A 71,808-nucleotide genomic window follows, 5' to 3' on the forward strand; every position below is an offset into this window, starting at 1 on the left:
AAGAGAATCAACCTACAGTGAGACTATTTTGTGGGTAAGGTGTTGAGAGAGCATTTTCCATGGGTTTCTCCTGTTTCTGCACATCTTGTGAGCAGATGCATGACTGCCTTTCTTCTGCACTATCTTTTCAAGGATATGTGGTGAACAGCTTTGGAAAACAGAGACAGAGTTCCTCCAGAGCAAAGGGCAGGTTTATTTACTGTCCAGTACAATAAAGAGAGCGCCATCCTCCACAGCAAAAATGAAGCAGACTTACTGTCCATTAGAAAAGATCTGGGCGCCCTAAGCTCAGGGCTCCTCTCCCATAATCCATTGTGGATGCAGGTGTCACTTGGCCTGTTTCACACCACCCTTGGGGACTGGGACTCAGAAACCGGTATAAATGCTGAGATTCTACTATTGCTATGAGTAACTAAGTCCTTTGTCTCTGACTCAGAAGGCTCCTACCCTTTGCCAGCAGCCACCAAACTGATTATTTTGGAAGTAGGCTAAATTTCAGACTCTTCACAATTCTTGACGTAAGTATTCAACTCATATTTAGTATTTAAGTTCCTACAGTACTTAAGAGATTTTGGCTTATGCAAGTAATAGGCCAGTGTTGTGATTCCATATTAAAATTAAGTGATCTACATTTGTGATTTTTGGGGGTCACCTGGGTGGCTCAGTCGGTTAAGAATCAGACTTTATTTAGCTCAGGTCATGATCTCACAGTTCATGGGTTCGAGCCCCGTGTTGGGCTCTGTGCTGACAGCTCAGAGCCTGGAGTCTGCTTGGGATTCTGTGTCTCCTTCTCTCTCTGCTCCCCGCTTTCTCTCCCAAAAATAAATAAACATTAAAAAAATAAAATAAAATAAATTTGTGATTTTTTAAAATGTAAATTCAAATTACTTCACATGTAATGTAGTATTGGTTTCAGGAATAGAATTTAGTGATTCATCACTTACATATGACACCCAGTGCTCATCCCAACAAGTGCCCTCCTTAATGCCCATCACACATGTAGCCCATCCCCCCCACCCAGCTCCCCTCCCCCAACCCTCAGTTTGTTCTCAGCTCAGTATTTAAGAGTCTCTTCTGGTTTGTCTCCCTCTCTGTTTTTGTCTTACTTTATTCTTCCCTCCCTTCCCCTATGTTCATCTGTTTTGTTCCTCAAATTCCACCTATGAGTGAAATCATATTTGTCTTTCCCTGACTAATTTATTTTGCTTAGCATAATACATTCTAGATTTACTAAATTTATATAGAGTGTAAGAACACTTAAAAGGACCTAGATTCATCTTGTTTATAAATTACAATTAATTAGACTTATGAAAATTGACTAAAGACCCTGGAAAGGCTTGGTTTATCTATCGGACAATTGAAGTACCTCACAGAGGAAAAAATATATATTAAATTTACAAACCCAATTTCATTTATTTATTTAACGTTTATTTATTTACTTTAAATTTTTTTTTAATGCTTATTTATTTTTTACAGAGAGAGAGAGAAAGAGTGGGAGAGGGGCAGAGAGAGAGAGACAGAATCTGAAACAGGTTCCAGACTCTGAGCTGTCAGCACAGAGCCTGACGTGGGGCTCAAATTGGGGAACGGTGAGATCATGGCCTGAGCTGAAGTCAGACGCTTAGCCAACTCAGCCACCCAGGGGCCCTGCCCGCTGCCTTCTTTAAGTTTTTTTTGGTGTTTGTTTGTTTGCCGTCGTTAAGTTTTTAGGCGACCTTCTAACCCAGAATGAGACATTTCTTCTGATTTCCTATCTTCGCCAGCATGAGGAAGTTTCGAGAGTTTCCACTTGGGTTTTTCTTACCACTGTGGCTCCTACTCCGCAACAGTGTCCTTCCAGCTCTCACGTGCGTCCTTTCCAGCGACACATGCAGGGAACAGACAAATGAACACGAGGTGGGGTGTGAATCCGTTGAACTCACTATGAGACGGATTTGGAGCTAGAAGTTCTCCACATCAGGGGGAGGGTTGGGATGGCATTTTAAGTTTTAGCCCAGATCTTCTAGCCACAGCTCTTTAAAGATCTGAGTCATTCCTTTTCCTCAGGAGAAATCGCCATAAGTTTTTTCAGTGACAGATGAAGGAGATAATCACTATATGCTTTGCCGTGATGCTGCAAGGGCATTCCTCAAGGACACCCGGGCTCCCCTTCGGCAAGTCGCTCTGGGTCTGACAACAGGCTCGGGTCTGGAAACCGGGCAACGCATCATGGTTTTCCATTGCAGCAGCTGACATCAGTCTTTGCCTCACCTGCCCTCCGTCTTTGGTTACACAGTTCAAGCAACATGCCGCAATCTCACCACTAAGAACACCACGGTCTGTTAGTCACGCCCCCCTGACTCTTGCAGATAAGGGTCCAGGTTGCCACTGGAACTCTTCTGCTATTACGGTCATTTGTCCACGTCACCTCTGATGGGTTAGCCCTGCCAACCGTGCTGTGCTTTTCTTTAAAAAAAAAAAAAAGTTTCTCTTCGAGGGAGAGAGAGCGAGCGAGCCCATGAGCAGGGGAGGGGCAGACAGAGAAGGCGAGGCAGACTCTCTGATTTTACAGAATCTATTTTTGTATGCCTGCCTCACTGAGCATTCTCCCCCCTCTGCTCCCAAGGCCGTTCTGGCATTAATGTCTCATTTGGTTGAGGCCATCCTTTATCACCACGCTGCGGGGCACTATGTCAGTAGCAGATTAGGGGGGCGCTAAGGGTCCTTGCCCGGGTGCTAAATCCTGAGTCATGGGAGAGTGCCCACATGTCAGTGAAGTCTCCCTTCTCCAGCCTTCTGTTTTCTTTCACGTCAGCTATCTCAAGATTCATTCCCAGATGGGACCCCCTGAATCACGAGGGTGCATGTTAGCTGGGTTCCGGGGCCCTTTCTGAAGACGGGAGGCATTTTTCGCGTCTGCCGTGCGGAGATGTGCTAGGGCTAATTATTGGTCTTCCACAGGGACGGGCAAACTGTGGTCCACAGGTCAAACACGGCCTGTTTTTGCAAATAAAGTGTTGTTAGGACTCCAGCCATACCCATTCATCTACATATTGGCGAGGCGGCTTTTTTGTTTTGTTTTGTGTTTACGTTGACTTATTTATTTTGAGAGCGTGCGCGCAAGGGCTTGTCCACATGAGTGGGGGAGGGGCGTCAACGAAGCATGGCTCGAACCCACAAACTGTGAGATCTTGACCCGAGCCGAGATCACGCTTAACCAACTGAGTCACCCGGACACCCGTGCTTTCTGGATGCAGTGCACGAGTTGAGTAGTCATGAGAGGGGTTGCGAGGCCTGCAAAGCCTAAGATATTTGCTGTCTGTCCCTTTACAGAGAAAGTTTACCACCCCTGGCCAAGAAGCCGTGAGGGCAAGTATCATCTTACAAAGCACTGGCTTCGGGTGAGACCTCCATGTCACCTTGGGGCAAGGGGAGGCTACGAAAGCACCGAGAGGGCCAGGTAACCTGAGGATTGAGGGGTCTGGAGCACACGTAGCCAGACGACCCATTCTGGGCTGCCGGGTCCCGCTCTTCTTTACGGTGCCTTGACTTTGGCACCGGCTACTTGCTGGGGCCGTAAGGTCAGACCTCACCACGCGTTTTATCAGGTCCAAAGCCACGTGTACAGCGAGATGTGCCATCCGGCCCCGGCCGGCGACAGTCCTTTTATGTGCTACCACAGAGGGCTTCTGGCTTCCAATCTGGTGCCCTCGTCAATGGTTTTCTGACTTGGGTCTGGCGTTGTCTTGCTGTCCTCTGGGTTTCTGGGAAACCCCGTAGCCCCAGGCAAACCGGACCTGTTGGCCACCGTCACTGTGGTGTCGCCGAGGTAGTAATTGCAGGAAGCGACGAAGACCCCAAGACGGGGGGATCATGGGGAAGGGTTTTGTCTGGGCAGGGGGCACCCCTACTGAGGGGGGTCATGAAACGGGTTACGGGACAAACCATTAACTGGAACCACCTGTAGCTCTTGGAACCGACTTCATCTCCAGAATGAAGAATCATCGCTGAGCGACCCTGGCAGCGATGGGAAGCAGCAAGTCCCTTCTTCCTCGTCCAGCCCCCTGTTTCCCTCCAGCATCCCACGGTGCCCCAGAGCCTAATGCCACCCAGGCGGCGTGGAAATGGAATGTTGAGAGTCCCAGCTGCAGCATCACAGGGCACAGAAGGTCACCTCCCCCCTGGGGACACGGCTGCAGGTGCCAAATAACCAGCACGCATCCCGGGTATTCACAGAAGGGGGTCTTCATGATGGGCTACAGCATGCCAGCGGGTATCACCGCCCCCCTCCCTGCCAAGACCCGGGTCCTCGTCGCCATCTACTAACAAATAAATGACCCAAGACACAGGATCTGCTGTCCGGACCTAGTAATACCCAGTGTCTTCGTTTGGACTCCCCAGATCTGATCCCAAAGCAAGGGTTTGAGTGCAAGTGGTTTATCTGGGAGGTGGGGGGACAAATAAAGGGTGTGTTATCGGCCAGCCACCCCCATGGGTGGCGGCGGGGAAGCTTTGGCCTCCAGGGCCACAGCGGGTCCCTCTTAGGCTGTGGGAGGGAGGGGTTCACTGCACCGGCGCCACAGCTCTCCGCAAAGTGGCTGTTGATGGCGCACGGTGACAACCACCGATCAGGCAGGAGGAGAAACAGGTGAGGTCTGTGGTCCCCATGAGCGAGCTGCCTGAGAGACCCAGTAAATAAGAATATGGCAGGTGGGAGGGGGCTGTGGTATTTCCGTGCAGGGTTTGAGGACTGGTCCTGTCGTGCCTCACCTGGGGCCCAAGTGACCTTCTGTGGCTGCAGAGAAAGGCCTCGGGCCATGAGACACAGCTGGAAGTCGGCTGGAGCACCCCTAAAGCGGAGGGTGCAGGCAGAGCACCCACAGCTTCTGCTCCAGGGAGGCAAGAAGAACAGACAACTGGGGCTCAGCAAGAGGAAAAATTCACCCTCCTCGGGCCTGGGGCTCGCTGCTAACGCGCCGCACGGGGGTCACCTCCTCACAAGCCATGGAACTTGCCCTATTGTTATTGTCATTTTGCAGATGAGAAAACCGGGGCTCCCAAAGGTCTGGCAACTCACCCACAGCAGTGACCGACGCGGGCTGAGGTCCTAGGTCTGAGCGACCCAGAGTTAGCACGCTTAAGCACCCTGTCGCGGCTGCCCGCCCCCACTGGAGACGGTGTGGGAGGGCAGACACGCGCACATCTTCCCCAGGTGCCAGGCATGCAGGGCAGAGGCTCTGTGGGCCACTTGCCCATCCCAGGCCGGCTTGTCCCCAGCGATACTACAGCACCGACTCTCTTAACTGCGGTCCCGTGGACGGGGCTGATATTGCTGAGCCAGAGAAAACACCCAATTTGCCTGGGTCTTGGAAGTTTCCTTTCTCTGGTTATTTTTGCAAGGCCGGGAAAAGAGCAAATCCTACCCCAAACTGACTACCTTCTTGCTGGGCGTGGTTTATGGCAATGATGTCAGGACCCCCCCGGGGGCGGGGGGAGACTGGACCTTGCAAGTGTCATTTGGCCCTTTGAGTCCGCATTCCGTGATGTTTAATCGTTGACAGCTCTACCGACTGGGGAGCAGATAAGACTTGTGTCCTTTTTAGATGACACATTTGACTTCAGTCCCTCCCTCCGTACCCGTTCATAAATTGGCAAGGCCCCCCAGCGTGGAATATCAAACGAGGGAGTCTCATTTGATCTATAAATCTATAAATTTATAGATTTATTTATAAATGTATTTATACATTTATCTATAAATCTGGTTGATTTATAGATTTCTTGCTAATTCTTTCTGTTTTCTCTTTTCTTTTTTTTTTTTTTTAATTTTTTTTTTTCAACGTTTATTTATTTTTGGGACAGAGAGAGACAGAGCATGAACGGGGGAGGGGCAGAGAGAGAGGGAGACACAGAATCGGAAACAGGCTCCAGGCCCTGAGCCAACAGCCCAGAGCCTGACGCGGGGCTTGAACTCCCGGACCGCGAGATCGTGACCTGGCTGAAGTCGGACGCTTAACCGACTGCGCCACCCAGGCGCCCCTCTGTTTTCTCTTTTCTTAAGGGTTCATTGTGGAATAATTAAAACACGCACAAAAGCAAAGAGAAAAGGAAAATCAACCCCCATGAGCGCATCACTCAGCTGCGGTCATGATTAACTCAACCACTCTCGTTTTGCCCACACACTCCCCGGATCCCTGGATTATTTAGACCGTATCACTGTGGTGCTCTTCTAAAAGTATCGATTCCTAAGCTACTCCCTCTGAATTTTCTGATTCAGTAAGTCAGGACTGGGGTCTGAGAATCTGTATGTTTTTATCAATTCCTCGGGTTTCGGAAGCTATAGTATAAAGAAACGAACACGGGTTCTACAGCAGGCAGGTCCTAGTATGAGTCCTGGCTTTGCCCAAGCTATGCAACTTTGGGTGAAAATTCACAGTTTTCAGGCTTTTTGTCTCGAAGAACCACCACCTCTGTCAACCTGTGGTCTACTGAGACTGTCTGATCCTTTTCACGTTAAATAAATGCTATCAAACCTAGTATCCCTCAGCCTTCCCTTGTCTTGGTGTTGGGGTGGGGATGGGGAGCCGGGTTACTTGGGAGCTATCCTGTTTGGGGATGGCTGTGTTTGCAAAAATCTCCCCAACCCTGTCGCCGCACCCCCTTCAGTCCTGTGTAGCCTGCCTCACTCTGTTTGCTCGAACTCTCCCTGCCCAGCTCCCTGGGAAACTAAAGGGTGAAACTTCTTCTAGATGGGGGTCTTCACTTACAAAATTCTCGGACCTGGCGTAAACTTGCATTTGGTGCAGGTGGCTAACCACCTTTTTTTTAAACCAAGACGAATCCTTAATTTCCGGGGTTGGCGTTCAATCGCTGGCTGCTCGTAAAAAAGCAAGCAAGCTTGACCAAACGGCAAACACAAGAAGCTTGCAAGCTTTTGGTGTGCTCAGCACTTTTCGAAGGAAGACCGCATCCACTCGCCAGGAATACAGCTTCTTTTGTGTTGTTTTGTGATTTAATTAAATGGAGTTCAGAGAGAGGGAAAGTAAATAATTGGAGGGGGCTGGTTACAAAGGGATCTGTTCCTCTGGGCAGAGTCTCCGGAGCCCCTGGGGGCTTGTGCAGGAACCCAGGAACTGCCACCACCTGAGGCCAGAAGGAATGAGAAGAGGGAGTCCAGGAGAAGAGAGAGCCCTGAAAGCGGCAGCGTCCTCAGGCTGGGAGACACACGCGGCCCTGGCCACCTCGCAGGGAGAGAGCCGGGGGGGCAAGCGCACAATCTCACTCTCTCCACCCCGCCCCTTCATTCTCCTCACTGGCTAAACACAACCGAAAACCACAGAATTTGGAAGCCTGTCGACGTCATCCATATGGACCTGGATCCGACACGGCGGGAGTAAAGTGTGCAAGTGGATCTGTACGATCTGACAATAACCATCTGGCAGGTGCCTCAGTTTTCTCATCTGTAAAGTGGGAATCATAATGGAACCAGCTCCTAGTGTGCTATAAGGATTGAGAACTGAACGATGCCAAGTGCTCGTACAGTGTTCTCCCTCCTAGACAGACGGACAGACGGACAGCACTACAATAACAGCACGTGAGCACTACAGGGCTAGATGTACTTAGTAAGCACGGTGTTAATGTTAGTCGTCGTTCTCAACTCAGAGGAAGTGATGAGCATTCCAGGCAGAGGAGACGCAGAGGAGAAGGGTTGCACCACCCAAGGGCTGGCCATGGTTCTGGGGACTAAGGAGGGCTGGTTCCCTCCTCCCTAGCTCCCCCTGACTTCTTGGAGAGAGCCCAGGTCTACACAGAAGGCACACAAACATTGAAGGGAAGCCTGAGCACATCACTGAGCCTGAAGTTGGGAACCGGATTACACTAAAAGCAGTGGCTTGAGGGTTTTGATCTGAGTCAAGAGAAGAGATGAGTTCAATCCTAAGCTTGAACATGGGCTAGTCAATGGCTGGGAGGGTGAGGACAGACATGTCCCCATGCTCTGCTGTCAGCCACCCAAGGCCAAGGCCATCCCACATCTAAACCCACCCAGCCTACGCCTGGAAAAGAATTGTCCTTTCCCATCGTCCAGGCTATTTTAAGGCAAGTGACTCCACGTCGCTGTGGGGTGTTCCGAGGCACTGGAGAGAAAAAATGGGCCACACGTCCACCTAAGAATGAAGACAGGACCTGCCACAGTCTGGACTGAAGCACTGGGAAGGCTGCCTTTACCCCTCTCCACGGCATGGGTAACAGAGGAGAGTGGGGAGGCCAGGATTGGTTTAATGTGGATCACGGATGCCCTGAGCTCAGAGGGTGTGGGGCTTCCTCATTCCTATTCCTGGGAGGGTGGATTGTGGGTGGACGGAGCATGGACAGACCACCTGCTGACTATCCTCTGTGTGATCCCAGGGAGCAGACTCTGCTTGTGCTTCCTCTTGGGGACTAGAAGCTGGGCCAGGCGATATTCAGTCCCGTCACATCTCAGCTCTGGCATTTTGAGTTTATGTTTCTTTTGTGGGCTTGAACAGTCAATGGTTCCTAGGTCCTAGAGAGACAGAAGAACATGTTGGAAAGGACAACTCTGAGAATCGAGAGCAGTACAGTCCGGGATGGTGGGCACCCATCAGTCTTCCCCATCTCTACCCTTCCTGGCTCAGGCCCTGCCTGTGCAAGTCAGATACGGGCTCTGGGTTGAGCCTCCAGCGGTGATGGGTCCGTTCATGTTTGCACAATGATCTGCAGTAACAACCACTACAGTTTGAGAAGGATAAGTATTAATTTTCTTTGAACGTTTGATAGAATGCCTCTGAAACGACATTACAGAGCACAGCCACCCCACTTTCCTGGGTGCCTGACCTGCAGTCTATTACATGAGAAAGAAAGAAGTTTCCGCCTCGCATAATGCACTGTTCTTTGGGCGTCTTTGTTACAGCACCTTGCCCTGCGCCTTGACTAATGCAGCAAGCTAGCCTTGACTTCAGAGTCCCACTCTGTGATTTCCTAACCCCATGTCCTTGGGCGGGTGACCTCACCATTCTGGGCCTTAATTCCCTTCACTGGTAAATTGGAAGTATCGGCATCCATCTTGAAGGGTTTTGAGAATTCGAATAAAGCATGTAAAGAATCTTCGGCGGTGCCAGGCACGCGGCAGGGTCGCAGCGCAGTTATACTGTAGGAACGACGGCTCGCGCGATAACGACCGGTCTTTCGCAAGCTCGGCCGCTACGAACGTATGATTCTTCTCTTTGAAGAAAACTTACCTTTCCAGAAAGGTGTGTGCCACTCAGTCCTGCCCCCTCTCCATTCTCCTGCCCTCCTAAGCTCTTCATTCCATCACACCTCACCTACACTCCGATCCTGATGCTAGACAAGTTATGACCTTAATCCCATCCGCATGTCTTTCCCCAGCCTTTCCCCCGTTCATCTTCCAGGCTCTGTTCAGGTAGAAATCTTGTCTTTTTTCCTGACTACTCCCTGACCCACTCTTTTCACCCTTCTGCCCAACCTCATTGACTTAACTCACTTTGGCTTGACTTCATTAACCCGGCAACTTAAGGTCTGAGCTGACTCGTTTCTGCCACCTGCTCCTCTCCCTGTTTTTCCCTTTACTGATACCCTCTTCTATTTCATCCTCATTTCCTTAGCGCAACTTCTAGTCCACCTTGGCTGGAAAACACAGACGAGTCTGCCTGGAAAAGCTGCCAGCCGCCGAGCACCGTGCCGCGAGCTGCCTTGCTCTAGTTGTATAGACATCAGACAGACATACTCAGAGGCACAGGCTTTGGGTCAAATCCTGACACAGCTCTGCTGCGTTCCAATCCTGGCCCTGCCATGCTTTAGGAACATGGTCGTGTCCAAATTGCCTCCTTTGCCACAGGATTCCTTGCTGCGATATGAGGAAAGATGGGCTGCTGAGGCTTAAAAGATGCAAGGCATTAAAATATTTAAAATAAAATAGGAAACGAAAGAGATTTACAACTGATACAATAGAAATACACAAAAAAAGGGGCGCCTGGGTGGCTCAGTCGGTTGAGCGTCCGACTTCGGCTCAGGTCACGATCTCGCGGTCTGTGAGTTCAAGCCCCGCGTTGGGCTCTGTGTTGACAGCTCAAAGCCTGGAGCCTGCTTCCGATTCTCCGTCTCCCTCTCTCTCTGCCCCTTCCCTGCTCTTGCTCTGTCTCTCTTTCTGTGTCAAAAATAAATAAACATTTAAACAAAGATCTGAACAGACCAATTACCAGTAAGGAGATCAGTCATCAGTAATCAAAAACCTGCCAACAAACAAAAGTCCAGGGCCAGATGGCTTCACCGGTGAATTCTACCAAACGTTCAAAGAAAATTAGTACTTATCCATCTCAAACTCTTCCAAAAAATAGAACAGGAGGAAAACCTTCCAAATTCATTTTATGATGCCAGCAGTACCCTGATATGAAAACCAAACAATGATGCCACAGAAAAGAAAATTACAGGCCAACATCCCTGATGAAAATAGCTGCAAAAATCCTCAGCAAAATACTACCCCGCTTAATTTTACAATCGACTGAAAGGATCGCCTCCATGATCACGTGGGATTTATTGCAGGGATGGTTCAACATCCCCTAAATCAGGCCATGTGATACACCACGTTAGCAAAAGCAGAGGATCAAAATCACAGGATCGTCTCCATAGGTGCAGAAACAGCCTCTGACAAAATGCAGCACTCACGATAAAAACTCCTGTCGCTCTTCGCAGATGAAATGCTATTATACAGAAAACCCTGGACAGTTCGTCAGAAAACGGTTAGAACCGATAAGCAAGTTCGGTAACGTTGCAGGATACAAAATCAATGCCCTAAGATCGGTTGCAGTTCTATACGCTGAAGTATAGGAAAGAGAAGTGGAGAAAACAATCCCGTTGACCGTTGGCTCAGAAAGAATAAAAAAGCTAGGAATAAATTTAACTAAGAAGGTGAAAGACCTATATGTTGAAAAGGACAAGACATTAATGAAAGAAACCCAGGACAACACAAGCAAATGAAAAGATATTCTGTGCTCATGGACTGGAAGAATGAAGCGTGTTAAAATGTCCATACTACCTACCAAAACGTACAGATTCAGCGCAAGCCCCATCAAGGCGCCAATGGGATTTTTCACAAAAACATAGACCAAACAATCCTAAAATGGCTGTGGGAGCATAAAAGACTCCAAAGAGCCAAAGAAATCGTGAGAAAGAAAAACCAGGCTAGAAGCATCGTGCTCCTTGACTTCAAACTATGTTTCAGAGACGTAGTCATCAAGACAGTATGGTATTGGCATGAAAACAAACAGACACATAGATCGGTGGAACAGAATAGAGAGCCCGGAAATAAACCCGTGCGTATATGGTCGGTTAATTTGCGACAGAGGAGCTAAGAATATACAACGGGGAAAAGCCAGTCTCTTCAATAAAGGGCCTTGGGAAAATTGGACAGCCCTGTGCAAAAAAAAAAAAAAAAAATGTAACTCAACTGCTATCTCACACCACACACAAAAATTTACTTAAAATAAAGACGAATACCTGAAACCATAAACTTCCCAGAAGAAAACATAGGTGCCAAGCTTCTTCACGTGATTTTTTAAATCTGATACCAAAAGCAAAAGAAACCAAAGCAAGAGTAAACAAACGGCACCATATCAAACTAAAAAGCTTTGGCACAGCGAAGGAAACCATTAACAAAACACAAAGGTAACCTATGACTGAGAAAATATTTGCAAATCATAGTTTTCTCAACTATATGGAGCTAATATCCAAAATGTATAAAGAACCGATACAACTCAATAGCAAAAAAAAAAAAAAAGTTAAAAAACAAAAACCAAAAAACCCACACAATCTGATTTTAAAATGGGCAGAGAGGTGCCTGAGTGGCTCAGTTGGCTGAGCGACCAACTCTTGATTTGGGCTCAGGTCATGGTCTCAGGGTCATGGGGTTGAGAGTCTGCTTAAGATTCTCGCTGTCTCCCTCTGCCCCTCTCCCATGTTCGCATGTGTGCATGCTCTCTATCTATATAGAAGATAAAAACAATAAAGTAAAAATGGGCAGAAGATCTGAATAGATATTTTTCCAAAGAACACATAACAGATGGCCAAGAGGTACTTGAAAGGTACTCGACACTATTAATCATCCTGGAAATGCATATAAAAAACCTCAATGAGGTATCACCTCGCACATGTTAGAATGGGCATGATCAAAAAGATAAGAAATAACAAGGGTTAGCAAGGAGGTGGAGAAAAAAGAACCTTGGTGCTCTCTTGGTGGAAATGCAAATAGGCATGGCCACTAGAGAAAACATGATGGTGGTTTCTCAAAAAATTCACAATAGAAATACCATATGATCCAGCAATTACACTCCTGGGTCTTTGTTCAAAGAAAATGACAATGCTAACTTGAAAAGATATCTGCATCCCCACCCCTCTGCCATGCTCACGGCAGCATTATTTAAGCAGTAGCCAAGCTACAGAAGCAACCTAAGTGTCCACGATAGATGGTTGTAGACATTGTGGTATACACATTTGACCCTTGAACAATGCAGGGGTTAGGGACACCAGCCCCCTGTGTAGTCAAAAATCTGTGTATAACTCCTGACTCCCCCAAAACGTAACCACAAATAGCCTCCTGTTGACCAGAAGCCTTACCAATAACAGTTGACTGACACATATTTTGTATGTTATATGTATTATATACTATATTCTTAAAATAAAGGAAGCCAGAGAAAAGAAAAATGCTATTACAAACTCATAAGAAAGAGATGATATATCTATACTACCATACTGTAAAAAAATCCATGTATAAGTGGCTGTGTGTTCAAATCATCGTTATTTAAGGGTCAATGGAATACACAATGGAATACTCTTCAGCCATTAAAAACAAATCTTGCCATTTGTGATGGCTTGAATGGACCTCAAGGGCGTTATACTAAATGAAACGAGTCCGACAGAGAAAGGCAAAACCCAGTTCGCAGATATAAAGCACAGAATGGCGGTCGCCAGAGGTGGGAGATGGCGGGCAGGGGAAATGGTGACGGGGGACCAAAGCTAAAAAGAAAAAATACATTAAAAACAAACTCCTCAATGCAAACCCACGATAAAGTTAAAAGGCAAACTAGGAACTGGATGACAAAATTTCTACATAGCAGGTTAAATGTTAACTGGTTAAATGGAAGAAGCATTCTTATAAATAGACAATGAAAATTGGAAATAACCTAAATACCAACAATGGGGGACTGATGAAATAAATTATGGGCATCGATAAAACAAAATAAAAATATGTAGTCATAAAAAAGGAGCCCTTGGGGCGCCTTCGTGGCTCAGTCGGTTGAGCGTTCAACTCTTGATGTCTGCTTGGGTCATGATCCCAGGGGCGTGGAGCCTACTTGGGATTCTCTTGCTCTCTCTCTCTCTCTCTCTCTCTCCCACTACCCTTCTCCTCCACTCAAACTCTCTCTCCCTCTCTTAAAAAAAAAAGCCCTTAGGGGCGCCTGGGTGGCTCAGTCGGTTAAGCGTCCGACTTCAGCTCAGGTCACGATCTCGCGGTCTGCGAGTTCGAGCCCCGCGTCGCGCTCTGGGCTGACGGCTCAGAGCCTGGAGCCTGCTTCCGATTCTGCGTCTCCCTCTCTCTCTGCCCCTCCCCCGTTCATGCTCTGTCTCTGTCTCAAAAATAAATAAATGTTAAAAAATAAAAAATAAATTAAAAAAAAAGTCCTTAAATAAATATCCAACCACGGGGCAACAGGGTGTCTTCTCTGAGGTCTTTAGTAACATAAAGAAAAATATTCAGTATATATATATATAATACTTAGAACAATTCCTGGCATCTAGGAGTACTGAGAAGGTACTCAGTAGATTTTAGGGGGTTACCATTATCATGTCCCTGTCACCCCTTCTCCAGTATAATCTAGTCCTTGTTATAGAAGTAGAATATCCAGTGAAAATCCAGAGCTTTTCGGAAACCCGTGGCTCAGAATTGGAGGAAGGAAAACTTGAGCAACAGCACCCACTCAGAGGGGCACAGCTACGGACAGACTCTTGGGCAGGTCAATCCTCCCTGCCTAAAAACCTTCCTCTTCTCCCCTCTCCGCACCCTCTCCTCCACTGCCTTCACTTTGCATGGCCTGGAACCCACCTTTCGGAGATTCCTCTTCGCTAACAAGCCTCCTTCCGGGATGCAGACCCTTCTGGAAGGGTTTCTTTCGCAGTGTATGTAAGTCCTTTCCTCAAGCGTGGTAGTTTCATTCGCAGTGAGAGCCTGGAACCTTGGCCAGCAGGGAAGGGAGGGCGGAGAGAGGTCGTCTGAGTACGAGTGTGGGCAGACGTGAGTCAGATGTTGCAGCAAGGAGCTGAGGGTGTCTCAGATGAGGGTCCTGTCACCCAGAGTCTATGGAGAGGAGGGCGAGAAGTGCAGATGGCCAGAGACAAGTGCCTTTGATTTCAAAATGCTGCTTCAGACATGGTTCCCTGAAAGAGTAGGAAAGGAAAAGTTTCACATGGGGAAGGAAGGGTTGTAATGAAACCATCTCGTTTCCTGCCCCTGTTCCTTCTACCCTGTCCCCTCTACCCACTCTCCACCCAACCACATCCTCAGCCCTCTCTGACCCTCAATCTGAAACCCACCGTGGGGTTTTGATTCTCTTTTATTTGTTAGAGTTGGCCTCAGACTTTTCCCAGGTTCAGAGTCAGTTCTTAGATGCCAACTCAACTACCAGTCTTCCTGCCTGGGTTTCATCTCAATCCCTTTGCTGACTCTTCTGATATGAGCCTCTCTCAACCCCTGGCAACCATGGGAGTCTGCTGAGCTGGGTCATCCGTCCAAAGCTGATGGCCATCTGCTTCTGGACTTGCCAACCTGTCCAGGTGAGCACCTGCCCTGGTCATCGCTCTGGATGCGTCTCTCTCTGGACACGGACGGGGTGGTGTCTGCCCCAGGACCTGGGATAAGAGGCATCCTCTTATTGTCTTCCTCTCTCCTAAACTAGATGGCATCTGCCACCCGGGACCCGTGGCTCTGGCTGGTTCTTTAAATACTTTATTTTAGCTGCATTAGAGCTTAGACGGATTTTGCCATTATTATTGCTATGACCAGTGAAGTTAAGCACTAAGCATATTACTTCTTTAGGGAAATAATGCGAGCTCCAAACAACCAACTTAAAAGGAACTTTGAGAAACCACTCACATTAAAGGAACTTTTGAAAGACTCTCTATGCACCTATTTACAAGATTAGGGAGCAAATAGAGATCACTCGATGGGCCTTGGTGTTATTTCTGTCCCCACGTAGCGTGCAATTAGCATTCGATCCACATACTAACTTCACCCAAGACCAGAAGCTGAAATATAAATACCACTCAAGCGAGGTTATTTAGATCCTCAATCAGATCGACCCGATCTAAGCCAATTATTTTTTCCGGCGGAGTTAATTAGAATGTGTCTAAAATGAGTGAGATGTGAAAGGCAACTTTCCATTACTTATTCCTTTAACAGTTGCCCTAAAGCCGGAGTCTTGTCCTTAATTTCACATTACAAGCACCTTCTAGAAAGGATCAGGTCTACGTGTAGCCTTTTAAAATTGAAACCAAATTACGTTCCCGATAATTTCAGCTGAAATATTAAATTGGCTAGAAAGTTAATCACACGGACGTAGGAAGAATTGCAAGTGGGAAACAGAAGTCCTAGGGAAGAAGCGAGGCTGGGAAAAGAGGAAGGATCGATCTCCACGGATTTTTGCTTCCCTCCCTTAAAAGCCTGAAGCGTTTGAATGAATCTAGGAGAAGTGTGAGGGACCTCTGTGCCGGCAGTTTTCCGGCCCACATCTGGCTTTTTGTTTGACATCAGGGTACATCCCCCAACCTCAAGTCACCAGCAAGATCACCCATCACCTTCCCCGCTCCCCAGACTTGCCGCCCGCGAAATGGGAGTACGCTCTCTTTTGTAGACTGGACTTTACGGTTTACGCTGTTCTGACCTCAGAACAACTTCCGACTAATAAAAACGCGAGAAGTTGCTTTCAGGGCAAACCCCTCATTGTTTATTGCTCAAAAGCGAAAAATTACAAGAGAGAAAGAGGCAAAAAGCAAGATCAACGATTCATCTGATCTTGAACTAGAAAGGGCACAAAGCATACGCTCGCAAAGGGCTGCCTTTTCCATTCTCGACTTTGTACTGCAAGAATCCAATGAGAAGTGCGAGACAACCAACGACCCCCCCCTCCCCGCCCCCCAATCCTGTGTGTGGGTCTTAAACCGCTTTTCTTGGCCTTTTCTCATGGAGGGAGAGGTTCTGAATGCAGATTTCTGTTTTAAAGCCCAAGACACGCTTTAAACATCTGTGTATAGTGTGTGAAGGAGGTGTGTGTGTGTGTGTGTGTGTGTGTAGGAGGGAAGAGAAGGGACGGAGATTGTGGTGTATATCTCGGGGAGATGTAGTAAGCTGTTTTCCATCTTCCAGGAGCTCCCCATCTAGGCTCAGCTGTGCAGAAAATGACTTGGGCACACGTAGGATACACACACATGGGGTACACAGGTACACACAGGTGGGCTGGGACCCACAGCAGCTCTGCAGGGCTTGATGGATGTGAGCACCTGGCACCAAAGTGCCGGTCCAGAGGAACTTTCCAGAGGAGGAGAACTTTCAACAGATGTAGAAGAGAGGGGTCTTTTAAGGCAGAAAGAGCTTCGGAGAGAGCTCCAGGGATTCTGGTTACAAGAAGGGTTTTTTTTTTTTTCCTCTTATTTTTAACTAAAAAGTCTATGACATTAAAAACATCATAGGGGCGCCTGGGCGGCTCAGTCGGTTAAGCGTCCGACTTCAGCTCAGGTCACGATCTCACGGTTCGTGGGTTCGAGCCCCGCGTCGAGCTCTGTGCTGACAGCTCAGAACCCGGAGCCTGCTTCGGATTCTGTGTCTCCCTCTCTCTCTGCTCCTCCCCCACTCATGCTCTGTCTCTCTCTCAAAAATAAATAAACATTTTAAAAAAATTAAACAAAAAGAATATATCACAATCTCTTTATCCATTTTACTACTGATGGAGATTCGAATTGTTTTCAGTTTAGGGCTCTGAGATGAAGACTGTCACAGTGAACACTCTTTTAGATATTTCTTCGTGCACGTAAACGTGCATTTCTCTAGATTGTGTGCCTCGGAGTGGAATTTCTGGGTCTACAATAAGATTTTTTTTAAAAATCCGGCAGGGGGCGCCTGGGTGGCTCAGTGGGTTAAGCGGCCGACTTCGGCTCAGGTCATGATCTCGCGGTCTGTGAGTTCAAGCCCCGCGTCGGGCTCTGGGCTGACAGCTCAGAGCCTGGAGCCTGTTTCCGATTCTGTGTCTCCCTCTCGCTGCCCCTCCCCCGTTCATGCTCTGTCTCTCTCTGTCTCAAAAATAAATAAAAACGTTAAAAAAAAAAATCCGGCAAGATACAGTGGACAGAACAAAGCTGAGCGGGGCAGACCTGGGTTGGGGTCCCACCTCCTCCTCTCTGGCGGGCCCAAGATCTTGTCTTAAAGCCCATCACAGAGTCCTTCCTCATCGACCAGGACACCAGCAGAGCGGGCCCTGCAAAGTCACTGTGATCTCGCTTCATCCCGGGAACCCGTTCCTGATCCCACTTCTTCCTCCGGCTCCTGCTCCATTTTGCCCCTTCAAACTACCCCAAAGAGGTGTCAACGTCCACGGCGTCCCACGCTCTTGAACTCACCCCAACCAGGCCTCTGTCCTCACCACTCCAAGGTTGCAATGGCCCACATTGCCAAGGCTCTAGGTCAGCGCTCAGACCATGCCTCTCTCGGACACTTAGCAGCATGTGGTGTTTCTTAAGGCGCCCCCTTCGCGCGGCTCCAACGATGTCACAGGCTCGGATGTCCTTCTCTTTCTCTCGCCCTTCTTGCTCAGACTGTTTTTGCTGGTTCAACCCCTTCCCCAGACCCGAGGTGTCGCAGAGCCCCGGACCCAGACCTTTCTGTCAAGCCTCACTCACTAGATGACCTCCTATGGGATCATGGTTTCCGGTACTGTCCCCATGCTGCTGACTATTTACTCATCTCCTGCCCAGACCTCTTCCCTGACCTCCAGACCCATCGATCAAACTGCCTGCTCCCCTGTCTCCCTTTGGGAAGCTGCTGGTCACGTCGGACCTCACGCAACCACGATCCTGACATTCCCTCCCCAAAGTAGCAACTCGGGTAGGCGTCCCTTTCTCAGCTGACGACAACTGGACACTTGCAGATGCTCAGGCGAAAGCTATGAACTCACTCTCCACATCTGGGGTCCTGGGTCTCGCTGTCCCTCCCCACATCGGGTCCGAGTGCAAATGCAGTCGGCTCCCCCTTCCACGTACATCCAGGATCTGACCACCGCCTTTCGAAGCAAGCCAGCCCCCATCTCTCACCTGGGTCGTGGCAGGAGCCTGCTAAGTGGTCTCCCCACTCCTGCCCTTGCCCACCCACTCTCCCCACAGCACCCGGTCTCGTCTGAACGCAGCAGGGGAGCCATCCTGCTGAGATGTGATGCCCTCCAGTGGGTCCCAGCTCACTGCAAGTACGCGCCTATGTTCTTACAGCGACCTGACGGACCTGTGGCCTCTTGGCCTCATCTCCCCTCCGGGCACACTGGTTCCTTCAAGAGCAAACCAGGCGCTCTCCATTTTTCTCATTTATTACTTATTGGCTGCCTCTCCCCGCCAGGATATCAGCCCAGTGAGAGGGGGAAGTTTTGTTTGGTTATTCAACGCTCTCTGGAGGCGGTGGCCACCTGGAGCAAGTGGGCTGCGGATGCCGAGGAGACGTTAGCGGGTGTAGAAGGCACAAGACGTTCCACGCAAGAGTCTCGGGGTAGAACGCCGACAACAGTGCCTCACGCACAGAGCAGCTGTCAGCCAAAATGTACTAAGCGGACGAGCGAACAAGTACGTGAGCAAGTGAAAGAGCAAGTCAACGAATCGCCGACTGAAGAGATGATGTTCACGAAAGAACCCAAGTCAGAGTGGGCGCCAGGAACACGGGAGTTTCCTCAGCGTTTCCCTCGGTCACCTGGGAGAGACCTGGAGCGTCACACGCCCGAGGTGGAACTGCTGTTTGTACGCAGGGCAGCTCCCGGGGAGCCAGGCGAGGCCTGCAGTGTCCATCCTGCTTCCTGAGTGCCTCGGATCGTTCTAGAAGCAAACCTTCCAGAAGTGGCTGTCTGAGGAGCAACTGCTCCCACCCACCTTAGCTGGCCGGCACTTCTCAGCTCCAGTCAGCACGGATTCTGATGGCGAGGAGAGTGGACCCTGAGACACATGGGTTCCCTGGATGCCTGGGGTGGGGGGGGGAGGCCGTGCCACTGAGGAGAGCGCACGTGGTGGGGCCTAGGAGTCCCTTGGCACGGGTCACTTCCTGCCGGGGCCTGGCCTGCCCTACTCGCCCGGGGAGCAGACCTTCCGCGCAGCCCACGGCCTCCAAAGGTGAGACGCGGCATTCCTCGCACCCCCAGAAGGTCACGGCCAGCCCCCACGGGGGTGCTGTGCTCCACCTTCCCGATTCCTGCGTGCGACGTCACGGCCCCGCTCCTCCGGGCTGTCACCACTTCCAGACAGTTGTCCCATGGCCGTTATCACTTCCCCTTACGTCACGCGACCCACTCGCCCTGCTGCTGTCACTAGACCGAGCTCCACGAGCAGACCACGCTGATTCACACTCCCTCCCCCCGTTGCCTCGCACGGTGTGCTTAAAGAATGACAGGGAGGCATAACCGGCATTTGGTGGTTCTAGAACAGTGAGGGCATGCGTTCCATATCCGCCAGGGTGGTGAGGAAGAAGGTCAGAGGGATACAAAACCACCTGCCAGGCTCCCCGGAATAGACCGTCCCATCCCTCGGGTAACACGACGAACGCATCCGCTTGGGCAGCACTTTGCCTCCCGTGTGTCCCCAGGAAGTTCTCGTCGCTGAAACCGTGTGGCATTTGCACATCTGTCCTACGAGAAGGCGTCCCGACCGCGGCATTCCGTCCGCGCGACGCTGGCTTGGAGAACAGTTCCTGCCGTCCGAGGGAAATACGCGCGTGGGGACGGCTGGCAGGCAGGGCTGGTAAACGTTCACAGAAGTGAGCAGCTAGCGGAGAACGCTCTCGATAGCTGAATTCACGCAGGAGAGCCGGACTCTCCGCGTGGCGTTAGGTGAAAGGGGGTATTGCCGTCAAGTCAGAGCTCGGCCTCCGGCTCCCCCCAAGGATCTAGTTTCCTGAGGGGAGCCAACACAAGAGCACCACTCGATCTGGTTTCTTGGGGCCCAGGGAGGGTGACCCCACCCGATGCCGGGAAGCCTTCCCACTCCATCACCGGTTCTTGCTGGTGGCTTTCAGTTGAATCTGTGGTCCAAGCCAAGAAATAGGCCTTAGGGACACCCCGCCCTTCAAGAAAACCACAGGCCTCCCAGGAAGTCTTTGCCTTGTGCACCTGCCCGTTCGAGCACTGGAAATGGGCTCCGGGGAGGCACCGGAGGGTCTGGAAGGTTCTGGAACGGTCTGGAAGGCGGATGTGAGTCGGCTTCAGGCAAAGGACTGCCAGCACATGCATTGCACTCTCCGACGTGCAGCCTCAGAAGCCCGGGGCTGCAAGGACCGTACCCCCTCTCTAGTCCACTGGGTTGAGCCCCGTCCTCTCCTTCCAGGAGGAAATGGAAGCCCAGGGCTGTCAAGGGCGTCACGGAAGGACACAAGCGGTGACAGAACCGAGACTGGAAACCCACCGTTACTCAGTTGGTCAAGCTCTGTCTTCTACACAAACTCCACGCGGGGCCCAACGGGAGGAAGTTGCATGCGCGTGCCCATGTGCACGCACGTGTGTCGTGTACGTATACGTGTGTGACGTGTGTGTGTTGTGCCCGGCACTCGCCCAAGCCAAGTCTCTGCTCTCAACTGAGGAACAGGAGCAGAGCAGGGAGATTCAGAAAGCTACAGATGCCCAGCCAGACATTCCAGTCTGATTGGCTTGGCGTGGAACCTGGGCTGCGACATTTAAACAAATCTCCTGAGGTGATCCTACACGTACAGCCGGGCCCGGGAAATCCTGGACGAAACGACCACCGAGCATCCATCAACCCAAGCCTTCCGGGATGTGTGACTCCACGGGGACAAGCTCCCGTCCATCCTGCCTGGAGCTTGGCCGGGGGAGGGCAGGCCCCATGGGGTGATTCCAGCATCCCCTTCCTACCCAGGGCCCTTTCCACCAGAGGTCTTGTGCTGTCCCCTGGCTCCTCGGAGCCACCTGTACCCCACAGGGTTCTACCAGGGCCCAATCTTTGGGCAGGCCTTTCTTTTGCCCTTCCTGGAAATGATTCGCTCCAACCTCCGAGGAGACTTGGCTAATCTCTGAGTGGCGTTAAGGGCTGACATTGGCTTGATATGTAACCCTTCTCATAGAATCCTCTGTTGTGGCTTGAATTGCGCCCCCCCCGCCCCCCCAGTTCCTATGTTGAAGCCCTACCGCCTCAGAATGTGACCTTATCCGGTGTCTTAGTCAGCTCGGGCTACATAACAAATTTGCACAGACTCGGTGGCTTATGAACAACGGAAATTTATTCCTCACAGTCCTGGAGGCTGGAGGTCCACAATCAGGGTGTCAGCGTGGTCACCTACCGGTGGGGACCCTCCTCTTGGCTCCTAACCAGCGCCTTCTCACTGTGTCCTCCCATGGCAGAGGGGTGAGGGAGCTGTGGGTTCTCTTCGATAAGAGCATCAATCCCATCATGAGAGCCCATCCTCATGACCTGAGCACTTCCCGAAGGCCCCACCTCTTAATACCGTCACTTTCAGAGGGTGGGATTTCAACATACGGGGTGGGGGGGCCCAAATATTCAGACCATAGCATTTGGAGACAAGGTCTTTACAGAGGTCATCAAGACGGGGTCATTAGGGTGAGCCCAATGCCAATAGGTCTGGCATCCTTACAAAAAGGTGAATTTGGAACCAGACATACACATGGGAAGGAGGCCGTGTGAAGATCAAGCCGCGTACAAGGCCCAGGACGGACGCTTCCCCCACAGCCCTCCAAGGATGGAACCCGGCCAACACCTTGATCTTGGACGTTCAGCCTCCAGGACCTCCAGACAATAATGCTCTGTTGTTTCAGCGCCCCCAGCCTGTGGCACTTGGTCACGGCAGCCCAGTAGGAGACCAGTGCCCTTCTACAAGGCTCGGGCCGCAGCGCCCAGCACAGGACAATGGCCTTTGCCAAGTGCTTGTTGGCCGTGCCTCGCCTGTCCCTGTCTCACTGCATTGCTACCATCTAGGTCGCTTACCTTGTCAAGCTCTTGCTGTTTCAAGAACTCAGTGCGTAGTTTGGATTGCAGCAACAAGGGGAAGGACTTGAAGTCTGTTCTGTCACCGACAGAGATGCTGGGGTTATAAAGGTGAAGGGAGTGCCCCATGCCCCGTCGGAGGTCACCAGGGGGCTAGGAAGGTAAGAGACCCAGCGCGGTGGGTCTCCCTACACCGGGAAGGTGCTACGATAGGTCACTGGCCGTGGGGGGGCCAAGAAACAGACTTCTCTGGGAGGCTTGGAAGGTTGGTCAGCATTAGCCAGATGGCAAGGTCTGAGGGGTCATCGAATTTATTCCGGGACTGAGAAGTGTCAGCGCCCAGACCGGAACCCAGGGCTCCTGGCTCCCACTGCCGAGCCCCGTGTGCTCTCTGGGAGCCTGGGCTTGGTGGGGAAGCCGAGTCTGCCTCCAGCTCTCAGGCTGGCAGGTCACTGGGTGCGAGGAGCCCAGGTGAGGTGGGGGATTCCGTGTGGGCACAGGGAGCCTCTACTCTGTCCTCACACTGCCGTTCTAGGTCTGACCCGAAGTCTCCGAAACTATATGGCTGGGGTATCACAAACCCATTCTCCCTGTGGGCAAAACGAGGCATAGAACCTGGGCCTTTAGGAGACTCTTGGTCAGAACCAGGTCTCTGGTGGCCATTAGTCAGTTGGGCAGCGGTGCCTTAAAGGTTTGTGACGTCCACTCGGGCTCTTCTTGGGGTAAAATGATGACACCTTCCCGAGCAGCAGATAATCGAAACTTCATTCCCACTTCGATTTAGCGGACAGTCAAAAACCACCTCCCTTCCCCGCTCCTACACTGGGCTTTCCACCTGGGACCCCACAAAGCTATGACGCCTGACTTACCAACCCTTGGAGAATAGAGAAGTGTCAGCGCCTTCATATACCCTTGATGCCTTATTTTTTGTGCATGGCAATGAAAGGGGACAGATGTGATTATTTCCTGAGAGTCTAAGTAACATAGCCAAGGTCGTGTTGCCACGGTGGGGAAAAAAAAAAAAAAAAAATCCACCCAAGTTGCTTCTCTTTGTCCTTGAAGCCAACCCTTGAAGTCCTAGGCTTTGACATCAGTAAACCATGAGCCATTTTTCTGGTTTCCTGAATGCCTAGAAAAGTAATTAAGCTAGACGTGATCAATAAGAAAGGCTGAGGCCAGGCGAGTGAACCTGACTTTCCTCCCACACTCTGCACCTTCCCCCGCAGGTGAAGCAGCTTCGTGGATGGTTTTCCAGCTCTTTCCGCCCACCCCTCCCCCCGTCTGCTCCCCCCCGCCCCCTGCGGACCCCAGCCAGGGAAGGGACTTGCTCTGGGAGGCTGCCCGGTTGGCCCTCGAGAACAGATGCCTTGTTTTCAAGTGCTTTAGCCTGCAAGGGGATAAAGGGAAAGATAGAGGGTGAGAGATGTACCCTCACAGGGGAGGAGATCTTGGATAATCCGCGCACAATAGAGAGATTGTGGATCACTGAGGGGGAGCTGGGAACCAGGCTATGTTCCCTTTAACGTCTCATGGCCAGTTTTTACTATTTTTATTTTTTAAATGTTTGTTTATGTATTTATTTGAGAGAGAGAGACAGAGACAGAGACAGAGCACAAGCAGGGAAGGGGCAGAGAGAGAGGGGGAGACACAGAATCCGGAGTGGGCTCCAGGCTCCGAGCTGTCAGCACAGAGCCTGACGCGGGGCTTGAACCCATGAACCCTGAGATCATGACCTGAGCCAAAGTTGGATACTTAACCGACTGAGCCACCCAGGCGCCCCTACTATTTTTATTAAAAAAAAATTTTTTTTATGCTTATTTATTTATTTATTTAGAGAGCACAAGCAGGGGAGGGGCAGAGAGAGAGGGAGGCACAGAATCCGAAGCGGGCGCCAGGCTCCGAGCTGTCAGCACAGGGCCCGACGCGGGGCTCGAACCCACGAACCATGAAATCATGACCGGAGCCGACGTGGGACGCTCGGCCGCGGAATCCAGGCGCCCCCTTTACTATTTCTGAAATGCTACTTTCATCATATCCCTCTTTTGCCCAGAACCCCCCCGCGGTGGACCCAACCCCTTGCCCGCAAGTTACAACTGCATAGTACTTTCCATTTGGAAACTCTCAGGCAAGGAATTTTCCCCTGCCTGGGAGGCCCCCCAGGTCAGCAGAGGGTCAATGACTCAGTCTTGCACCCTGGTCTCCCAGGCTCCTCTGCTCCTGCACGCTCGCTCCGAGCCCTGCTTGCTCATGCAAATGTCCATCTCCACCACTGGACTGCGGGCTCAGGGAGGGAAGAGCCTGCCTTATCTGGACTTATGTCCCCGACACCCAGCCCTGCACCAGCCCAGAGTGAACGCACCAGGGCCTGCAGAAATGAATGCAGCGGCTCCTTCCTCTGGGCTTCAAAGCCTGTCACGACGTAGCCCGAGATCACTTCCCGACCTTGTCCCCACTTTCATGAGCCTGCGCAAACCCTCTAACCGGCCAGGCTGAGCTATTTTTCTATTCCTTGAACAAGCCGCTCTCATTCCCACCTCTGCCCTAATGTACTCCCCTTTCTGTTCCCTGAATTCCTTCCCGGTCCGAAAGCCATGCTTGTGGACCCCTCCGCCACTTGGTCCCCTGGGCGCCGTGCCCCGCCACAGGCACCTGCTGTCCACCGGCAGTGGCCCTTGGAGCAAATCACAAATAACCGTTATCGCTGCCACGCCCTCCCCGGTTTTCCGAGCCTACGGGGTGGTTCGTTCTCTCTCTGTGCCAGACGGTTTCCCCAGTTGGGGGCCAGGGCCCTTCTTCCACCACCAGTGTCTTACATCACGTGATCACTGGGTCCCAAATGGTAGGTGGTCTAAGAATCACCGACAAGCAGAGGGGAAGCATAGATTCCACTGCGGTAGCTCGAGGCAGGAGCCCAGGAATCTGGATTCCCTCTGGTGTTTTATGTTCACGCCAACCTTCCAGGGTGTCGCAATAAAAAACAGCCTTGCGGGGGCGCCTGGGTGGCTCAGTCAGGTAAGCCTCCGACTCCTGATTTCAGCTCACGTCATGATCTCACTGTTTGGGAGTTCGAGCCCCGCATGGGGCTCCGTGTTGCTAGTGCAGAGCCTGCTTGGGATTCTGTCTCTCTCTCTCTCTCCCTCTCTCCCTGCCCCTCCTCCCAGCCCTGCACACACACACACACACACACACACTCTCTCTCTCTCTCTCTAAATAAATAATTAAAAAAAAAAAAAAAAAAACAAACCAGCATTGCTGGGGCCCCTGGGTGGTTCAGTCGGTTAAGCGTCTGACTTCGGCTCAGGTCATGATCTCACCGTTCAGAGGTCGAGCCCCGCGTTGTGCTCTGTGCTGACAGCTCAGAGCCTGGAGCCTGCTTCGGATTCTGTGTGTGTGTGTGTGTGTGTGTGTGTGTCTACCCCTCCCCCACTCGCATTCTCTCTCTCTCTCTCTCTCTCTCTCTCTCTCAAAAATCATAATAAAATAATAAACATGAAAAAAGTAACATACAACAGCATTGTCATATTCAATAACTGTTTGCTGATGGTCAGACTTATGGGACCACACCTGCACCTCCTTTCCCAGCGTGCTGGCTCATAAGCCATGTTTCCATTTTCTAGTCCTGTTGGTCGGGGGTTTGCCTCAAGGCAGAAGTCATGAGAGCAGGTGCACACCAAAGCTTCAGAGCTCTGGCGAGCAAGGCACGGGGGTGTGAGGCGGGGCTGGGGCTGCCCACAGTGGTCGGCGGGCTCTCGGGTCCTCACCGGGCACTATTCGTCTCTTCGGCTCTCTTGTTCTCTTCCCCTTTCCACGGGCTCCTACTTCTCAGCCACGAGGATGAGCCTCCGCCTCGGCCTCCGCCTCAACCCACGGCCGCTGCTTGACGGCACGATCCGCATTCACGTCCCCCCTGCCCCCACCCCCAAAGCTGCTCTCTCAGGGGTTGTCTGCAGTGGGCACCCTGATGGGGCCGGTCAATGGCCAATGAGCACTACCTGACAGATGGCGGTAGGGGTCTGGTCCCAGTGACATCGCTGGATTGGGATGATCTCCTGCACGTGGAACTCAGGCTCCTTCTCCCAAGTCCCCAGGCGCCGTGCGCGGCGGGGTCCCCGGATCCAGTGGTCCGGCCCTGTGCCCTTGTCCCGCGGGAGTCTTCACCAGCATCTGCCCCGCCCCCACCCCGAATCTCTCCACTTCAACATCACTTCCTCCTGAACCGAGGCGGCCCGCCAGCCCTCTCCCTGCACATGCTTCCCCCGGGTCAGTCCATCCCATGCTGGGGCCTCCCCGAGGCCCGTGTGGGGAGAACACAGCCCCGTACTCGGCAAGTCAAACTGTTGCTCCCGGCATTTCTCAAAAGTGAGGGTTACCATGAACATCTCAGAAAAGATTTGGGGAAACCTGAAGGCTCGGGGTTGAAAAGCACTCAGAGTTTATCTAGTAAGAGCCACCTGTGTTAAAGACAACAACAAAAGACAACCAAAAGCAGTATCACTATGTAGTGTCTTCTAAGCAGTGTTCGAAGTCCCTGAGATGCATAAACCCATTTGACCCTCAACACCAGCCTTCTGAAGAGGAGTATTGTTACCCCATTTCGCAGATGAGGACACTGAGGCCCAGATGGGTTAAAAGGACCTGCCCCAATTCTCTCAAACACTGCCTCACAGAGCCAGAGTTCAAGTCCAGAGAACGTTGCTTCGCATTACAAGAGGCCTGAGGTCAGAATCTAATTAGCCAGTTGACCTAATCAAAGCATGACCCAATCAGGGACCTGAGCTTATAGGTCCCTACTCGGTCCGATCCCACCCACCTCCCTCGCCTCTGCGGGCTGTTCATACGCTGTATTCGTCTTTGCCCTTCACCTCGGTCACACTGACTCTCTGCAAGCTTTTCATGTTTCCACGTCCCCTCTGGCCACAGGAACTTTGCACATGCTTGTTTTCTTCCCGAAGCACTCTTCCCCATCCCTTTTCCTCCAGTAACATCATTCCTTCTCCTGGACGCTGCTGAGTATCTTATTGACAGGTTAGGGCAAACCTCCCTCACGCAGCCTGGAGCGGAGTTATAGCCTCAAATCTGCCATGATAACTCAATTAATATCAGCTTCTCCCGTCAGACTAAGCTGCAGGAAGAGGGAGTACGGTCTGCTTACCCTTGATCTCCAGGGGCTGGCCCAATACTCGGCTCCATAGATATTTGTCGGATAAATAACTCAATGGCTAGATGGACGGATCTCCTGAATCCCAAACTGTGTTTTCCCGGAATTCTGTGCTTTTTTCCCCCTCCATTATCGCTGAGGAAAACAGCCCTAGTCACGGCACAAGAGCTTGATATTCCGTCTACTGGGTACAGAAAAAACATCAATTGCCTCTCTTTCTGGTTTAAATTTCCCTTTATTCTCTCCGTAAATCTAGAAGAGTATTCACATTTCATTAAATTGATTCAGATTGAATCTAAATGAGGGTTAAATATAATTTGCTGAATGCTATCAAGCTGTAATTCCTGTGTCTAAATAAAAAATAACAAACAGTTGAATTTGAGGCGATGGGTGAGATTTCATTTGGTAGTTTCAAATCCTCCACATTTGTTACACGTAATCAGATTTGCCACAGAAAGTATTTGTGGGCTTTCTGTACTTGTGCTTAATTTCGACCCGGTTTCTCTGCAGATACGTTGTAGACGTTTATGACCCGGGTGCCTTGGGTGGGAGAGCGGGGTAAGGGAGGCGTGGGAGACGGGAACACGTAGCAATAGCTTCCTACAATGCACGACGCAGGGCGAGGCAGGCGGAATGCCTTTGGGATTCTGCACCGAGAGGCGCTCGTCACTCAAGTCCTTGCTGTGAAAGTCACCCGAGCCTACTTGTTTTTGTTTGGTGAAAACCGCTCAGTGTTAACACAGTTCGATGCACTCAGATGCCAGCACTGGGGCCGCTGTTAAATCTCCCTACTGGATGCAGAGTCTCCTGTTAAAAAGCGATCAAAATAATCCTCGGGAACAGGGGGACGATAAATTAATGAACACAATCTTTTCCTTCAAATTGCGCCGGGGAAGAAATTAATTACTGGGCGAATGAGGAACAAAGAGGGATCCCCGCCTCCTGCAGCCTCTGAGCCCTCTGCTATTTTGTTCTCCCGAAATCTAATTTCCAGGAAACACTTCAGGGAAGTGCACATTGCCAGCATAAGAATTTCTTAGCGGGCGTGCTAATATGAACGCCATAATTCCATGGTAAAGAGATCTCACTCTGCTCTAAAGGCCTGGCACCGACAAGAATGATATTTCAGAGGGGCCCGCGGTTGGTTCCCGGACCCTGTTAACAACCGCCATACAGATTGGATGCCGACTGAGCTGGGGGATTGGACCCCCGGCAGGTAACTGTAAGTTTTATTTATAGGCCCAGACCCGGATAGATATGTACAAACACATAAAACCTCTATTTTCAATAATATAAATTCTATGCCTGCCTGGAGTATAAATAAACTTTCCCGGGCCATCCGGCGTCCTTTGCAGAGTGTGCAGGGTAGAACCCTCTGCAATGTCACTCCTGCAGCGATTTATAGGGTCCCCGCACTTGCTTGAGGCTGACTGATGGTGGCGTGCCCAGCGACACTCAAGAGCATTGCTGCCCGCCCCCCTGAATCACCCCTCTCAGGAGCCCGCGCGCTGTGCTCCCTTCTCCTTTCCTGGCCGGGATCACAGGAAACAGGACGGCTGCTTCTCTGGGGTTCGGGGCAGATGCGGCCAGGGGCCGCTCGGCCCCTTAGGGGAAGGGGAGGGAAGTCATGTTTGCTGGGCCCTGGCCACGAGCCAGGCCTGTGCTGGGCGCCATATAATGAATTCTCTGGACAACCTGTGAGGCTAGCGATTGCCATCCCTGGCCCGAACATGGGGGAAACGAGACTCAGAAGTTCGACTCCTTGTCTCCGAGGCAGACGGCTGATGCCCCGCTAATAGAAGCCAGATATGCCTGACCCAGGTATGCCCCACCCTGACCGTTTGGTACTGCTGTCCAGTTAGTGCCCCTTGGTTTCCTTTATCCGCCTTGATTTTGAAGAGTCAAACCGGAGACAGATCCGAGCTGGGGAGGAAGGCGGGATGTGCTCCAGGGGCAGGGCTGGAAAGGAGTGGGCGGGCTCTACCCTCCCAGGCTGCGCGGCCTCATGGGATACACGGAACCCCTCTTGTTGGAGGAGGTCATTGAGGGGACACGATGACCCCTTGATGCGAGAGAGCTGGACCTAGGCGGTCAGAGCCTCCTCACCCCCTCTCTGATCCTTGGAATGACCCTCTCTGCCTATCCGTTCCCACAGTGGGAGCTGTTCCAAGGACGCAGCCTTGAGAGAGCAAGGTGTTGTTAAGACCATCTGGACGGTATCGGTGACCGAACCCCATTGAGACTTTAAGTCTCTGGCAGGCAGGTGCGGAGACCTACTTGTCTCGTGGCGCCCAAGACAGGCCTCGTAAGGAAGTCCCCTTGGGTGTTAATCCCGCCACCTGCCCATCTGGAACGCCGGCTGTGTCTTTGGTCTTTCCTCGCCCTTCGTGCTCAAGGACCAGTTTGCAAACCAACACCTCTCAACCTCCTTTTCTGTTTCCCCACTGGGAAGGGGAGGACACTACTCCCGGTTCCCCGGGGCCGAACCCCCCTGGCACGGTGGAGGTCCTTCCTCCCGGCCCTGCCAGATGGCCGGAGCGCTGGGTGCTCATCTCCCTATTGCCACTTACAAGTCTTGCCCTGTTGGACAGATCATTTCATCTCTCTGAGCCTGGTTTCCTCGTCAGTGAGGTGAGAATTCGCATCTTCCTCACAACTTCACATGTAGAGTAGTGGAAACTGGAGGCAATTAATTTGTCATTTGAAAATATAAGCCGTTGGCCGCCTGGGTGGCTCAGTTGGTTGAGCGTCCAACTCTTGATTTTGGCTTAGGTCATGATCCCAGGGTCGTGCGATCGAGCCCCATAATGCGCTCCGCACTGGGTGTGGAGTCTGCTTAAGATTCTCTCTCTCTCTCTCTCTCTCTCTCTCTCTCTCTCTTTCTCTCTCTCTCCATTCTCTCTCTCTCTCTCTCTCTCTCTCTCTCAGGGTGCCTGGTGGCTCAGTCAGTTAAGGTCCAACTTCAGCTCAGGTCATGATCTTGAAGTTCGTGGGTTTGAGCTCTGCATTGGGCTCTGTGCTGACAGCTCATAGCCTGCTTGGGATTCTGTCTGTCTCTGTCCCTCCTCCACTTGTACTCACTCTCTCTCTGTCTCTCTCTCTTTCTTTCTCTCTCTAAATAAATAAAGATTTAAAAAAAGATTCTCTCTGTCTCTTCCTCTGCCCCTCTCCCCTGCTCATGCTCTCTCTCTAAAATGAAAAAAAAAAAAAAAAGAGGGGCCCCTGGGTGGCTCAGTCGGTTAAGCGTCCGACTTCGGCTCGGGTCATGATCTCACAGTTCGTGAGTTCAAGCCCCACTTCAGGCTCTGTGCTGAGAGCTGAGCCTGGAGCCTGCTTCCAGTTCAGCATCTCCCTCTCTCTCCCTGCCCCTCTCCTGCTCCTGCTCTGTCTCTGTCTCTTAAAAATAAATAAAAGTTAAAAAAAAATTTTTTTTAATACAAAAAAGAAAGAAAATATTATACGAAAATATAAGTTGCCGTGCAAACGTAAGCCATGTACTGTATTAAGGGGCTTAAAAATTATGCGACACAAACTTGTACCCATTATGATGGCTTCTGTAGAAAAGAAAACAACACAGTAAATAACAAGTCCCGGACGTGGAGAAATTGGAACCCGAGCGCTTGGCAGGAACATAAAACGGTGCGGCCGCTACAGAAAACGGCATGGAGGTTCCTCAAAAAAATTAAACATACAATTACCTTACAATCCCTCAATTCCACTTCTGGGCATATGCCCAAAAGAATCGAAAGGAGATATTTGTATACCTGTGTTCTCAGCAGCCCTCTTCACGCTGGCTAGAGGAGAGGCGACCCCTGTGCTCCCCAGTGGAGGCATGGCTGAACGAAATGTCACCCGTCCGCACAATGGGACATTATTCAGCCTTACAAAGGAAGCTGAATGTGCTTCATGTCACCGGGCTGAGACTCTTCCATACGGGCTAGGCGGTAACGCGTACGTGATGGGTATTTCATCACCACGAAAAGTGAAAATTGAAAAGCAGGGGATGAGAAGCCCTGCCCTCCGGTGCTCACACCTTTCCTTGTCTCCTCCTCACGGTCTCAGTCCGCTCTCGGCTGCCCCCGGCTCTACCTGCTGCTCTCAGCCAGGCCCAGCTTAGCCCCGAGAGGCCCAGCCCCTCAACAGCACTGTCCTGTCTTAGAGCAAACGACTGGGGCCCCAAGAAGGCTTTCTGAGGACAGCTCTTGAGGGTGGGAGGCAAATGGCCTTGGGGCTGGGCTCTGGGGCTCCCACTCTGCCCTTTCTTTGCTGGATCCCGCAGCCAAGCCCCTGGGCCTGGTCCAGCCTTCCGATCGCTCGCCTGTCAACCGGAAGCCATGACAGGGGTCACGCCTGAGAAGTCTCAGAACAGAGCTGTCACACGTAAGCAGCCAATGGGCGTCAGCGATTACCGATTACCGTTATGCATTTGAAGAGGAAGAAGGAACCGCTTCCTTGTTCCAGCTTCCAGAGGGAGGAGGAAGGCCCGGCTGGAAACGTTCTGGTCACCTTCTCGTAGTCAACCCAGCGCCCAGCGTGTGACCGGCGGGACCGCGGTCTGCCGAGGGTGGTCTGCCTCACCCCACTTGGCGCCTCTGAGGGGGAGACCACCCCACCGGGGAGGGGAAGGCAGGGGTGAGGAATCCCAGTCGTCTCCGGGAGCTTCCGGAATTTGTGACAACCTGCACCCCACCCCCACCCCCCACCTCCCGCACCACCTCGCCCGCCCTGGGGGAGGCTGCCCTGGACTCACAGCTGACGGTGACACGAAGGAGCAAGTGTCACCGGGGCCCCGTGGATGGTGCTGGCATAACCAGAGCCTCAGATCGAATCCCACAGATACGAAAATTGAGATCGACGCCAAGTTTACCTCATAGCTGGGTTCCATCGCTCAATCCAGAAGAAAGCGTTCCACGTTGTAAGTGGGTCAGAAGTTCCGGCTAAAATGCCAGCGGGTCGAATCGCGGACGCAGCCCGCAGAAGCTTCTCGGAGCGGCTGGCAGGTGAGAGAGGTAGGGCCTGGAGCGTTATTTAGGAGCTGCGGTGCTCTCGTTCTGGAAGATTCACCTGCGTGAGCAAGTGGCCGTTAAGCGGAAGCGGACATTTTAGACTGAGAAGCAGGGCGCTGGGTCTGGTGAAGCCGGTGTGAAGGGGTGAGGCGGGCAGGGTCATCTCTCCACAGCCTTTGCTGCTGTTAGTGGGAAGGAATTAACTGTGTGTTTGGGGGGAGTTGAATATGCTGTCACATAAATCAAGAACCAAGGCCTGGGGCCTAGAGTGACCCCCGCTGTGTATCCGTCCCAGACTGCTCCCGATATCCCACACGGCCGTTAACTGAGGCCAAACAACCCGGCTTTGGGTGATGGAGGAGGTGACCGGCCTGCTGGTGACAGAGAGTGAGACCCTATCCCCAGGAGTTAGGAAGACGGTTTTCTCCAAAGGGAGTGAGTATACACGTTCCAGAAAAGAGAGATTCCACAGCAGGGCCTTGTACCTAGGCAAGTAGGCTTTGCCCACCAGCTGTAGATGCCACTCAGAATCTTCCGGGCCCCACCACTTTCTCCAACCATCTATCCTCAGGTTCCCATGGCCCTGTCCCGGCAGCTCGATCAGGTCTGCTTCAGGCTGAGTGAAATGGCCCAGGGAACCCCCTCAACACACACAGACACACAGGGCGTTACAATCCCCAGCAGGCAGTTCTGAGGCATTTCTGGAGCTTCCGTGGGTGGTCCCAGGGGTCACAGCATTAGCCACGCTGTGGCCAGGGGGACAGCATATCCGTGGGTGGCATTCCCTCTCTCCTGTCCATGCACCTTCCTCTCCCTGCTCCCTTGGGTCCCAAAAGACCTCACGTCTTTCCAGAAGCCCAGGCAGAGACACAGAGATGAGCGTTGTGAGGGGAACACTCTTTTCTCTTCGGGATCTTCATGGCTGTTGCTAACCTCGGAAGAGCTCGACTGTGCTTGGGGAGCTCCTGGTGGCGAAGGTAAATGGTCTCCCGCCCCAGAGGCAGCCCCAGAGCTGGCCAGGGGAGGAAGGGAAGGTAAAATGCTGCTCTGCCACCTGCTAATGTAGAACTTTGGGCAAGTTACCGAACCTCAGCTCGCCTGGAAAATGAAGACCACGTTCCTTCATTACCTGATACAATGAAGTAATTTTATGAAGTATTTAGCCTGGTGCCCAGTAACTGCTTAAGTAGCGTTATATTCTTTCGATCTTTTCTTTGGCTCTGGCTCCTCTGTTACAGAGACCCGAATGCATTTTAGATGCAGATCGTTCCGGGACGCCTGGGTGGCTCAGTCGGTTGCACGTCTGACTTCGGCTGAGGTCATGACCTTGCAGTTCGTAGGTTCGAGCCCCGTGTCGGGCTCCGAACTGACAGCTCAGAGCCTGGAGCCCGCTTCGGATTCTGTGTCTCCCTCTCTCTCTGTCCCTCCCCCACTCGCACTGTGCCTCTGTCTCTCACGAATAAATAAACAAACAAACAAACAAAAGATTTTAGATGCGACTTGTTCCTTGGTTCTAGAAAACAACCTGACTGGGGAAGTCTCCAACCACTGATCTTGGAGAAAGCCATAAAGAAACCCTAGCCCAGATACCGCGGACTCGAGTGAGCTGTTTCGTTTGCTTGTGCAGTACAAATTGTTGGGCATGGTGAAGTCAGATCGCCTTCTCTGCAGATTTCTGCCTTGGGCCTGAGTGGTAAGGGGAGGGCAGCCCAGGGCAGATCGGTGGACCAAAGGAAATATCTGGAAACACAATCATGCCTTAGTGTAGGCGGAGATGGGAACGGACCAAGAGCTGAGGGAAAGCACTGCCTGGGGACACTGATGAGACACGGGGACGGACAGAAGCTTAGAGGAGGGCACTCGGGCTTTACTGTCCCTCTGTATACGTACATGTCCATATACATGTGACGTCACTGCTCGCCGCTGGGGATTTAAGTCACCACCAGTGGCCAACGCACCCTGACGGAGGGTCGCCAGACACGGCCAGGCTGGCTTTATAAGAATTCCGCCAACTAGCCCGACTTCTGCCCGACGCACGCTGAACACAACAGGCAGCAGACACGGAGGGAGGGCCTGCTGCAGGTGATATTTCAAAACCGAGCATTCGTGAGCTATTCGAGACTTTAAAACAAAGACCTTTTATCCAGAGTGTTCGTTTTTGTTCTAAATTGAACATGCGCTCCTGCTAGAGACTCAGAGAGGACACGAGAAAGCGAAGATCCCCTGCCTTCTGGCCGTGCAGATTCAGCCTCTTACAGCTCTTTTCCATTCATTCTTCTGTGCACATTGAAACTCCTTTTGGGAGACTGGGGTCGTCTCATATATAGATATTTCCGATGGGCTTTTTTTAGGAGGGTATGTCTCTTGTTATTAAATTTTTTTTAAATGGGAATAGCCCATGTCACTTCACTTTAAGGCCCTGTCCCCCTTATTTAAGTAGTTCTCTATCACTGATCCCAATTTTTGTAATAATTAACACTTCAGTGGCTACCTTGATACAAAAGTCGTTGTCCTCACCCCTGGTAGTTTCCTTAGCAAAGCTTCTCAGGAGTAGATTTACCAGGACAAGTGACCCAAACCCAGTAAAACCTCTTGCTAGCCAATTCACCCCCATCAAGTTTGACTTCCACCGTCTCGAACTGACTGCTTTTGTTGCCTCGCGGCGAAATCAATGGATAAGTCAGTCAGTGGCGGGAAGCCTTTAATTGCCCTATCGTGGGCTTTGGACTTCCGGTTGAGACTCCATTAAGAACTAAGTTAAATGATGGGGGAGGGGGGTGCCTGGGTGGCTCAGTTGGTTAAGCGTCCGACTTCAGCTTGGGTCATGATCTCGCGGACTATGAGTTCGAGCCCCGTGTCAGGCTCTGTGCTGACAGCTCAGAGCCTGAAGCCTGCTTTGGATTCTGTCTCCCCTCTCTCTCTGACCCTCCCAGAACTCATGCTCACTTGCGCTCTCTCTCTCTCTCTCTCTCTCAAAAAACGAATAGATGTTAAAAAAAATTTTTAAAAAAAAAAGAACTAAGCTAAATGAACTCAAAATGCCCACCCTGGCCCCTTTCAGGATGTGCCTTTCAACCTCCTGAGAACCAGGTTGGACAGGAATGGACATTCCCAGGGCTTCCCCTGCCTCCTGGTGATAAGCCCTCAGAGTCTTTGGGGGGCTGAGGGCGACTCAGGTTGAAGAACAAGGGAGGAGCCCAGCTTGTCGCAGATAGCCTAAGTCTTCCAGGTCCCTATCTTTGCTTGATTTTCAGCACTAAGCCATGCTTCTAAGAGAGACCAGGTGTGCTGAATCTGAGTTACCTTCTCCCACCAGGTTTCCTGCACAAACAGGGCCCTTTGGCACGCTGGAGCGGGAATCATGGAGGGCACTGGTGGCTCAGCTGTGAGGTCATTGGCTGCGGAGCTCTCTGTGGGCTCAGCCCAGACATAACAGCTTGCAGGGTCCCTCCGCATCCCTCAGCTGGGTCCTTCCCCTGCACACTCACCTCAGCAGAGGACTGGTGGGGAGACGGGATGAATCAGTGCTATCCAAGAGAAATCTTGAAAGAGGTTAAAAACATGGCTGTCAAGCAAGATAGAACAAACAGGCCCCCACAATGTTATTCGGCTCATCAGTTAAGGTGAGAGCCAGAAAGCCAGAAATGCTGATTCAAATGGCATCTGAAGCACTGGGATTTATATAGTCCATTGGGAAAGACACACTAAAACAGATTTTTAATGTTTGAGACAAATCTGGTTAATGTCCTCGAGCAACAAATCCTGGTTCTCACTGGACGGGGATCGCTGGCATCTCTGCAGGACAAACACATACAGTGTAACGTGGGACGTTGCAGAATCTGAGCCCTTAGTTCACAGTAAATGTCAAAGTCGAGCAATAGCCCATCCTCCTAGAAATGTAGAAAATCTTTGGGTCAGCCTAGGAAACAAAACTTTCAGGTGACACTGGGAACACACACAATCATCCCCTGGCCTTATTTCCAGATTTGGGAGAGTTTTTATTTTTATTTTAATTTTGTTATTTTTTTTGGGGGGGGGGGAGTTTTTATTAACATCGCACGCTTATAACCACCGCTGCATAAACAGCTCAAATCACGCCCTCTGCTGTGCCCTCTCTGCGGGATCAGGGACCTTGTGCATGAAAGCACTTCCAGAACGTGGAGGAGAGGAGTCACCATGCCAGCAGGGACTCTGCCCTGAGTCTCTATCTTAAGGGAGGTGCGTGTGGTCCTTCATGTTCTACTTTTTGATATGTTTATGTGCCTTGTATCTCCAACCACCCTGCAACCTGAAAAACAATTTTTTTTAATGTTTATTTATTTATTATGAGAGAGTAAGAGAGAGAGAGAGAGAGAGCAGAGAAGAGCATCCCAAGCAGGCTCCACGTTGTCAGCGCAGAGCCCGACGCGGGGCTGGGTCCCATGAACCGTGAGATCATGACCTGAGCTGAAAGCAAGAGTCTGATGCGAACTGGCTGAACCACCCAGGTGCCCCGTCACGTTGCAAATTTTTGATGGCCGGGTATGAGATTTATATATCCATAAACCTCTGAAAATATAGGTCCTTTGAGACTTTTAATCCAATGCTCTCATTTATTAGGTGGCCTGTGCCCCAGCTTTATTAAAGGACTTGTCCAGGGCACCTGGGTGGCTCAGTTGGTTGGTTAAGCGTCTGACTCTTGATTTCGGCTTGGGTCATGATCTCATGGTTGCAAGCTCAACCCCTGCATAGGACTCTATGCTGAGATTCTTGAGATTCTCTCTTTTCCTCTCCCTCTGCCCTTCACCCCTTTCTCTCTGTCTCTGTCTCTCTCAAAAATAAAATAAATAAATAAATAAAAAATAAGCCAACTGGCTGGAAGATGTAGAACGAAGAGAAATGCAAGACCTCTAGACCCCTGTCCCAGGTTCTGCCCAGTCTTCTCTTCTTCCTTCACCCCAGGCACAGCTTTGAATGCAGTTTATATGGGTGACATGGAAGGGAAGGAAAGAAGGAAGGAAGGAAGGAGGAAAGGAAAGGAAAAGAGGAAGAAGGAAGGGAGGGAGGAAGGAAGGAAGAAGGGAGGAAGGAAAGGAGGAAGAAGGAAGGGGGGAAGGAAGGAAGGGGGAAGGAAGAAGAAGAAGAAGAAGAAGAAGAAGAAGAAGAAAGGGAGGGAGGGAGGAAGGAAGGAAGGAAGGAAGGAGGAAAGGAAAGGAAAAGAGGAAGAAGGAAGGGAGGGAGGAAGGAAGGAAGAAGGGAGGAAGGAAAGGAGGAAGAAGGAAGGGGGGAAGGAAGGAAGGGGGAAGGAAGGAAGAAGAAGAAGAAGAAGAAGAAGAAGAAGAAGAAGAAGAAAGGGAGGGAGGGAGGAAGGAAGGAAGGAAGGAAGGAAGGAGGAAAGGAAAGGAAAAGAGGAAGAAGGAAGGGAGGGAGGAAGGAAGGAAGAAGGGAGGAAGGAAAGGAGGAAGAAGGAAGGGGGGAAGGAAGGAAGGGGGAAGGAAGGAAGAAGAAGAAGAAGAAGAAGAAGAAGAAGAAGAAGAAGAAGAAAGGGAGGGAGGGAGGAAGGAAGGAAGGAAGGAAGGAAGGAGGAAAGGAAAGGAAAAGAGGAAGAAGGAAGGGAGGGAGGAAGGAAGGAAGAAGGGAGGAAGGAAAGGAGGAAGAAGGAAGGGGGGAAGGAAGGAAGGGGGAAGGAAGAAAGGAAGGAAGGAAGGGACAAGGAAGGAAGAAGAAGAAGAAGAAGAAGAAGAAGAAGAAGAAAGGGAGGGAGGGAGGGAGGAAGGAAGGAAGGAAGGAGGAAAGGAAAGGAAAAGAGGAAGAAGGAAGGGAGGGAGGAAGGAAGGAAGAAGGGAGGAAGGAAAGGAGGAAGAAGGAAGGGGGGAAGGAAGGAAGGGGGAAGGAAGGAAGAAGAAGAAGAAGAAGAAGAAGAAGAAGAAGAAGAAGAAGAAAGGGAGGGAGGGAGGAAGGAAGGAAGGAAGGAAGGAAGGAGGAAAGGAAAGGAAAAGAGGAAGAAGGAAGGGAGGGAGGAAGGAAGGAAGAAGGGAGGAAGGAAAGGAGGAAGAAGGAAGGGGGGAAGGAAGGAAGGGGGAAGGAAGGAAGAAGAAGAAGAAGAAGAAGAAGAAGAAGAAAGGGAGGGAGGGAGGAAGGAAGGAAGGAAGGAAGGAAGGAGGAAAGGAAAGGAAAAGAGGAAGAAGGAAGGGAGGGAGGAAGGAAGGAAGAAGGGAGGAAGGAAAGGAGGAAGAAGGAAGGGGGGAAGGAAGGAAGGGGGAAGGAAGGAAGAAGAAGAAGAAGAAGAAGAAGAAGAAAGGGAGGGAGGGAGGAAGGAAGGAAGGAAGGAAGGAAGGAGGAAAGGAAAGGAAAAGAGGAAGAAGGAAGGGAGGGAGGAAGGAAGGAAGAAGGGAGGAAGGAAAGGAGGAAGAAGGAAGGGGGAAGGAAGGAAGGGGGAAGGAAGAAAGGAAGGAAGGAAGGGACAAGGAAGGAAGAAGAAGAAGAAGAAGAAGAAGAAGAAGAAGAAAGGGAGGGAGGGAGGGAGGAAGGAAGGAAGGAAGGAAGGAGGAAAGGAAAGGAAAAGAGGAAGAAGGAAGGGAGGGAGGAAGGAAGGAAGAAGGGAGGAAGGAAAGGAGGAAGAAGGAAGGGGGGAAGGAAGGAAGGGGGAAGGAAGAAAGGAAGGAAGGAAGGGACAAGGAAGGAAGAAGAAGAAGAAGAAGAAGAAGAAGAAGAAGAAGAAAGGGAGGGAGGGAGGGAGGAAGGAAGGAAGGAAGGAAGGAGGAAAGGAAAGGAAAAGAGGAAGAAGGAAGGGAGGGAGGAAGGAAGGAAGAAGGGAGGAAGGAAAGGAGGAAGAAGGAAGGGGGGAAGGAAGGAAGGGGGAAGGAAGGAAGAAGAAGAAGAAGAAGAAGAAGAAGAAGAAGAAGAAGAAAGGGAGGGAGGGAGGGAGGAAGGAAGGAAGGAAGGAAGGAGGAAAGGAAAGGAAAAGAGGAAGAAGGAAGGGAGGGAGGAAGGAAGGAAGAAGGGAGGAAGGAAAGGAGGAAGAAGGAAGGGGGGAAGGAAGGAAGGGGGAAGGAAGGAAGAAGAAGAAGAAGAAGAAGAAGAAGAAGAAGAAGAAGAAGAAAGGGAGGGAGGGAGGAAGGAAGGAAGGAAGGAAGGAAGGAGGAAAGGAAAGGAAAAGAGGAAGAAGGAAGGGAGGGAGGAAGGAAGGAAGAAGGGAGGAAGGAAAGGAGGAAGAAGGAAGGGGGAAGGAAGGAAGGGGGAAGGAAGAAAGGAAGGAAGGAAGGGACAAGGAAGGAAGGAGGAAGAAGAAGAAGAAGAAGAAGAAGAAGAAGAAAGGGAGGGAGGGAGGAAGGAAGGAAGGAAGAAGGAAAGAAGGAGGAAAGGAAAGGAAAACAGGAAGAAGGAAGGGAGGGAGGAAGGAAAGGAGGAAGAAGGAAGGGGGGAAGGAAGAAAGGAAGGAAGGTTGGGTGGGTGAATGGGTGAGTGGGTAGGTGGATGGGTGGGTGGACAAATAAACAGGTGGGTGGGTAGGTGAATGGAAGGCTCTGTGGATGGGTGGATGGGTGAATGGGTGGGTAAGCGAGTGAGTGAATGGATAGATTGATGTTATAAATATAATACTTAAGTCTAAAGAAGAAAAGAACTTGTCACCAAAAGCACAGTTATTGTCTCTCCCGGGAAAAAAAAAGACAAAATTAATTCTAACTTTACAGTATTTCTTCCCCACTATCCAGCTCTCGAATTGTTGGTGGGAAGATCGGGCACCTCCAGGGGGATGGGGGAGGTGGTGACGCCTTCATCCCTTGCACGGTTCTCAACCCTGGCCGCACATTGAAATCTCCTGGTAGTAAGTCTCTTCCTCCTCAGGCCAATTCAATCAAACTCCCTAGGAATGGGGTCCCAGCACCACATCTGTATGACGGCCCCGCAGGACAGTAGTCACTGGCAGGTGCAGTGAGAGGCCAAGTAAGCCCAGGGGCCAAGGGCGGGCCAGGCCTGCCTTTGACCCGGAAGAGCTTCTGTGCTGGGGGGGTTACCACGACCTGACAGCTGCTCTCTGCTCCCTGGGCTCTGAACTAACCAGCCCAAAGTGCCCTTCTCCGGGCCACCACGGATGAGCCGGAGCATGCAGGCTTTGCTCAGACTGAGCGAGGGGACCCCTGTCTTGGGGAAGGATGAGTGGCAGCCGGTCCAATCCCAAGCAGGCTCCACACCCAGCGCACAGACCAACGAGGGGCTCGATCCCCCAATCTGGGCTCGTGACCGGAGCCAAAATCAACAGTTGGACACTCAACCGCCTGAGCTCCCCCAGGGGCCCCTGTACGGTTACCTTTCAGTTTGTGCTTATGTCCTTCTAAGAAAAGAAGGTTTCCTTGTGGAGCTTAGCCCTTTATCCAAGAGTTGCTATGAGAAGCGGACGTCCGACCGTGGCCGGAATCCTTTGGGACACCACTTTGAAGATACTGTCCGTTACGTGATTTAGTCACTTAAAGCGAGCCTTCACAACACATCCCTAGAAGAGTGAAATGGCAGCAAGATGTTTCCTTCTGTCAACACATGGGGCAATCCCTTAATCGGACAATTACCTTTTGGCTTTCGCATCAAGACGAACTACTTGTGATTTACTACTAAATCACCTCAATTCTTGCCAGAATCCGTGCGGCTCTCCTGGGCGCTGCACCTAAGCCTCAGCTGCACCTTTAAAAATTTTTTTGGCATAAGTATAATGGGTATCTATGGGATACCGTGCACTTGACATATACTGTTTCATTTAAACTGGGCTAGAGGGCACCCTACGAGGTGAACTCTTTCGGGAACACACACCCGTCGTGGTTGGCACTTTACCCGTTTGCAACCTCCTAGACCACTCTTGCCGAGGCGGATGCTAATTCACAGAAGGAAGCTTGGGAACCACTGCCCTCTCCTCACAGAGCTCCGGGGCCTGGCGCCCACTCCTCTTCTCACCTCCCCATGCTGTCTCTGTGTTTTGGCTTCCGCGGGCTTCCATCCGCCCCACAGAGACCCGGCCTCGCCAGCCCACCCTGAGACACACAGCAGGATCTGCATCTCCCGGAACAAATTCGCACAGAAGAGGACCCGTCTGGTTCTTTCTGGGTCCATCTTGGTCCGGTCGGCTCTGGCCCCGAGGCTGGGCATGACCTACCCAAACAGAGATGCCAGGGCAGAGGGTGGATGAGGGGTGCAAGCAGAGGAGGACTGCAATCCCGGGAGGGGCCAGGCTCAACCCATGGCACCAAGTCGAGGTGCCGTATAATGGCGGCCATTGTTGGACCAGTGTAGCTGGTCTGGGTGTAGTTCCGGGTCTAGTCACAACAGAGGCAGCGAGCGGATCGTTGGCATTAATCAGGAGATTTGGTAACATCTTTCCACCTAAAAAGGAGCCAACTCTATTCGGTGGAATTTACACAATGCGCTGCATTCGCTGGAAGGATATAATCTGATGAGCTTTGACACCCCTTTGCTCACTTTGAGGAGCGAAGGCACAGACCGAACTGTATCATTGCCAAACGTTCCCTCCTGCCCTGGCACCGTCCGCTGTCTTTATCCCCCTACCTCAGGCAGCCACCGATCTGACTCTGTCACTAGAGGTTCATTTGAGATTTCTAGAATTTCTCTGAATGAATTCGTATCATGAGGACTCTTGCGTCCGGCTTCTTTCCCCCATCCCCGTTGCGGTGCGTGTCAGAAGTATGTTCCTCCTCGTTGCTGAGTAGTACTCTTCCATGTATCGGCAATGCTCGTTTGCTCATTGATTTGGCCGAGTGAGGACTCACCAGTACGTGCAGGGCGTGAGCCCTCGGACACAGCAGTGGATGGCAGATGCCTGAGTGGCGCTGACCCACACTCTCGTGGAAAGTCACATGTCAGGCACCCAGCTTGTTATTGGGCGACCGCCATGTTAGGGGCCGTGAGGAGAAGTACAGGGCCTCGAGATAAGAGGCTCTCTGAGGGCCGAAGAGGTTGGCTTGTGGGAGGAACACTTGAGCCAAGATAGGAAGGAGGTGTCCCCTTGACGGGGACAGCAGCACTGGGGTGGATGGACGGAGGGGAGGGAGGGAAGCTGGTAGGTAAACAGTGCTGGACCGTCACTTGGGGGATTTGTACTTCAGCCTGTGAATCTGGGGCGGTGGGTGGTAAGGATGGGCACATAAACATTCAGTCCGTAACACTCCTTGACTTCGTTCTGGATTTCCCGGTTGCCCTCTCTGGAAGCCCAAACTCTCTGCGACTGTGGCCTCGCATCCACCCCAGTCACCATTCATGGCTGCACTGGGGCTGGGTGCCCAGCCCAGCTCTTCAACCCCTCTTGCAGGAGGCCAGTTCCTGCATCCCACGTTCCCGGGCTCCAGAGTGAGGCTTTCTGGAAACCCCAGGGCTCTGGATTCACCCTGCAGTGACTCATGACCTGCCTCCCTTTGGCAGTACCGAAAAGAGCTCAATAGCCCCAATGGCTTCCTCTCCACCCAGACCCAAAGCTCTCATGGAAGCTTCCGTCCGCTGGCTTCACTCCAGACCATAGGGAGTCTCTCCACAACCCGAACATTTGTTCCTCCCACGCTGGGTTCTCCCCTTCCTGTTCTGTTGCTTCAGCCCTGGCCTTTGCCACTAAACCCAGACATACCCTTCCGTTGACCTTGTCTATTGACCCATTTTCCAGGGTTGCCACTGGGTACCGCCCTTGGGATACCTTTGGTCCCATGCCCAGTACCCCACAGGGCCCGTCTTGTTCACTGCTGGCCCTTCCCGGAGCCCCAAACCACCGAAGCCAGAGACAGCCTGGAAGGAAGGACAGTGGCCTCTCATGGGCCCCCCACAGCACGGTGCCCTGGTAGTAAGCTTACCTGGACCACTGTTGACGGGTTAACCTCACGCTCTGATACCCAGCCTTGCTCTGTCCCACTGCTTTGGCCAAGGACACCTGTGCCGTCCAGCTGTTCCTCCAACTCCTTGACCACTGCCTCCCGTCCTGCTGCTGAATTCTGCTGCTCCTTTACCCTGAAGGATCCCAGACTCCCCTTATAACCAGGAGGTATGGCGAGATCAGGGCACGTACCCTGGCTCACCCAATCAGAAACCCATACCCGTGAAAACCACATAAGTCCAGGCTCACACGCACACGGGCAGACAAGGATTGCCCGTGACTCACACGTTAACCGAAAGGCTGTATTCACGTGCAGTCTTTTTCGCCAGCGCTCCGACGTGGTACCCGGCTTCATGATATTCTTTATGTGGAATTTCACCGCCCAGCTCAAACTTACCTGCAGCTCCACTTGCCACGATTAGTGGCTCAGTCCTGCTAAGGTGACACCTGGCAGGTGTTGCTGCTTTGTGCTCACACAGCACTTAACAGTTTGCTCGGACTCCCGCCGATGGGATCTCATTATATCAAGAGGATTCGATGATGCAACTTTCATTCCAGCGCTGAGAGGTTCTCCCCGCCAGGGAGCCGAGGGACGCGCTCCGGCCTACCAAGCCCTGCCAAGCCTCTTCCAACCTGGGAAGTTGGAATAACAAATCCTCCGATAACAAATCCTCGAGTCTCGCTGCTGCCTCCCAAGGGGCAAGAGGTTAGCGGAGCATGAGTAATTGACTCGCTACGTTTCAGAAGAAGGGGATCGCCACCCAGGTTGTGGCCTCGTGCCTTTCGATCCCAAAGAGGCTGGTGGTCCAGCCTAACGTGAAGCCTGGGGTCGTGTCACTCGACGCGTCGGCCGGGGTGGCCAGAACCGGAGACTTTTTAAAAACAGGAAGAGAGTATTATTTTTCCTGGTCTCCATGGAGAAGCAACGAAACCTATTTCCCACTGACTTCACTAAAAATGCTGTTGCTGAGCTGAAAACAGACAGAAAATGTTTGCTTCCGAGGGAAGGTTCTTCCCCAACGAGGATGCAGCCCGATGCGGCACAGGGTGGGAGGGGCTGGGATCCTCAAGCTAGAAGAGGGGATGGGGGAGACCACCTGGCCCAGTGTTCCCATTTGATGGATGGGCAAAGTAAGGCCTGAGGCCGGGGGCTCTGCCAAGTGAGGCAGAGTCGGAGGTAGGCTCCAGGCCCCCTGACTCTTAGACCTGGGTTCTCCACCACCTGTGCTTCTCGGACGGGACACACGTCCCCCAGGAGTCAGGAGGTGGTGAGCTGGGCAGGCCATCTGGAGCGTCATTTCCACCTGACACGTTTGAGGGGAAAAGCTGTTAGTAAAGCAAAACACACAGGTGTCTCTCGAGTGGAACGCAAACGTCCCATGAACTTTCAAGTGAACCCAAAGTTCTACACATAAACTTTGACCGCATGGTAGGCCGGACCCCCAGGCCCAAGCACGTTGGGGTGGGGATAGTTGGCTAGGGTGACATGGGCGATGAAGGCAAAGAAGGGGCCACCCTTTCTTCCCCCGTTCCCCATCGACACACGACCACTGGAACCCTTGGGGCGGAAGGACACGCGTCGCTTGGCTGATGCTTCTTGTCAGTTCGACAAGACTTGAGAAAGGTGGGTGAAGAAAATCTTCCTGGTCTCTCCCTGAAGAGACTCTGAAGCAGCATAGCTGTTTCTTTCCGCTGGCAACGCAGCACCCAACTGAGCCAAGGGAAGAAGGGGGCTGGTCTGAAGGAAGGGAACCACAGGCCCTGGGGTGAGCCTGACCCGGGCCTGTCCACAGAGGGCTGGGTGGCTTCGCTGCCCCTGAGCCCCAAGGCCGCTAGTACAAGCTGTTTCTTCAATCCTCACAGAGAGCTCCTGAGGGGAGCAGGGGGCTCCTCTTATGGGGAGGAAGGTATGAACGTAGTCAACTCTGTGTGAAGACGTGTTTAGGGGAAGCTAGGGGGTTCCGTGCGGGGGGCAAGGCTGTGTTTTTCAGTGAAGCACCTTAAGAAATTCCGCCCACTCATCATCCATCAGGGTGAAGGTCCCTGTTTTCCTTCCTATCATATTCATGATGGATTTGATTCTTTAAACACTCACCACGAGGCTCTGGCTCACGTGGCGGAAGAACCTGTGGATAAGGAAAGAAAATCTGTGTGCGAGGAGCAGGGAGACAGCAGGGCAGGAAAAGGAAGCGGTGACACTGGGGAGCTTAGTACTTGCTGTCACGCCTGGGGACCGAGGAAATACATGATACAGGATGCCGAGAGCCTCTCTGTGGGGACCTCCCAGGGCAGAGACAGCCTTTCACAACGTCTAGGACATCTTTTCCTGGAAAAGTCTCTAACCTCGGGTAGAGGCTCACGCTAACGAGTTTCAGTGTTACCAACCAGAGTTTTTAAGGAGTAGATTGTCGGCTTCCCTGTGCCTGGAGAGGCTTTCACCTCCTCAGGTGTTTGCTCAGTTGACATTCTCAGCAAGGCCTCCTGTAACCAGCCTCTTTCTTTTTTTTAAATTTATTTATTTTATTTATTTTGAGAGAAAGAGTTCGATCGAGGAAGGGGCAGAGAGAGAGAGAGAGAGAGAGAGAATCCTAAGCAGGCTCCTCCCTGTCATTCCTCCCCAGTGGGGGCTCAAACCCACAAACTGTGAGATCACAGCCCTAGCCAAAATCAAGAGTCAGACGCCCAATCGACTGAGCCACCCAGGCGCCCCTAACCAACCTCTTTCAAATCAATCCCCATTCCTGGCATTCTTCGATCTCCTGTATGCGCTTGATTTTTCTAGCCTTTCTGCATTAGCAGGCAAGTTCCATGAGAGCAGGGATTGCTGTCTTATTTTGTTTCCTGGATCCCCATAGCCTGGAGTGAGCCCAACACATAGACTGTGTTTGGAAACTTCCATTTATAGTACCTTCCTGTACAAAACACCTAAAGATGATGGGGGAAATATTTAAAACATCCTTTTGAACACGTGGCTGAGAGTATGACATAAACACACATCTGGGAAACACACATCTGGGAGCATCGGAATCTGTATTTCTTTATCCCTGGTGACCAAGAGGAGAGTCAACAGCTTATGTGTAGAGGGAAAGGGGACACAGCCAGATGTCTGATCTCACTGGGAGGTCAGGTCAGGGGCCCTCATTTCTGAGGGTGAGGGCTCTCGCAGGTGAACTGGGGGAAAAAAAAAACCCATCCTGCAGAGGAATGTAGAAGAGATAATGGTCTGTCTTTGGTTCTGAGATAAGTAGAAAAACATAAAATATGTATCTCCCCAAAATTCCTAGCTCCTAGCCCACACTCACAGGTTTGGAGTCTAAGTTTCCATTGTACGAATGGCCTCAAAGCTCACAAGAAAAATACCTACTTAAAGTGATCCCGGACCGATCCTTCCCCCAGATCCTGGCAGAAGGAAGTACACGTTCTTCCTGGAGAACACACGTCTAAGAGGTTCAAGGGACTTGAGCTCGCAGTCACAAGTCACTAAATGAAAACCAACAAACAAATGAACAAACAAAAAACAGACTCTTAAATACAGAGAACAGACTGATGGCTGCCAGAGGGGAGGGGGGTGAGGGATGGGTGAAATGAAGAAAGGTGATTGAGAATACGCTTGCTGTGACGAGCAGTGTGTAAAATTGTTGAATCATCATATTGTGCACCTGAAACTAACATAACACTGTATGTTTTCTATTAAATTTTTAATTTTAATTCCAGTGTTGTCAAAATGGAGGGTTATATTAGTTTTGGGTATACAGTATAGTGATACAGCAATTCTCTACATAATTCAGTGCTCCTCTGAATCTCCTTCACCTGTTTACCCATCCCCCCCCCCCGACCTCCCCTCTGATGATCATCAATTTGTTCTCTACAGTTAAGAGTCTGATTCTTGGTTTCTCTCTCTTTTTTCCTTTGTTCATTTGTTCTGGGTCTTAAATTCCACATCTGAGTGAAATCGTATGGTATTTGTCTGTCTCTGACTGACTTCTTTCACTTAGTATTACGCTCTCTGGATCTATCCATGTTGTTGCAAATGGCAAAGTTTCACTCTTTTTTTCTGGCTGAGTAATATTGCATTGTATATACACCACATCTTCTTTATCCGCTCGTCTATCAATGGACACTTGGACCACTCCCATAACTTGGCTATTGTAAATGATACTACAATAAACATAGGGATGCATGTACCCCTTTGAAACAGTGCTTTTGTATTTTTTGGGTAAATTGCACAATAGTGCCATTACTGGATCATAGGGCAGTTCTATTCTTAACTTTTTGAGGAATCTCCATTCTGTTTTCCACTGTGCCTGAACCAGTTTGCATTCCCATCAGCAGTTCAAGAGGGTTCCTTTTTCTCCACATCCTCACCAACACTTGTTTTTTTCCTGTGTTTATGATTTTCGCCACTCCGACAGGTGGTGGGTGATATCTCATTGTGGTTTTGATTTGCGTTTCCCTGATGATGAGTGATGTTGAGCATCTTTTCATGTGTCTGTTGACCATCTGTATGTCTCCTTTGGAGAAATGTCTGTTCATGCCTTCTGCTCATGTTTTAATTGGGTTATTTGTCTGGGGGATGCTGAGTTGTATCAGTTATTTTCCATTTTGGATCCCAACCCCTCATTGGACGTGTCATTTGCAGTATCTTCTCCCATTCCGTTGGTTTGCCTTTTAGTTTAGAATATAACACTGTATGCTAATTATACTTCAATAACAAAAGAATGCAATGAGGTTCTATTTACTAAGAGTGACTAATCAAAACAACAAAATGGAAAAGCTCATACTCATAATACATAAATAAATACATACATACATAAATAAATAAATAAAATCAAAGACCTAGACACTAAAGATGAACAAAGTTTTCAGTTCAGTGAGTTGCATGGAAGTCTACAGTTGAAGTTTCTACCCTACTCCATTTCTTTTTTTTTTAATGTTTATTTATTTTTGAGAGAAAGAGAGAGAGAGAGGCAGAGCACGAGTGGTGGAGGGGCAGAGAAAGAGGGAGACAGAGAATCCGAAGCAGGCTCCAGGCTCTGAGCTGTCAGCACGGAGCCTGACGCGGGGCTGGCACTCACAGACCTTGAGATCGTGAGCCGAGCTGAAGTCAGACACTTAACTGACTGAGCCACCCAGGCGCCCCAACCCTACTCCATTTCTAATGAAAACTTAATTACATTGGATTAAGGCAAGACAGGTATGATCGCATTTTTTATTTGTTATTTTTATTTTTTTAATATTTATTTATTTATTTCGAGGGTGGGAGGGGCAGAGAGAGAGGGAGAGAGAGAGAGAATCCCAAGTGGGTTTCATGCTGACATGGGGCTCTATCCCATGAACCTCAAGATCCTGACCTGAGCCAAAATCAGGAGTCAGATGCCTAACTGACTGACTCACCAGGCATCCCGGATTGCATGGTTTTAAATAATACTTTTAGAAGTACACCTTGGGTTTATATAGTGATATACACTTTATAGAGAACTTTCACATACGTTATCTCATTCATTTCATAAACCAGTGCTAATTCTTTAAGCAATCATTTAAATTTAGAATTTAAAATAATTTGGGGAGAAAAAACATTTAAGCCACTAAATATATGAGGAAACAAGCTACTGCAAGAGAATCAGCAGAAGCCACAAGCTATATAATAAGCGCTGCAAAAACAAGTAGGACGATCATCAGGTGCAGAAAACTAAGGTGATTACATGTAAAGAAATAAAAGGGAATATCAGAAAACTACAGAACCACAGAACAAAAGGCTAGAAAATCATTAGGCAGATCCTGAAAGGACCAAACAGAACTTGTAGAAAGGAAAAATAGAATTGATATTACAAACTCAGTGAATGAGTTAAATAGCGGATCAGATACAGCCAAAGAGAGAATTAGTGAACTGGAAGATAAATATTAAGAAATATCACACTAAGGGGCCATTAGCTGAGTGTCTTATTAGTTGACTGACTTATTTTACTTAGCATTATACTCTATAGATCTATCCGTGTTTTTGCAAATGGCAAGGTTTGTATATGTACCACATGTTCTTTATCCATTCATCCGTCAATGGACACTTGGGCCGCTTCCATAGATTGGCTATTGTAAATAATGCTGCAATAAACATAGTTGAGTGTCCAACTTTGGCTCAGGTCATGATATTGCAGTTCGTGAGTTTGAGCCCACATCAGGCTCACTGCTGTCAGCACAGAGCCCACTTCAGATCCTCTTTCTCTGCACCCCCCCCCCACTCACTCTCTCTCTCCCAAAAATAAAGATTAAAAAAATCCCGAAATATCACACTAAAAAAAAAGCAGAGATAGAGAGAGAGAAACAAAGATGAAAAATATGAAAAGGAAGTATCAAGATAAATAAGGGTAAAGAAGATCCAAAATACACCTTTTTAGAATATCAAAAGGACATCACAGAAATAGTGGAGAAAAACCACTGTTTTTGGAAATAATGACCAAAACTTTTCCCGAACTGATGAAAGATACCAATCCTCAGATTCCTCAGACTCAGTGACACCAAGGGTTCTCAAACAGAATAAATAAAAAGAAATGCACACCCAGACAGACCACAAAACCCTAAAACATGCCCTCCTACTGCTCCAAAGATATTGAAAGTTGCTGGACAGGAAGATATATTACTGACAAGAGAGTAATAATTCAATGGAATCAACAGTAATGGTATCTAGAAAATGAAAGAATACTTTCAATGCCCCTAAGAGAAAATATCTGTTTTACAAGACTAAATAAGCTAGTAACAAATGAAGGTGAATGTCAGTGTCTTACTACACTAAGGTTTGTTTCAAGCTTACCCCAAATATCCTATGAACCAAGTGACCCTCTGAGGCAACTTCCCACTATCCAAGGACTCATGAACCAAGGCTTCCTATATCTTGTGGCTCCACCATCTCAGCACATGGCTTGCAGACCCATCAAAGAAGGGGAGGAAAAAAAAACAGAGTCATGCTGGACATTCTCAATGCCTCAGCCCAGAAACGATGCATGTGACCTCTCTTCAGAGTCCATTGGCCAGAACAGGTCACAGAGCCCCACCCAATTGCAAAGGAGAATGGATTTGGGGGTGGGGAGGGCAGAAGAAAGAGAAACATAAATACTCAGGGAGCATTGACTCCTGCCGGTCTTTCAAGAAGAAAGGCAAAGTAAAAACATTTTCAGACAAACCAGAGCTGACGGAACAGATTCTCATTAAAGGAAATTCCTAAAAAGGATATGTATAGTTTAGAAGTAGGAGAAATAATCCCCCCAAAAGCTCTCACGTACAAAAAGGAATGACAGATGTGGGGGGGAGGAATCCAAATAATTATTAACTGTATAAACCAATAGCAATGGTGCTTAATCTGTGAAGTTAAAAAAAAAAGCTCAATGGGGCGCCTGGGTGGCGCAGTCGGTTAAGCGTCCGACTTCAGCCAGGTCACGATCTCGCAGTCCGTGAGTTCGAGCCCCGCGTCGGGCTCTGGGCTGATGGCTCAGAGCCTGGAGCCTGTTTCCGATTCTGTGTCTCCCTCTCTCTCTGCCCCTCCCCCGTTCATGCTCTGTCTCTCTCTGTCCCAAAAATAAATAAACGTTGAAAAAAAAAAAACAAAACTCAAGCTGGAACCCAATCCCGGACAAAAACATAGCATAATCCTGGAGGGGTATGATTGATGTTACAGGGTGTTATGTGTTTTATAGTTTCCTTTTAGTGTCCTAGAGGAGTCTGTTAGGTTGAATATAGACGTGAAAATATCTAGGATAACCACTAAAATAATAGAACTAAAATGTACGACTTCCAAACTGTTAAAGGGGGGGAAATACAACCAATCCAACAGAAGGCAAGAAAGGTGAGGGATTGGGGGGGGCGGGGAGATGGGCAGACAGGAAAGATAAAACAGGGAGTACTGTGTGCCAAGCACTGTCCTGAGTGCCCTTGAGATATTAATGGATTTACTCCTCACAGGAGCCCAATGGGACAGGCGCTGTTTTAAGAAAACGAAGTCACAAAGAAGTCAAACAGCTTGCCCGTGATCACGGAACTTGAGCATCAGAGTGGTGGCTTGAACCCAGGCACACTCCTCCTATTTACGACCTCTTACAGAAAGGAGGAAAGCGAAAAAAAAAAATGGAGAAAGATCTGTCAGGTAACTATCAACCAAAAGAAAGCTGGCATAATGACATTTATATTAGACTTTCAGGAGAAAAGTATTATCAAAGATAAAGAGATAAAAAATGTAGTTCACTAGAAGCTTTAGTAGATTCAGACTCATATGTCCTTCCTAACATCGTTGGAAAACACACAGGGTAAAAATTGATAGAACTACAAAGAAAGGTTGACAAATACACCATCAGGGTAGGACGCTTTAACATACCTCTGTCCGTGGACAGAAAATCAATAAGGATGTGTAGAATATCTGAACAAGTTTGATCTGCTGGAGACCCATGGAACGCGGCACCCAACAACTCACGAATACACAGGCTTTTCCATGTAGATATGGAACATTCATAAGAACGGATCACATACTAGACCATAAAACATCACCGAACAAAGTTCAAAGAATCGTCATCCAAAACCACAGTTCCTGACCGCAATGCAATTACCTTGGAAATCAATAATAATTCATAGCTAAAAATAGTGGCTTAATCAGAGGATAGAAGCTCAGAGGAAGGATGTGTGAGGTTAAACCAAGGAAGTAGCACCGGGGGTGAGCAAAGACGATGGATGCTATAGATATTTCTAATATTGGCCAAAAAAAAAGGAGTTGAAGGCATCGCCAGAGTTTATAGCTCAGGCAACCTGGGGTTGGGACGGCCATTAAATCAAGAGCTAGGGAGAGCTGAAGGAGAAGAGGTTTGAAGGGAGAAGATAAAGTAACGTCAGCGACCTCAAGGAGACGAGGTGGGAAGAAAGTTTGAAAACAGAACATCAGCACTGACTTCGGTGAGAGCAATTTCACTAGTGAACCGTGTGGTGGGGGCTGAATCCAGACTGGAACAGTTTGAGGGGTGAGTGACAGGGGAGGCCAGCAAGTCAGTAAGTGTGGATCCCTCTTCTAAAGAATGTAATGAGGAAAGAAAAGAGGGTACCAAGGAAGGGAAGATTTATTGTGTGTTTTGGTCCATAGCTTTGAATGGGAAGGACAAATGGGAAGACGAAATGTGGAACGGCTCTGAGCAGAGCCCCCAAGGGGTCCCAAGGCTCTCCTGTCACCCCTGCTGCTCACCGTCTACTCTGCCCTTTAGCTCATTGTGGGGCTGGAGAGGTGTAGCCTAACCCGCCCATCAGTCCTCCGCCGTCACCATACTCCATTGCTGGCTGCCTTCCCTTCAACAAACCTCTGCCATTTCTGAATCCCAGATCCTGGAGTCATGCCCGACCCTAGCGACAACCGCCTCTGTGTTTCAGGTCCCACTGAGCTCCGCCACAAGGAAAAGAAAAGCTCCAGAGTGAGATGGGGTGTGATGGGACACTGGGCAGGTCTACTGTGTCCTTGGGAACACACATCGCTCCTTTCGGTCGCCACTGATTGGTCCTTGATAAAACGACGACAGTATTGAACGGACTGCACCAGGGCGGGCAAGGAAATTTCTCCCGTTAATGTATGCGGGCAATTTGAAAACGGCATGGTGTCAGAGCCAAGTATAAAATACAGCTAAATTCAAGACTGCATCAATTCGATTTCCTCTTTTGTAGTAGCAGGGTGTTAGGAACATTATGTTGGAGGATAATGAAACTACCGTGTGCAGAAGAAGAGCCTAAAATTGTTATAATTACCATTGTAATTGTTAGCCCGCCCCATAATGCAGGGGCACAATGGAGCGAAATTACGTTACCTTAAAGGGGTGATCTGATTCTTTCCCCGTTTCTTTGTGCCCTCGTCTCCCTCCCGATGCCCCCATTCTGCGTTCCCCCTCCCCCCATTCCTCTCTGTCTCCTGAGCTTGCCCCCGGATCTCTCTGCCCCCTGCCAAACACATTCCTTCCTCCTCTGAGCCCCTCGCGTCCTCGCCTTTGTCAAGGCTTACTCTCGGCCTGTTTTAATAATTTTATTTCCATTAAAATAGAATATATTTGGGGCGCCTGGGTGGCGCAGTCGGTTAAGCGTCCGACTTCGGCCAGGTCACGATCTCGCGGCCCGTGAGTTCGAGCCCCGCGTCGGGCTCTGGGCTGATGGCTTGGAGCCTGGAGCCTGTTTCCAATTCTGTGTCTCCCTCTCTCTCTCTGCCCCTCCCCCGTTCATGCTCTGTCTCTCTCTGTCCCAAAAATAAATAAATGTTGAAAAAAAAATTAAAAAAAAAAAAAAAGAATATATTTACATTGTACACATTGTATCACCCGCATTCACTGGAGAAAAGAAAAAGGAAGAAAATAAGAAATCATTTGTAATCCCCACCACCCAGACGTAGCCAGTGCGGGTTAACGCTTTTGTGTATATACTTCCCTTCTTTCCATGTACACCATATACGTGTGTATATATATAAAACTTTAGTAACCGGCTGGTGCCTAATTGGCCCTGCGAGGAAAGATCCTGGGATAGGTACTTGAAGTAGATAGCAGTGAGGACAGTCCCAGCCCGCCCAGCCCACCCCTGGGAGACCAAGGGGCAGCTGCCATAAATATCCCAGGGCAGGGCAGGCACGGCTCTCAGAGAGGAGCAGGGAGAGGGACAGTGAAACAAAGAGAAGGAATAGCAGAAGGGTCCCAAGCCTGCACACTGTGTGACTTCTTCACGACCCCTCCAAATCCTCTGTCAAGTCTGTTGAATTCCAAAAAACCTGGTGCAAACGACTGCTGTGTTGTGGTAACGACAGAAGGGCTCCGGGGCCCCGTCAGTAAACAGTGGCTGAGGCAGCCCTTGACAAAGACAGAGCCTCAGAAGCAAAGATCTGAAGGATGTTAAGAGCCTGCTCCAGTCTGCGCCCCAGGAATGGGCAGCCATCTCGGAGAGAGGATTAAGGGACTCATGCTAACGTCATCCAGCCCTCGGCAGATGGGGAAGCCACCTGCCAGCTTCTCACACACACACACACACACACACACACACACAGACTCGCACATGCTTTTTCCCCTGTAAAACCCAGGATCGTATTACTTATAATTTAAAAATTACAATTGTGATGATTAGCTTTGCTTCCTATATATATACATGTACATATATATACATATACATATATATATATACATATACATATACATATATATATACATATATATATACACACACACACACATATATATATATATAACCTGGGATCCAAGTCTATACAGGCAGTCCCCACTTTGAGCGGCAAAGCTGGCCTGAACAACAAATGGCCATGCTCCCTGAAACTGGTCATTGCAGCCAAAACTGCAAATGAGCTTAATGACCAACGAGAGTGTCATGATTGTTTAGTAACTTTAAAAAAAAAAAAAAAAAAAAAAAAAGCTTGTCAAAACATTAAAAGCTCTCCTGGGGGAAATGAAAAGCTGGTAAAAAAAAAAAAAACCTAGTATTTATTTAGCACACTGTAACTTAAAACATTAGAAACGCTGACACAGTGTTTTATTTCTTTGTAACCAACTTAGGGAGAGGAGTTTGAACAGCCACGTATTACACCATTTCTATGGGACACCGTGAGTCATGTACTTACTGAGCCGAGAGAGCATCTTTTTGATGCCTTGGCAAAGTGTCATCTTCCTTTCTAAGTTTGGATCGGCTTCCAAAAGGTTATCCTTTGTGCTTTCAAGGTCGCGAAATCTCCCTGAGAGTTCCTTCAACGTGAAGTTTCCGCTGGTGTCGCTTCCTTGTTCTTGACATTCACTGGGCTTTTCCCGTGTGGTTGTATGTCACAGACCTGATGCCTGCCCTCCTAATGTCAGCCTGCTGCCGTCATGCCCAGATCTTCTAATTTTCCACTGCAGTCTTCAACTTCATTTCCGGCGTGGTTACTTTTTGCTGCTCTGCTTTCCTATTTGTTAGCCAATTCCCTCTTTCAACTACCCCATTTGGTAAAATGGCGCATGGGTTTATCGTTGGGTGACGAGGAGGCAGTGTGGCCGCCCTTCTGCTGTGTATAAATGGAAGAGGTGAATAACGGATGCATGGTGACCGGCCGCCCGCAGACTTCCATAGACGTGGCATGGTTGGTCACCAGTCGTGATGCGCTTCTGTCATTTACTTAGTAGTTCGTGGGAAAGAGCTACTTTGTACAGTCACTCGAAATGGATTCGTGTGGTAGCTGGAAGAGGAACTGTGTTATTGAGGGACTGGCCTGGTTTCCCTAAACTGCACGCACGGACGTTCGTTCGTATCGAACCATGCGAAGCAAAGGACCGTCCGTGCAACGTATTGCCTATACTTAGAGTAGAAGAAGTAGAATTTAATTTAGAATTCTTTGTTCGTGTTCTCACTTGGGAGTCTCCTCTTAATCTCGAGTTTCTATTTTTTCCCTTCCCAATTTTGGCTTTTCTCTCTTATTCTGGGTCGTCTGGTCTCCTTCTCCCCCATTCCTTAGGGGGGTTTTTTTGTCTTCCTCCTTGACTTTGTTTGGGGCCCCTGAGAAATCAAGTTCCAGGGAGTGAGCAGACTGGCAGGTGGAACCCTCAGCCCCAGATGGGCTGAGCACCCTGGACTCGTTCTCTGAAGGGTGAAACATGATGGGATAACTCCCTAAATGAAAGGCATAACATAGTGCCCAATCCAAGAAGCCAAGAGCTAAACACCACTGAGTGCCCATGGACTCTTTCCAGGTGTCATCGCTGTGTTTCTATTTGTGGAAGAACACACTGGAAAGGTGCCATTCGTCACTCTGCCGAGGAGTGAGGACAAAGGTGGTAGAGGAGAGACACAGAGGATTTGAGAGGCCTTGGAAAACATAATCATAGCAGGAAATGGGGACAGCAAATACAAACTCAATGCCTCTCTGGGGACTGTGAAGCAGGGACAGTGAAGGGTTCTTGAGGACAAGCCCTCTCTCTGTGTCATAAACTCACTCTGTAGTTATTCTGAGCGCCTAGTCCTTTGTATGGAGGGGACATGCCTCCAGTATTGGGTCCACAGAGAAAAGACCCCTGGCTTGACTGCCACCGGTGATAGAAGACCGGGTTATTCTCATTTCTTCAGGGAAGTCATGCCGTGCTGTCATCTTTTATAAAATAAAGAAAATTACCCCCAACTGACCCCCAGAAGGGTAGCCAGTTAGCAATCTTGAAGGCTCTCGGGAGAAAACGAGTCATTTGATTTATAGAATACAGGCTAAGTAGGCGAGGAATGGAGCGAAATGCGTCTCTCTGAAGCCCAATCAATCTCATAAACTCCTGATAACGCACCGAAACAACCAGGCTAGAGGCAGAAGGTGTTTGTTTTGCTCTGATAATAGGCTATCCCAGCAAACTATTTGGCACCTGCTTCGGGAAGCTGGTGGATCAGAAGCAGAAGCCTCAAGTATCTGGGAGGAATTCAAGAAGATTTGAAGAGGAAAACAAAAGCTCCTCATGCATTAAATCCCAGCAGCAATCTGACTTGGGCTCGTTATAATTCTGCCTTCACCTGCTTCCAATGATCTGCTTCCTTCAGGGAAAACAGGGATTAGAGCCAGCCGATGCCCTGCGAAGTCCTTCTAAATGCAAAATGGACAGACAGGAGGCTTTGTACCATTTACAAGAGGTACAGCCCCCAAAAGCACTCTGCATTTTGTTTGAAAGGTACTCTCCTGACCCCTCGTTCAGATGTCCTGAACAGGGAAGGTGAGGCCCATAAAGGTGGTCCCAGTAAGAGGATACTCCAGTCCTTGAGATTTGGGGCACCGGGCAGGAAACACCTTTGGCAACATAGCCTCCTCCTAGGAGTTCAAGTCACATCCTCCAATTAAAAAAAGAAAAGAAAAGAAAGGAACGGTCTGACAAAAAATGTTGTCCACTTTATAAAGTTCTTTTTAAAATTTTTTTTGATGTTTATGTATTTTTGAGAGAGAGAGATGACGGGGAGAGGCAGAGAGAGAGGGAGACACAGAATCCGAAGCAGGCTTCAGGCTCTGAGCTGTCAGCACAGAGCCGGACGCGGGGCTCAAACTCACAAACCGTGAGATCACGACCTGAGCTGAAGTCGGATGCTCAACTGACTGAGCCACCCAGGCGCCCCTATAATCTCTTTACATGAAAAAAAATTGCAAACGCATAGCCATTAAGTCACACTCAAAAGTTTGATGGCTACAACTTTATTTAAATTAGAGTCAGTAAAATCGATTAGGTTATAGAAGATCATAAGTATGGTTATTGCATGTATATGGAGACTGCAAGTATGGGGAAACATCCAATTTTCTCATTTGCTTAAAGGTCATGGTTCTTTGTGGTCCATAGACCGTAACCATTAGTAACCATTAGTGGATCTTGTTAAGAATGCAGAATCCTGGGGCGCCTGGGTGGCTCAGTCGGTTGAGTGTCCGACTTCGGCTCAGGTCATGATCTCTCAGTCTGTGAGTTCGAGCCCCACATCGAGCCAGGGTAAGGTTGGGGGGTGGCAGGCACTGTGCCACCCTCCCAGCACATCAATGTATTCACCAACCAGGAAGCTCTTTTAGCTTCATTGGTTCAGTGTTTCTATTAAAATTCCACTATGTAGGCATGATTGATCAAATCACTGGCCAAGTGACCAAACTCCACGTCCAGCCTGTCTCCCAGGAACTGGGATTGGGCTGAGTGCAGATTAGTCTAACCCGGTAATCACGTGGTTGGTTCTTCTGGGACCAGCCCCCATCTGGAAGCTATGTAGGGTCTCTACAACCTGGGCCAAGACTCACCTCATTAGCATAAACTCAGGTGTCCTTGAAAGGGGCTTGTCCTAAGTAACAAAAGATACTCTTATCAGTCGGAAAACTCTAAGGGTTTTAGGAGCTCTGTGCCAGGAACCAGGGACAAAGACCAAATAGGCTTTTTACACCCAAACCAGTACAGCGAGAGATCTGCCAAGGGGCCAAGATCGCTCCTGTCAGCCAATGAGGGCGTCCTCTTCCAACACAGCACCGGAAGTGCATTCACCATTTATCACCCTCTGACACTTCCCCGACTCAGTTACCAAATCGCCCACCCGAATGTTGATAAGATTTAACAAATCTCCACCATGGCAGCTTGGAAGCAAAGCCCTTTGTTGCACACCTTCTGGAAGCCTATTTGCGTGCAGCGAAGTGGAACCCTGCCCTCTGTGCCCCGCTGAGGCCCCCTGGTAGGAAACACCTCGGGCCTCGACAGGGACGCTCTTAAAACATCTGTGACGGTAGGGGATTTTCTGCAGCTGATGATGTCATTCATTGCCCTCTTGTCCTCAAATCCTAGAAGCACACCCTATTTAGATCCAGAATCTCCGTGACCTCATATTGACCTTTCGCAAGATGGTTTTTTCAAAGTATAGTATTCTTTTTAATTGAGAAAACCTGGAAAATAAGCACAAGGTTAAATAGGCCATGATAAAATACCAAACACAATGTTTTACAGCCGCATGAAGTGATGACATGGGAAAACGTTCACAATACTATGTGAAGTCATACTTGTACCGAAAAGGCCACAAAGGGGCACCTGGGTGGCTCAGTCGGTCAAGCGTCTGACTTCGGCTCAGGCCACGATCTCGCAGTTCATGAGTTCGAGTCCCAAAGTCGGGCTCTGTGCTGACAGCTCGGAGCCTGGAGCCCGCTTCGGATTCTGTGCCTCCCTCTCTCTCTGCCCCTTCCCCACTCGCGCTCTGTCTCTCTCTGTCAAAAATAAATAAACATTTTAAAAAATCAAAAGAAAAAAGGCCACAAAGAAACGCGGTCATATGTTAGCAGCCGTTATCACTAGTGTTTGCTTTCTTTTCCATTTTTCCCTACAGTGATCGTGCATAATTTTTATAACTAGGAAAAATATATTAATATATTAGGTAACACGGGCAGTACAAATAGATTCTGATTTGTCCCTCACCCAGGCCTGCTAACGTGATTTTACTTCTGCTCTCTGGGCTCCTGGCTTCCTTCTGGAGCCTCTTTCAGCGTGGTCTCACGGGAGGGCCCATTCCCAAGGCCACACTCTGCTCCCATCATTCCCTCCCGACCTCAGAAAAGCCCGACATTGTATTGTCCCTGCTCCCATCCCCGCCCCCATTCCCATAGCCAATTTGGCAAACCTTCCTCGGGATCTGTTTCCACTAACCTCTGCCCCACCAGGAAGCACTGTGAGGAGGAAACGCGAAATGTAGGGAAGTGAATGAGGTAGTCAACAAAAACCCATCTACAATGCATTTTTCATTATGGATCCATCAGTACGCAGATGAATAGAGCGTCTCATGTCACCAGAGAGCGGTCCGCCCACTGATAAATAGTGCCTGCGCGGGCCAGAGGGCCATAAGGAACCCATTTCCAAGAAGACCTCGTTTTCACAGGCAATTTTCCCCCTTAATCAATTCAAGGTTATGTTCAACAAACTCTTATGGAGCATCGATTGTGTACCAGGCCCTGGGGATGGAAAGAAATCATCCCATTCAACATAATGACAGACACAATACATACGGAATAAATGTGCGTTGAATAAAAAGGGCAAATAAGAAAATAGGCTTGCCCAAATCTATCCAAATAGCCGGAGACAAAAAGAAACACTAAGACGAATCCCCTCATTATCTGATAGCCCAAACTGGACACAAATTGTTCAGCTAATTAAATGTCCCAGGTCTGCCGCCATGGTGACTGTCCTTGCACGCCTCCCTCTTCCTTCCGGCTACTTCCATGCACCGATGTGCAGAAGACCCACCGCCTCTGAGCCCACGTGACTTCTTAGGGTCCTTGTCGCGGTCACATACCTTGGGATAGCTTTTTAGTTTTGTTTTTTTTTTTAAGTTTATTTTATGTATTTATTTTGAGAGAGAGAGAGAAAGATCGGGGGGAGGGGCAGAGAGAGAGAGAGGAGAGAGAGAAACCCAAGCAGGCTCCACACTGTCAGTGCAGAGCGAGGGTGGCTCGGACTCATGAACTGAACTGTGAGATCGCGAGCTGAGCTGAAATCAAGAGTCTGCCTCTTAAACGGAGCCACCCAGGTGCCCCACTTGAAGCTCTAGCCTTTTAAGGTTCAGTGACGGTGTATTCTCCGGAGCCTTCCTTTCTCTAACTCAGTGGTTCTCAGCACCCCCCAGAGGACACCCGACATGTCTGGAGATCTTTTTTTTTTTTTTTTTTTTTTTTTATCATCACAGCTGGGGAAGAGTATGCTGCTTGCCTGTACCGAGCAGAGTCCCGGGATGCTGCTTAAACACCCTGCAATGCAGAGGACCGGCCCCATAACAAAGAGGAGTCCAGCCCGAGATGTCAAAAATGCCAACAATGGAGAAACCTGCTCCGGGTGAAGCAGATGCCTCTACGGGAACTCCCCGACTTCGGTTCTCCCTCACTCTCCTGATCTCCGATTCCCTGAACGTATATAGCCCAGAGCCGAGCGCCTTGCCCCAGGGACAGCGTGACGTGTGCGGGGCAAAGCCTTCTGCCACATGGGAGGCCGCAGGGCACCCCCTTGGGCTCCAGGGCCCAAGTTCATCGTGGGCTCTGTCGCTCTCGGGCTGTGGGATTTGGGGCATGGCGACCGGCTTTAGTTTTCCCGGTGTTGAAATTGTGGCAAGTAGCCAAAGACAGTGAAAAAGTATAAAATAGCGCCCCCACCTTTGGAGGTATTGGGAAGATTTATGCGACACAGCATGTTCGGGTGCCCAATGCGACGAGCTCAGTAAACGCCAGCAGGTAATAATAACGCCGTAAGCCACCTTGGGGTCGCAAACTCTCCTTTGAGGAGTTGTTCGTTTCTAAAACCAGTTATCTTTATGAGATTTCGGAGAGCTAAATTGAAATCTTTGAACTGAAAAACTTAGTTCTCGCCCAGAAGCCCAGGGACGAGGGCCAGAGGGGCGGCGAGCACCAGAACGATTGGGGTCCAGTCTCTGAAGCTCAGGTCCGGGCCGGCGAAGAGGTCTGGCACCCAGGTCAGCGACCAGGAGGCTGTTCCCACGGCATCTTCCGCCCGGCCGGGATTCGTCCGGGGGGTATTTGCCTGGCGAGGGCGAGGGTTATAAGGCTTTCGAGCCCTTGTCTGTGCTTCTCAGGAAGCACCTGTTTTCTCCATTTATTCCCCCAACACACGCTATTATTGAGTGCCTGATATACGCTACATCTTGCGTTTATTTCCTACCCTGCCAGCCACCTGGTGAGAGTTGTTGCATCTGACAAGCTTTGAGATCATTCATACAATAAAAATTCATCTTCCCCGAGCCAAGAGAGGAAAGGTAAACAAGAAAAGATATAGAATACCCTTTGCTACAATAACCCTCGATGTATATACTGATTTACAGCTTACAAAGCACCTCTGTACCCATTATCTCATTCTGTCCATTTTCCTGCTTCTGCCTCTGGCTGCCAAAGGAAACTGTCTAGAGGGCGGATGCATGCCCTCCTTACCACCGTTATTATTATTCATACCAAATAAATAGCGATGACCATGCCATTCTTGAAGTCAATAACATCGCAGCCGAGCCAGCGAGGAAAATTTCAAGGGTTGAAATCGCCTCTCTTGTGCTTTGTCGCTGCAGAAATGATGCTCTGCTGGTCCCTCCAACGCGAAACGACAGCAGAGAAGGTGCCCTGTGGCTGCTGCCCGGAGGGCAAATGCTCAGCTTTGCAGGACTTTCGGAGGGGAATGTCTGGCCGTGGGTAGAGCCACGCGGGAACAAGGACGGTAAATGTCAAAGACAACCTGAGCCCCGGGCATCCTGCGTTAGAAAATGGGCAGCTGGCCGACTTCAAAACTGAACCGGAGACTCGGCATGCAGTGTGGATAGGACTGATCCACACCGCTGCTGTGGCTGGGATGGGCAGCGGACCCATGCTCAGGAATCCCTGACTCTGAGAGGACCCTGGTAAAATAGGAGGTTAATCCTGCTTTTTAGTATGTAGTGAAGGTATAGACATCATGAGCTGGACGCCAGGTGTCAGAGAGAGTGCTGTTCGTGGGGTCACGTGCATCCTACATGTTTTTAGAGCATGATCTGCTTAAAGCAGGGTCTCCTTTGCATCTCCCACGAGAGCCTGTGCAATGTCTCACCCACGGCAGGTGCTCAGTGATACCTGCTGGATTCAGATCAGCTGCCTACCTCTTCCACAGACCTACCCCCGCCCCTTTCCTCCCTCTCTCTTCCAGCCCAGAGGGACTGTGGGTGATCCTGGCAGACATAGGAGGTTAAAAAAGGAAGCAATGAAGACAAAGAAGTAAGAAAAGGAGGTAAGAGAGCAGGAGAACTGTCATAGCTTGGCCAGACTCCTCCATGGCGTGGTTAGCTGGACGAAAGCAGGGCAACGACGGGTAATCGGCAGCCCTGAAGAGCCGGTTCAAGGGAGGTCTCCCAGGAGCCGGGGACCCACATGGAGGCGGCCTCCAGAACAGACTTCCAGGCAGCTCAGGTGCTGCCGGGGCTGAGAGACACCACAGTCTCTCCAAACCGGAAGTGGCTTGTGCTTAAGCAACCGGTCAGGGCGATAAACTCCAGTTGGGGTCCAGGCGATGAAGAGACAGTTGGGAGCCAGAGGGGCGGGGGTCAGGGTTGCAGGAGCTCAGTCCAGAAGGTGAAGTCCCAGAGGCGTGCCCGGATCCCGTGACAGAGGCTGAAGTTCAGGGAGAGCTCCAGTTGCCCGGTGCTGAGAAGCGAGCCCCTGGAGAGTAACATTTCCCATCCCTCTCAGGGTCTCTCCCTTATGGACTCCTTCCCCTGGTGGGAAGAACAGCTTGTCTGGTGGAAGGTAGGAGTCAGGTGCCCATCGAGGCAGGCAGAGCCTAAAAGCCTTCCTCTCTCTCTCTCTCTCTCTCTCTGCGCTCTCTGCTCTGCTTTTTTGGGGAGCAGCCTTGATCGGCTTAGCGACTGGCTGGGCAAGTGTCCACCTCCCTTTCTCTATAGGAGGCCAGAGATCGCAGTAAGCCCCGTGCTGGCTTCAGGCCCAAGCTGAGCCCTCAGAGCCAGCCTGAATCAAAAAGTGCCCAGGAAGGTGTTTTTCTTGTGTCTATTACCCAGCTGATGGGAGCCCGAAGGGAGGCGGCTGAGCACCGAGCACCTGCAAAACCTCTCTCTCCAGCACAGAGCCTCCAATCGGGGCTTTGAAGAGGGGCCGCCTCAGTGCCAGAGAACCAGAAGGCTTTGCCTTGAGTCTGTGCCTCTGATGCCAAGCCTGGCTGGCGGCAAACATTTGGGCCTGGGGCAGGATGTGTCAGACGCCTGGTCTAGAGAAGTGTTTAGGGCTGAGCCTACCGGGTGACGAGGGAAGATGGGAAATGGTGCAGAGGACCTATGTGACATGCTGTCTGTGGGGATTGGCCCCTACCGGTGGATTAGCCAGCAGTGAGGACGGGCGGGGGCAGAGGGGGGACAGCAGAGGCAAATGGAGGAAGTCGGGAGAGGGAAGGGATGGGCAAGGGGCAAACAGAGCCTATGGTGGGGGTGGGGAAGGGGTAGAGAAGAGAAGCCTCCTCTCCCACCTACCACCTCTGTGTGGGCCGCCTGTGCAACAGGCCCATTTATTCCAGGGGCCCAGGAGGGGCTGGAAGAGTAGAGAAGGTTTGTCCTAACTTCTGCCCCAACCCCCTTTTCACTCTCAACTGCTAGTTCATTGCAGGACCTTGTTGGCGGAGAGAGGGAGTAGCTAACAGTTTGACGGAAGTTGAAGCTTTTTTATCATTACCTGGGACTGACTGGTCTAATTTCTAAGCTGAGACTGCATTTGTGACTTAGAGTGACCACAGGACTTTTTTTGTTATTCAAGCAGTAGCAGCAAATTCATGGGACATCCAAAGTTTTTATTCCGCCACTGAATAAATTTTAAAGGACAGTAGAACACAAATATAAAGACACCTCTCGATTGTGTCATAAGAGAATTTCTTATTCAATGTCCATTTATGATTATGTAGTTGGTCTTTGCCCGAGGTTGGAAAGGAGTTTCTTATGATTTGAGTTGGTACATTTCAAGGGAAGAATGGATATGGATGCAAGGTAGGGGCTCTTGGAGGTAACAGGGAAGTTCCATTCTGTTTCTTAGAAAAAAATGTCTAGTCGTGCTTCACTTAAAAAGAAAACACATTGAGGGGCGCCTGGGTGGCGCAGTCGGTTAAGCGTCCGACTTCAGCCAGGTCACGATCTCGCGGTCCATGAGTTCGAGCCCCGCGTCAGGCTCTGGGCTGATGGCTCGGAGCCTGGAGCCTGTTTCCGATTCTGTGTCTCCCTCTCTCTCTGCCCCTCCCCCGTTCATGCTCTGTCTCTCTCTGTACCAAAAATAAATAAACGTTGAAAAAAAAAATTAAAAAAAAAAAAAGAAAACACATTGAGGGGCGCCTGGGTGGCTCAGTCGGTTAAGCATCCGACTTCGGCTCAGGTCACGATCTCGCGGTCCGTGAGTTCGAGCCCCGCGTCGGGCTCTATGCTGACAGCTCAGAGCCTGGAGCCTGTTTCAGATTCTGTATCTCCCTCTCTCTGCCCCTCCCCCACTCGTGCTCTGTCTCTCTCTGTCTCAAAAATAAATAAATTATAAATATAAATATAATAAATAAATAAATAAATAATTAAAAAAAAAAAAAAAGAAAACACATTGAGAAAACTACCGCTTAGGGGCATTGTAGGCTTTATTCCGAATCTCCAAGAGGGAGGAGCTAAATTACTCCCACTCAATAGACAGAAGCCCAGACGCCATGGGTGACCATCTAAAGAGGTCAGTCTGTCTTCAGGAAGCCATCATGAAGAAAGGAAATAAAAGCAACCCTAGCTGTGCCCAGATGTCAGTCCTCAAATGTGAGCATTGGCAAGGTGGCTGGACTGGGGATGGGGCAGGTTTGTTTTGCCTGACACAAAGCAACTTTGCTCTGTGACCACTGGGGCTCAGCTCAGGCCTCTTGTCCTGGAGAAGAGCAATCTAGGCAAAGCCACCAGGCTGATTCTGAATCCAACCTGGCTTTCCTGAAGCCCAACAAACCAGACATTTAATAGGCCACTAAGACCTCCTCTGGTCCCTCCAGTCCCTCCAGCCAGCCTGCATCACTTGCTGGCAGACCAGGAGTCTAGGGTGAGGCCAGCTCATGTGCACAGGGTCCTGCAAGGAGTCTTCTCTTCACAGCTACATAAGCAGAAACATAAAGGCTCACTGAGAGAGAGAGAGAGTGTGTGTGTGTGTTAAATAGTTGATTTCAGACTTCTTAGCCATAACTCTCTTCTCCAAGGAGAGCCAAAGGGGGGTGCGAGAAAAACTTCATTATCAGGAAAGCAGACACCTTCTAGGAAAGCACAAGCCCAAATCAGCCTTGATGTCCCAATGGAGTTTGCCCATGGGAACCACAAAACCTAGAGTTGGGCTTCCTGCAGGGATTTGAGGGAAGGAAATCGAGATTTCAAGAGTCAAATGTCGCCTGCAGAGGGGATGGCTGATGGGGGAGAGGGCACAGATCTCTAGAAACTCTGATAGAAGAAGCTTAGAAAGTTGCACATCAAAGAGGGAGCTGGTTTAATTTTGTGTTACAATGGAAAGACATGGGACCTAAAATCAATCCCTATCCCCTCTCCTTCTTCAGTGTAAATATATGCACATGGTTTTAAAAGTCAAATGGTACCAAAAGGCTAATTATAAAAAGTATCAGTGTCCTGCCCTACATCATCTCCCAGGACTCTGTGCAGAGGGGGGGGTCCTCAAATCATCTAGCTTCTCCCCTTGCTTCTAACCTCATCATTTCTAAATAATATGCATAGAGTGCTAAATCCTAATTTGTCCATTTTTGACACTGCAGGCTTCCTGCTGTGGGAGAGAAGGATGTAGCCCTCCTGTTCCACCTTCCACCCCAACTTCTACACATCTCCCAACAGTAATATCACAATTATTGATTGAATCAGTAAGCAGTGTTTACAATACTATGACTATGAAATATGATTCTTTATTGAGCCAAAAAGTTTGTTATGATCTCACCTCCTTTCTTCTATGATCTTTTCTTTTTCCTGGAGTTAATCATTGCTTTGTGGTTTGTTTTTTTTTTTTTTTTCATTTGTCAAATTTTCTATGTTCCAATGGTTACTTGTCCCCCGCCAAGGAATTCAAAATCAATAGCATTATTGATATACACTCAAATACAGAGATTCCAGTTTTGGCTCCTGCTGGTGAATTCCTCCTAGAGAGATCCAATCCCCTGAGCCAGTCTGGAGGCTGAATAGTAGCCTGAGATATCCCTTGGCCCTTCCCTGTGTTGAATCATCTGTTCTCTATGTGCTATCTTCCTCTTTCTTGATTAATTTCCTTCTTTTGCTGAAGCATATCTTCCTAAGGAAAGTACATTGGAGGTGAAATATTTGAGTTTTTGGTTTTCTGAAAATGTCTTTCTCTTACCCTTGCTCTTGATTAATAGTTTGCCTGAGGATAGAATTGTGGCTGAAAGTCATTGTCCCTCAGAATATTAAAGGCATTGTATCATTATCTTCTATCTTTCAGTTTTGCTATTAAGAAGCTCAATGCTATTCTGATTTAAAACCCTTTATATATCACACACATGCACACTCACACCCATGTACACACACACACACACACACACATCATACCTGGAATTTTTAGAATTTTCTCTTTGCTCCTGGTAATTCTAAATGATGACGTGACACTTTTTTAGAAATTCATTATTATGGGCACTTTGTGTCCCCTTTCAACTTAAAGCTTCTCTCTCTCAGTCCCATATATCATGGTTTTGATAATTTCCTCTTCACCAACTTCTCTGTTCTCTCTTCCTCAATAGTTTCTCTTCAGCAGACATTGAAACTCCTAGATTGTGTTTCTAATCTCTTTTTCTCTTCGCCATGGTTTTGTTTTGTTGGTCAATTCCAGTTCCCTGGAATTTTGTCTCAACTTTATCGTCCAATCTTGCTAATGAAGCTTTTACATTTGTTTTCTGTGTTTCCTGTCCTGGTTTTAATTTCCAAGAGATCTTTCGTACTCCCTGAAGACATTAAGAGGTTTTGTTTTGTTTTTAGTTTTCTGCCTCCTGCATTATCTGCGTTTCCTCTGGGCTCCTTTTTCCTATTTATTTTCTTTTATCTCTCTCTTTGATATTGAAGACTTCCCTCAAATACTGATTCATATTAATCCAGACAACAAAAAGCTGACCACAATTTATATACGTGTGCAAGGGCTTGGGCACTCTACGCGAGATGGCTGGTGACAATTCACGTTTGCAGTGGAGGGGACCCCAAGTGTCAGCAACCATCTATCTTGAGAGAGGTCTTTTCCTCCATTCTCCTGCCTAGAGATTGTGGGGGTAGCAGAATGCAAGTCTGGCTCCAGCATTCAAGAATGACCTGAATGAGGTTCTACCATTTATCTGTTTCCTCCATATCACCCTGCCACTCCACATTCTATCTGGTGTCCCCAGTCAGCTTTCCTGGAGTATAAACCAACTATCTGTTCCCCAGGTGGAAGGAGAGACACTAGACTGCAGGTGGCAGAGGAGCTGTGAGGATCTAAGTACACATGTGCAAATATCATTGAATCCCCACGCCATACCTCACCCTCATTTCCTAAAAATTTTTTTAATATTTGTTTATCTTAAAGGGGGGGGGGCAGAAAGAGAGGGAGACACAGAATCTGAAGCAGGCTCCAGGCTCCAAGCTGTCAGCACAGAGCCCGACGCCGGGCTCGAACTCACGAACGATGAGATCGTGTCCGGAGCCCAAGTCAAGAGTCAGATGCTTAACCAACTGAGCCACCCAGGTGCCCCTAAATATGCTAATTTCTTAAACTGTGCCTTAGATACTCAAGCTAAGGATCCTTCTTTCCCCTTAAGTCAGTAACTGCCATATTTTCCGTCCAGAAAAAAAGTTGTTGACACTTCTTACCAGCTATTGTCAATTTTCCCAACCTCTTTTTTCTTGCAGGCTATCAGTTTTTCTTCTAGAGTTTTGGGATGGTGAGAAAATTGACTCTGTGGTCAATCTGTCCTGTCCTCTGACTCTGGCCTGAGAATCAGTCAAGGCTCTGCCATTTGTTAACAGTGGGATCTGGGGCAAGTTATTTGCCACTCCAAGCCTCAGTTCCCTCATCTGTAAAATTGGGAGACTAATGTCTGTCCTACATAGGTCACAGCCTCCTCCAGTGATTAAACGAAATCATGTACGTAAAAGCACTTGCAATCCTAAAGGATCCACTTTAAAAAACTATTAGCGTTAATGAACAAGTTCAGCAACAAGTTCAGGACACAGGATCAATATACAGAAATCTATTGTATTTCTACACACTAGTAACAGGTAACTCAAAAATAAAATTAAGAAAACAATATCATTTATAATTACATGAAAAAGAAAAAAAATTAGGGATAAATCTAATGGTTTGTACACTGAAAACAAACCATTAGAAGAAATGATCTAAATAGATGAGAGGGCATGCCATGGCCATGGATCGGAAAGGTTGATCTACAGATTCAAAACCATCTAGATTTTTTGTGGAAAATGACATGTATGCGGAAGTGCAAGAGATCCAGAAGAGCAAAAACAATAGTGAAAAAAAGAGCTAAGCAAGGAGACTCGCACTATCTGCCTTCAAATTTGACGATAAAGCTACAACCACCAAGACTGCGGTACTAACATAATCATATACATCAAAGGAGTAAAATTGAGAGTCTAGAAACGAAACTCTTACATTTATGGTCAATTGAGTTTTGATAAGGGTGCCAAGACCATTCAATGGCAAAGAATAAACTTTCCACTGTATAGGCACAGCTATGTATCCACATGCGAAAGAATGAAGCTGTCCCTCTTTCTCACACAATGCACGGAAACTAACTCAAAATGGATTATCGACCCTAAACGTAACAGCTAAAGCCATAAAACTCTTAGATGAAAAATAAAGGAGTAAATCTTTGCGGCTTTGGGTTAGGCAATAGTTTCTTAGATATGATGCCAAAAGCACAAACACAGAAAGGAAACAATAGATAAATTGGACTTTATGAAGACTAAAAATCTGTACTGCAAAGAATAACCGTCAAGAAAATGAAAAGACAACACACAGACTGGGAGAAAGTATTTGCAAGTCTATAAAGCACGCATGTCTAGAATATATAAAGAACGATTACAAATCAATAGTAAAAAGACAAATATCCCAATTAAAAAAAGACTCTGAATGGATAGGTCTCCAAAAAGAGATATGCAAATGACCAACATGCATATGAAATGATACGCAACATCATTAATCATTAGGGAACTACAAACGGACAGCTCAATAGATATCATTTTACACCCAGGAGGATGGCTGGTAAAATTAAAAATATATAGTTGGTCTTTGTCCCCAGTTCTTGGCACAGGGTGCCTAAAATCTTTGGAATTTCCTGAGTGATGGGAGTTTCTTTTGTGATTCATAACGAGCTGCTTGGGACCACACCTGTGTTTTTGCTTGATGAGATGACTCTTTGAAGACCCCCAAATAGCCTCGGGATGGGGGCTGGTGCCCAGAGGAACCAACCACATGATTAGAGAGTTAGAACTACTAACACCCTTCCTGTCTGAAATGGAGGTCATCTTGTTGGACTGAGCCCTTAAACCTGCTCAGTCTATGCTAATTCCAGGTAGACGGTGTCAGAACTGGGTTGAGTTGTAGGACTCCCAGTTGAAGTCGGAAAACTAGAGAATTGGTTGTTACGTGGGAAACGAAACAGTGGCTGTATTTTTTTTTTTTTTAAAAGACAATACTAAGTGTTGGGTGAAGACGTGGAGAGACCGGAATATCCGTACATTGCTGACGAGACTGTTAAATGGGGCAGTCGCTTTGAGAAACATTTTGGCAGTTGCTCAAAACACGAAGCACACAGTTACCGTATGACCCAGCAATCCCACTCCTAGGTATATATCCGAGAGAAATGAAAACATATATCCGCAAAAGACTTGTACATGAATGTTGACAGCAGCATTATCCGTAATAGCCAAAAATTGAAACAACTCAAATGTTCATCAGCTGATGAGTGGACAAGTCAAATGGGGTATATTCATTCAATGGAGTATTATTCAGCAATAAAAGGGAGTGGAGATCGGATACAGGCTACCAGCACGGAGCACCTCAAAAACATGTGCTGCACGAAAGAAGCCAGTCACAAAAGGCCTTATGGTGCATGGGACCGTTTATACGCAATGTCCAGGATAGGCAAATCTCCAGCGACAGAAAGAAGATTAGTGCTGACCTAAGTCTGGGGATGAAGGTTGGGGATGGGCAATGGGAAGTGACCGCTAATACGTATGGGGTTTCTTCTGTGGGGTGAAAAAAAATGCCCTAAAATTAGATCGTGGGTATGGGCGCAGCCTCTGAGAATATGGGGAAGACTCCTGAATTGTACGCTTTAAATGGGTGAGTTGTATGGTCATATGAATCATCCATCAACCGAACCGTTTTTACAAGGTAGTTTGCAAACTACGAACTGAAACACAAAAGCTCAGCTTTTACCTAACATTATTATTGGTAGTGAAACAGAGTAGCAGAACATAAGCATTGGAAATAACTTCGATCACTATTCCTAAGGTTTATTTCACAATTATTTTTTAGCTGCTCTATAGGTTGCTGTTCGGAAATGGAATTTCACAGATGAAGCCGACGGTTCCTCAGGAAGCTGCTCCGTACGCTGTGTGGGGCCACCTACACATGGGATGTTGCGACTGGGGCCAGTGGACATTGAGGATCACCTGTGTGCGTGGTCCCCGCACCAGCTCCCGTTTGAACCATATATCACGTCTTTAATGGTCCAAGAAAGCTCCCTACTGAGTGGCACGGCGTGCTTCACATCTCAGAAATCAAAGGCTCAAGTCCCAATAAAAATGCCGTTCACAAAACCACTTGATATTAAACTTTCAGTTCAATTTCCTGAAGAATCATCAGAGCCACAAAATGGAGAAAGTAATCTTTCTTCTAGAGTCACTGCAGTAAATGCTTGGAAGCACCTGCTGTTTCTAAATTCACTGGCGTGAGCCTGAAAGCATCTTGCAAGAGCACACCTACTTGATGATGAAAATTTGATTATAAGCTCAACGCAAGGGTGGGCTCAGGCAAGGAGTGGGCCAAGGTGTGCCCTGGGGCGTTGCCTGTGCCAAGGTCTTGGAGCAAATGGCAGGCAAGTGGTATAAGAAAATGGCCCTTTCTTCACCATACTGAGATAATCACCGGTTAACAGTCGTCATACATGCTTCTGGTTGTGTGTGTGTGTGTGTGTGTGTGTGTGTGTAAAGTATGTTATTTTGCAAAAATAGAATCCTACTACAAATATGGTTCCATAGCCTGCATTATTCACATAGCAATATGTTATGGAAATCTATGGATATCATTTTAAATGAGTTTGGTGTATTCCACTGAATAATGATACTTTCCTTTTACCAATCGCCTCTGGTTGGATATTTAAAATTTACGTTGGCGGGGGCCGGGGGGGGCACCTGGGTGGCTCAGTCGGTTGGGCGTCCGACTTCAGCTCAGGTCATGATTTCGCAGTTGGTGAGTTCGAGCCCCGCGTCGGGCTCTGTGCTGACAACTCGGGGCCTGGAGCCTGCTTCGG

This window comes from Prionailurus bengalensis, chromosome D2 (genome assembly GCF_016509475.1).
Source record: "Prionailurus bengalensis isolate Pbe53 chromosome D2, Fcat_Pben_1.1_paternal_pri, whole genome shotgun sequence".
Taxonomy (NCBI): Eukaryota; Metazoa; Chordata; class Mammalia; order Carnivora; family Felidae; genus Prionailurus; species Prionailurus bengalensis.